We start from the raw sequence: 72,089 nt of genomic DNA on the forward strand, positions 1-72,089 counted from the left end.
AGCGTTTTGCGTTACCAGATAGTGTTATGTCAATTATATATCGATAGGTAGCTAGTCTATACAACAAGTATTACTAAGTGTTCGACACCGAAGCTGACTCGTTTATTAAGTGCCTTGTCACCAGGTCCTCCAGACCATGGTACGTGTTAGCCAAAATTACACCCGCTCGACCTCCAGTCGAGTTTAGCGTTGGGTGGGGTTTGTCAAACCCAGTAGTACTACTCAACAGTGACTCGCTATTCAAAATATTAACCGGTTCGATGTGTAGGACTTCAAATGTTTCGTTTGCCACTTAGCCTTTACAAGTGATATATAATTTATAACAAAATCTTAAATGCGTTGTGGAGTATGTTATCTCCCCCAAGTGAAAAGCGTTTGAAAACAGTTTAAAGAGGGGAAAGTGAAACTCACTGTTTGCGAAGAATTTCCCAAATTAAATCACCAAGATGCGCGTCACCGAAAAACTCTCTCTAGCGTTCTAAAACAATAAAGAGATTTTTCTAAGTGTCGGAATATTATCGAGTCTCAGACCCGGCACATAATACCTATGCACATAACATGTTTCGTGTTTCGTTTGTGAATCGTGTGTGACTTAAACAAGTGTTTTTGTGACACATTACATGTGTAAGCAATCATATACGTGTCATGTATTCATAAAGTACATCACTATCAATTATTCCCCGTAAGGGCATTTTGGTCAACAAATAACAATTAACTAGCCGTTATTCCCCATGAGGGCAATTTGGTCAAATCATGGCAATCAATTAGCAATTATTCCCCGCAAGGGTATTTTGGTCAAAACAAAACAATTATATAGCAAGTATCATGTTTCATGCATTTTTACACAACTCAACAGCTAGTTTCACCGAGACAGAAATCCTACTAGAAAGATTGTACTATTTCACCGATCATTGCATCTCAATTAATTTACCAAAAATCATCACAGAAGCACATATGTCTTAGGTTTCCAGAACATATTTAATTATATTTTTATTCCACATAGTTTTCTCACAATCATCAAATCATTACAGCAAACTCATAACAGTCAAATTCATGGGCAACAGAATGTTATTTGCAATTCCCGTTAAACGAAAAATCCAATAAATGAAAGACCACTTGGGTTAAGTTCCTAACTCAATAAGTCAACTTCCAGAAGTGGAACCAACCCAATTGGTCTCGTAGTTCATGAGATATAACATTTACAACACAACCTAACAGCAGATCTAACAGCTCAGCTTTGCACAATGTTTTTGTAAAATCATAAAAGTTAACCTTTACTTGTCCGAAAATTACAAATTTATACTCTATAGAAACTAGACTCAACCTAGTTTACTGTAGTACCAATAACCTCAACAAATTTTCATCTTTACACTTTGTTACAGTCACTTAAACATCAATAACACATTCTGTCCAGAAACTGTTTGTATCCAAACTCAACATATTAACAATCTATGAACTATCATGCATTCATATAACCCTCTAGACTCCATAAACACCATCCATGCACATCAATTACACATTACATACAAGATTAGGGTTTTTGTTTGAACTCAAATCAAAGACACAACAATCAACATGTTACAATATCAATTCATTATCCAATCAACAACAAATCATATTAACTATGCATACATGAAATCGGTCAAGCTAGGGTTTTCAATTAACCCATTAAACATCAAAATCAAGTAACAAGGATGTAAAGGATGATCAATTATACCTTCCTAGCACCTAGTTCTTCAATCAAAAGCTTGAATTGAGGGTTGTATGTGTGTGTATAGTGGACGGCAGCCAAGGGAGCAAGGAGGAAGAGGCCGATCGGAGCTTGTGGGGTTATGATAATAAGTTAGGGTTAAGTTATTAAGGCTATATTTATAAGCATACAAGTTACACTCAAGTCCCTCTACTTTCAATTGTTGTTTTTCTAACTTAACTAACTAGTTTACATCTTGAGTTAATGTTCATAACCATGTTATCACGTAACACATAAGTCTAACACATAATTATCACATAATTACTGTTTTGACGTTTTTCGTTTATTCATCAATCGTTTGCGTCAACTCGTTTGCGTTTCGGTGCAACTCCCGAAAGACTACACATGTAGTAAGTGTTAAGCGTCATTTAAACCCTAGTTTAAATGTAATGAAGTGTGCGTTATAGATTTAGTGATCTTAAGTTTGAATTGACGGAGTTGAGTTAACGGAGTTAACCTGAAATTGACGATTGTCACACTAACATCACAGATATTATAAGGGCCTGGTCCCTAACATCACAGATATTATTAGGGTCTGGTCCCTAACATCACAGATATTATTAGGGTCTGGTCCCTAACATCACAGATATTATTAGGGTCTGGTCTAACATCACAGATATTATTAGGGTCTGGTCCCTAACATCACAGATATTATTAGGGTCTGGTCCCTCTTCGTTACCATACAAACATGCCTTTTCTTCGTTTATTAACTTTATCGCATTAATACATATAAGCAAATACATTATACTTACCTTATACGTAACACTACAACCTGACAGTACGTGCAATATCCGAAGATCTTTCACGTACTAACAAGCAATCACTCATACATTTCACATCATTCGTATAAGGCATACACTTATCACTTAGGATAAGCATATTAACAAACATATCGAGTATGCACACAGCCCCGAAAACATAACACAGAAGTGGGGCTAGAAACTCACCTCAATGCGGTTGCGTTCACCGTTTACGGTTATTCCCTTCTTGAGATGTGCACGACTAACTGTATAATAATTACAGTATTAAGTACCGCTCTAGTCATCTCATTGCTACTTAATTAGTCTTACACGTCTAAGCTGCTTTACTTCATTAAATCATTACCTGGTTAGTTAATCGTTACTCATTTACCTTTAAAGGTATCTTTCATAAATTGCCATACTCCAAGGACTGTTATGTAATTATATAATTCTTTTTTAAGTCCAGGGACCATTCTGTCTTTATATTAAACACCTAGTTCGTTACTTTGCCCTTAACGAATTGGGTAAAGAATCACCCTCTGATTCGCTAAGCTCCCTAACGAACTAGCTAACGAATCACCCTCTGATTCGCTAAGCTCTCATAACAAACCAGCTAACGAATCACCCTCTGATTCGCTAAGCTTCCATAACGAACTAGCTAACGAATCACCCTCTGATTCGCTAAGCTCCCATAACGAACTAGCTAACGAATCACCCTTTGATTCGCTAAGCTCCCATAACGAACTAGCTAATGAATCACCCTCTGATTCGCTAAGCTCCCATAACGAACTAGCTAATGAATCACCCTTTGATTCGCTAAGCTCCCATAACGAATTAGCTAACGAATCACCCTCTGATTCGCTAAGCTCCCATAACGAATTAGCTAACGAATCACCCTCTGATTCGCTAAGCTCCCATAAGGAACTAGCTAAAGAATCACCCATAACGAATCACCAATAGTTCTTATCCAGACTTTGACTCAAGGGTCAAAGTCAAAATCGTCAAGAACAGCAAATAGTCAACAGATCTTAGATCTGCAATTAAACCTTCGTTTCTTAACCAAATATCACGATTTTGGTATCAACGGAATCATCTGACCAGCGCCTACAAACCCCAACCATCAAATCGGCCTAACATCGATGTTTAAGGGGTGCGATTTAGGCATATGGGTTACGGGTTTACTTAGGTTTACAATTAACCCGTCAAATGTTAACCAATTTCCATAAGATTTGTTGTTTTGGATTCGTTTATAACAAACTAACACAGATCTATGATTTCCTTAATCAAACCGAAACTATATGAACGATTTCTAAATATAAACGTACCTTAGACGAGTCGGTATTCAAACACGAGCTGGTCTTTGATGTTGTTTTGGTTCGTCACAACGATCTAGCACCAACAATCTTGGGTTTCGACTTCGGATCTTGGTTCGGGTTATAGGATGGTGTGTGTGTTTTCCAAGGTGTAGGCTATGGTGTAGAGAATGGATAAAAATGGAAAGGTTTAGGGTTTAAGGGGTATTTATACTCCCTTAAGCCCATGGACCTAAGGCCCATTCCATTCCTTATTTTCCATCTTCTAAAGTCCAAGCCCACCTTCTATTAGTTTATTTATTTAAACTGACACACGACACTTTATAAAATGAACAAAATTTATTTTATTAATTCTTATCAAAAGCAGGATGTTACACCAATGATGGAAGGAGTTTGAGAACTTCCAACAACAATCGGGTGATATGTTTCATGAAGCACTTGAACGGTTTAATTTGATAATCAAGAATTGTCCTCACCATGGTATTGCTCTTTAGGAATTGTTGAATGCTTTTCATGAGGGGTTGAATATGGAAGATGAGCGGGATTTAATGTCGCTTACAAATGGTACATTTGGTACTAATTATGAACAAGATGATTGGTCATTTTCAGAGCACATGTCGGTCACATCAAATAGAAAGGCTCAAACCGCAAGAATAGCAAGGCCGACAGTTGGAAGACCACAAGTACATGTCGTAGAAGATGGAAGAGTACAAACAAAGAATCAAGTAATTGATGTTTGTACTAATTGTATGAATTGGCTCATGCAGTGGATGTGTGTATGGTGGGACAAGAACAAGTGGAGGAAGTGAATACGATTCAAGGTCAATGGGGAGGTGGCAGAAATTACAACATGAACTCATACACTTACCACCCCAGGTTGAGAAATCATCCAAATTTTTGTTATGGGAATCCGATTACTCAGACTAATCTGAATTTCCAAGGAAATCAAGGAAATTATGTTCCACGCCAACAATACAATAATCAAGGCTTTCAAAGTCAATTTCAAAAAACTGGAAGTGGTCAAAGTGGGTCTTCGGGTCAAAGTTCTTTAAGTGGGTATGAAGTCGTGGATATGCATAAGATGATGCAACAAGACATGCAAAAGAGGAATCAACTTGATGAAGTGCGCATGCAAAAAGATGAAGTCTGTGGCAAAGCCATTCAATCGTTGACCACTCAAATGGGTCAACTTGCAACCGATGTAGCGAATTTGAAGTAAAACAAATGTCAATTACCAACTGACACCACAACAAACCTACAACACTACAGCTAGAGCTTAAAGAAGGGGAACAACGTGCATATCAATGCGGTAAATTTTTACCTAATTTTGGAATTTCAAGTGTTCAAGTTGATCTAGCACCATAGGTTGTTGAGGGGGTGTTGGAGAATATTAGTAATGAGATTGAAAATGTGGGTAATTATGAAACAATTTTTCAAAATAACTCTAAACTAAAACCGAATGAAACATTTTATTGTGAAAATTGTTCTTGTGATAAATGTTTAAATGACAAATTAACCAAAATAAGGGATGAGAGGGTTGATAATAATACTATCCCAAGTAAACTTCAAGACCCAGGAGTGCCCCTTTTGTCAATCCTAATTGGTGAATTTAAAACTGATCGAGCATTGCTAGATCTTGGAGCTTGTGTTAGTATCATGCCCGGTAGTTTATATGATCAGTATGAGTACGGTCCACTACAAAAAGTAAACACCACCGTGGTTTTAGCGGATCAAACCCATACACTTCTTCGAGGCATGATATATAATATGATGGTATATGTGGAGGATTTCTGTTTCCCGGTTGATTTTCTAGTACTTGATTATGCTAAAAATGTAACTGACACGCAACCCACAGTCATATTGGGTAGACCCTTCCTTGTGACTTCACTTGCAGTGATTGATTGTGCTAAGGGGACACTAGGAATTAAATTTAGGAATCGTGATAAACGGTTATTATTATTTGAAAACACTACTGACCCTATTGTTAACAAGGAAAGCCTGGAGGCAGATTTTGTTAACAAGTGTGTATCCTTGAGCAAGGATCAGACGAAAATGGAGTGTTTTGTAATTAACAGGTCAGTTGAGAAGAAAGAAGTTGAGCATCAACAGAGTGAGAAGGTGGCAGAAAAAGGTGGCCGACCAAGGAAGACGAAAGTGAGACATCCACCTAACCAAAATGATCCAGGGTCAAGAAAGAGGATGTTCGGGCCCGACCCTGGTTTGCCGGAAGACTGGCAACAGTTGCTTGAAAAAGAAGCGTGCTTATAAAGAGAAGGCTGCATGGGAGTGGGCCAGTCACCCACCTTGAATGTCATAAAAGTTTCAAAAATGTGGTAATTGTACATTTTGTATATTTTTATTTTTATTTTGGTTTATAATTTCTAGTTTATTTGTTATTAATTGTATTTTAAGAATACCATCTTAGCAAAAACCAAGTGTGGGGAAATTCTTATGGATTTCTTTTCGACACTGTGTTGGGGACAACACGGGTTTTTCATGGAAGGAAGTGAAGTTTTAATTAGTAGTGTATTTGTTTTAATTCTCGTAAAACCATACATTGGGGACAATGTATCCCAAGTGTGGGGATGAAGGAATTTTCTTTTCAAAATTTTTCTAAAAAAAATAAAAATAAAAATAAAACTTAAAGAAAACTAGAAAGTGTAAGATGGTGGGATAAGGTTTTGGTCCCTCTTCATGGTCAGAATTCCCTAATGGACAAGTTTGCCTAGTTGTTTTAGAAATGAGGATGTTTAGTATTCTAGTCAAGGTTAGCATGCTTTCGGTAAAATAACCTACATAACATATCCATTTACACTTGTGTATTGAGAGAGTGAAGAATGGTGAGAGATGTGATATTCTCCATTAGAACTTGTGCGATCAATGCATTTCGGGACCTTAGATTGGCATGAGTGCAAAAGTGATATAGTTGTTTATTTCATTGTTTACTTAGTTTGCATGTAATAAGCCGGATCGGATCGCCTGAGCAACTTTCAATATTCCCATTTCTTACCCTTACACCTAGCCCCGTTATAACCCATTTAAAGTCCTCTTGATTTGCATTTGTGTCAAAGCATTTATTTAGGTGGAGATTTAATGGTAGTACGATCGTATGCGAGGAGAATTGGTTATGATTGAATATATGAGAATGATCACCAAGAAGAGTGTTAAGATGTGAAGGTGTATTATGTGTTGGTAAAAACCGAAATCATGTTAGGTTTGATTAGAATTCTATGATTTAAATATAATACCAAGTATACTAGTGCAAGCCTATAGTAAAAAGGGAATACGGTATGACTTGGGACCTTGACAAACCGGAAATAATTGGTTTGTGTGGTTTGTTATCAAGTGAAAGTATATTTGTAAGTGTTTCCTGGGAACAAGCAACGGTTAAGTATGGGAACGTGACGGGTGCATCGGAGTATGACCTGCATTTGAGCTTAAACGAGTTAAATATCTATATTTTGAATGTTAAATTGTTAGAAATGGATAACTATGGCCACACGACTTATTTGCAGGTTAAAAGGAGCTTTTGGAGCTAATACGGAAGTTTAGAAGCCACTGGACGAGTCAGGAAAGCTCAAGGGACCGAAGCTGCCCAAATAAAATATGCTGAAAATGAAGACCACCATGGCCCACGGTGTTGACCGTGGGCCACGGTCAACCTGGCACCGAAACCACATAATTCACAGCACTGTAGCCTTGAGGGGCACTGTAGTTGGACCGTGGACCACGGTCCGAGTCGTAACTGCCGAAATATTTCTTCTTTTTAGATGGTTTTGGGGTGTCTTTTCACATATATTTCACTTGGAGTGAGTCTAGGGAGATTTTGGGTGTACCAAACAATATTTGGGTGATTACAACCATGGGTTTGTGTCTTTGATTCCTATGAACAATACAATTGAAGTGATGATGATTCACCATAACATGAGTGGCTAATTCAATTGGTGATCATCTTGGATGTAAGGTTTAATTGATACACTATGTTATGCTTGAATTAATAATAACTTTGCAATGTTTGTTTAGTTGTTATGGTTTTTTAATAATTGTTTGTAAATTGTTGCATGTGTTTGATCATAATCTAAACCATACGTTCTTGGTGCCATTGGAAATCGAGATTTCATGGGAGGAATTAGGGTTAAATATTAGTTAATTGATTATCGGGTAACAACCTTGCATTATATTAATCCAAGTACTTAGTTCCCTTTTAACACTGACAAGTAATCAAAATGAACTATGTCTATGTGGTTCTTTCTAGTATGCATGAACATTAGTGTTGATTTAAACTTGAAATCTAGGATGATCGCTTTCTCTTAATCGGTTTATTAATATTAATCCTTGTTTGCAAGTTATTTTATTTCTTTTTAGTTAATCAAATCCAATCAATCAAAATCTAAATTTACTTTTTATACAATTTAGTTTAATTTAATTGTCTGTTAAAGCTATTAGTAAACACGCATTCCACAAACTCTCTGTGTTCGACACCCACTTACTGGTATCTATTTAGTTGTATTTGGTTTATTTTTTTAGTGAGTTCGACCTCACATCAAACTTTGGCGTCGTTCCGGGGAGTAGTGTGCAACGTGTGTTAACTTGTGTAGTTTTTGTTTGTTATTTTCAGGTTTACGTTGGTTGTGCTAGTGTGCAGGTACTTACAGGTGTATGCATACTAGAGGCTCTAAAATGTCATCACCACTAGTTTTTGATCCCGAGATTGAACGAACGCTTAGAAGAAACCAAGTTTTACTTCGGGAAACAAAACTTCTTGGTTCTTCGACTGCATCTAACAGCACAATGGAATCACCGGCTCCCACTACGAGTCAAACATCACCAACCACACCTCCACAGAATCCACCTCCACCAATTTCTACTACCATAACTACTTCATCAAGTGAACTGAAACCAACCTACATAACTGTACCCACAAATACTCAATTCACTTACCAAACATCACCAACATTGCCATCCATTTCCCAATTATTTTCTAATTTCGGTCCATCATCGTCCCAACAATACCAACCACCTCCATACCAACAAGAACCACCTATAGTGCATACCACCTCGATTTTTCAACAACCACAATCAAGTTTCCAATATGAACCATCGCCTTTTATGCAATCTTCAAGAACACAAGGTGATAGTTATGGTGATGGGTTTTAAAGGGAGTTCGAGGGTTATGAAGTGGAAGGTTATTAAATGGGAGGTGATGGAAATCAAAGGGTGAATCAAAGAATTTTGCTTATGCTCAAAGGCAACAAATGGAACCGGTTCAATAATTTAAAAGACAACCACCACCGGTCGTTCAACAACAACAAGTTCCACAACAAGTTCATCCACAAGGGCAATAACAAGAGCAACAATTTCAACAACAAATTCCCCAACCACAATTTCAACAATATGCACCTCCAAGGGCCCATATATAGGAAAATGGGCCAACCAAGAGTACCATTGGGGGTACCAAGAAGACATAATAGAGAAATGGTAAGGGGAATTGAAGCTCACTTTCGACCGGTCATCACTAATAATCCTGTATCCGGTGGTTATTCATCAAAATCAACAAGGAAGAACATTTGAGGTTTGAACCAATGCACTCCAAAGTCTTCCAAAGTATAAGGGTTTAGCAACGAAAAAAACCTTATTTTCATTTGGAGGCGTATGACTCTATTTGCAACAAGATTGAGGGTCAAGGTTTGTCATCGGATGAGGTTAATTTGGTCCTTTTTCAATTTTCTTTGGAAGATAAGGCGAAAAGATGATTTTACACGTTGCCTTCAGCATCAATTTATACTTGGGCCGAGATGCAACAAAGGTTTTTGGAAGAGTTTTACACGGCTCAAAAGACCAATGATGCAATAAGGAGTTTGAGAACTTTCCAACAACAATCGGGTGAGATGTTTCATGAAGAATTTGAACGGTTTAATTTGATGATCAAGAATTATCCTCACCATGGTATTTCTCTTTGGGAATTGTTGAATGCTTTTAATGAGGGGTTGAATACAGAAGATCAGCGGGATTTGAGGTCGATTACAAATGGTACATTTGGTACTAATTATGAACAAAATGATTGGGCATTTTTGGAGAAAATGTCGGTCACATCAAAAACAAAGGCTCAAACCGCAAGAAGAGCAAGGCCGGCAATTGGAAAACCACAAGTACATGCCGTGGAAGATGGAGGAGTACAAACAACGAATCAAGTCATTAATATTTGTACTAATTGTAATAAATTGGGTCATGAAGCGGATGGGTGTATGGTGGGACAATAAAAAGTGGAGGAAGTGAACTCATACACTTACCACCCCGGGTTGAGAAATCATCCAAATTTTCGCTATGGGAATCCGGCTACTCAATCAAATCCGAATTTCCAAGGAAATCAAGGAAATTATGTTCCACGCCAACAATACAACAATCAAGGCCTTCAAATTCAATTTCAACAAAGTGGAAGTGGTCATAGTGGGTATTCGGGTAAAAGTTCTTTAAGTGGGAATGAAGTCGTGTATATGCTTAAGATGATGCAGCAAGACATGCAAAAGAGGAATCAACTTGATGAAGTGCGCATGAAAAAAGTTGAAGTCCGTGACAAAGCCATTCAATCGTTGACCACTCAAATGGGTCAACTTGCAACCGATGTGGCGAATTTGAAGTAAAACAAAGGTAAATTACCAACTGACACCACAACGAATCCGCAACACTACAGCTCGAACTTAAAGAAGGGGAACAACGTGCATATAAATGCGGTAAGTCTTTTACCTTATTTTGGAATTTCTAATGTTCAAGTTGATTCAACACCACAGTTTGTTGAGGTGGTGTTGGAGAATATTAGTGATGAGATTGAAAATGTGGGTAATTATGAAACAATTTTTCAAAATAACTCTGAACTAAACCGAATGAAAATTGTTCTTGTGATAAATGTTTAAATGACAAACTAACCAAAATAAGGGATGAGAGGGTTGATAATAATACTATCCTGAGTAAAATTCTAGACCCAAGAGTGCCCCTTTTATCAATCCAAATTGGTGAATTTAAAACTGATCGGGCATTGTTATATCTTAGAGCTTGTGTTAGTATCATGCCTGGTAGTTTATATGATCAGTATGAGTTCGGTCCGCTACAGAAGGTAGGCACCACCATGGTTTTAGCGGATCAAACCCATACACTTCCTCGGGGCACCATAGTTGGACCGTGGCCCACGGTCTGGACCGTGGACCACGGTCCGAGTCATAACTGCCAAAATATTTCTTCTTTTTAGACGGTTTTGGGGTGTCTTTTCACATATATTTCACTTGGAGTGAGTCTAGGGAGATTTTGGGTGTACCAAACAATATTTGGGTGATTACAACCATGGGTTTGTGCCTTTGATTCCTATGAACAATACAATTGAAGTGAGATGATTCACCATACCATGAGTGGCTAATTCCATTGGTGATCATCTTGGATGTAAGGTTTAATTGATACACTATGTTATGTTTGAATTTCTAGAATAATAGCTTTGCAATTTTTGTTTAGTTGTTATGGTATTTGAATAATTGTTTGTAAATTGTTGTCTGTGTTTGATCATAATCTAAACCATATATTTTTGGTGCCATTGGCAATCGAGACATCATGGGAGGAATTAGGGTTAAATAATAGTTAATTGATTTTCGGGTAACAACCTTGCATTATATTAATCCAAGTACTTAGTTATCTTTTATCACAAACAAGTAATCAAACATAAACTATGTCTATGTGGTTCTTTCTAGTAAGCATGAACATTAGTGTTGATTTAAACCTGAAATCTAGGATGATCGCTTTCTCTTATTCGGTTTATTAATATTAATCCTTGTTTGCAAGTTATTTTATTTCTTTTTAGTTAATCAAATCCAATCAATCAAAATCTGAATTTACTTTTTATACAATTTGGTTTAATTTAGTTGTCTGTTAAAGCTATTAGTAAACACGCATTTCACAAATTCTATGTGTTCGACACCCATTTATTGTTATATGTTTAGTTGAATTTGGTTTATTTTTGAGTGAGACTTCGACCTCAGGTCAGTATGAGATTATGCTATCAGGAAAGAAAATGGAAGTGGGAGTAAGTTCCATTGAATTTCATGGCATGAAAATTACCGAAGGAAAGTATCGGTCTCAACCACACATTCCCAAAGGACTCCACCAGTTTCCAGATAAACTGACATCACAAAAAGAAACCCAACAGTTTCTTGGGTTAGGCAATTATAAGGCAGATTTCCTGCAAAAGTTGTCTGCTCGTACAGCTCACATGTTCCCCATACTAAAAAGAATCCTCCCGCTTGGACTCAAAGCCAATCACAAGCGGTCAGACGAATAAAAGAGCTTGTTGACAAAATGCGCCCTTTAAAGATTTCTACACAAACAGACAAACGAATCTTAAAGACAAACGCTAGTAATGAGTACTGGGCAGCAGTCTTGCTTGTAGAAGATAATAAGGGTGTCAGAACAATACGCGGTTAAAAAAGTGGCACTTTAAAAGAATTAGAAAAGAATTATCACTCCATGTACAAAGAAATCTTAGTAGTTAAGAAGGAATCGAAAAATTTCAGTTCCACTTGATTGGACACAACTTCCTTATAGAAATGGACATGTCACCTTTCCAGAGATGCTACAGTTTAAGAAACAAAATTTTCACTCAGTGGATGTTCACTGTTAAACACATCAAAGGGAAAGATAATATTCTTGCATACTTTTTGCCAAGGCCAAAAGAGTACAAGCCAAAGGTCTATAAATACAAAGAGTCTCAAATGATCCAGCACCAACACACCAGACACTCTCACATCCTACCAGCTTTATTCATGATGAATAACCCTAGACCATCCAGCTCCCCAAACCCTCTTGCCGAAGAACTTAAGACCAAAAACATTCCTAAAGAAATCATAGAAGTAATTGCTTATCACACTTTAAAAAACGGTATTTACTAAGCTACAAAAATTTCCTCACAATCACCATGAAAAAATATGGCCCGTTCATGAAAGGAATCATTTTCCACCTAGATTATCCAATCATGAACATCTTCCACATCAAAGACCTCTACAGCCTGCCAAAAGAAGCATTATGTCTTTTTTGGTATCTCTTTGAGTCATGCACAATTGCTATGACCTTCAATTCCAGCAAACTTCTCACTTACATAATCGATTGTCAATGTGAAAAAAATGTTGAATAAAGCTACAAATTCTTTCACCATGCTGCAGTGGTTTCTCACTCCCCACCAATGGATGGAAGAAATAACATCCAAGAAGAAAAAATATTGTGTAGTATATTTCAGAAGGCCAAGATGTTGCATCCCTCCATCAACATGCAGAGATGGGCAGTCATTAGTTCTACATGCCCCATATTGTTTTGTCCACTCGTAGATAAACATTAAGCCCACACACCCTTTTAACAAATACTGGGCTTCAAAAGAATACGCAGACACGCAGACATGCCTCGCTCATGCAAACAGAGTTTCACCAGAATCAATACCAGTTGATGTGCTTAATGGATTGAAACTTTGGGAAAATGACACTCCATACTTAAAATATGGAAAGAAACCCATACAGGATACACAGAGACCCATCTCGTTGATGACTATGATTACTTCGATCCCTACGAAGATGATTCGTCTTATACAGACTCTCACTTGAAATGAAATAGTTGAGTTCTAAAAAGAAGAAGCACTGTCGCACCCCGACCAAGGGCGGAGGAAGATGTCGGGGCACGACGGATTGCTCAAGAACACAATGACACTATTAAAGTGACAATATTTACTCAACTCATTTATTTCATCCAATAACTCATATACAACTTGTTTAAAGATTAAATACAAACAATTACAACAGTACATAAGTCATTAAAATATCCTAAAGGTATATTCTAAGTGATGAATCTTCAATCTTCATAAGCAACCTAAAAGTAAACCTATAGCATGCATCAAAATAGATTTGATCAGCACGAATGTTGGTGAGCAATGCACTAGTTTTGTTGTGTGTGTGTGTGTGTGTGTGTGTATAATAGAATAAGGCAAAATCACAATTCATATGTGTAAATAAAAAATATTGCAACAACCATTGTAAATGTAAAGTAAATAACTGTGACTCATTTCTATTTGGTAACAGCCAAAATACTAGGAGGCATAATGAGGCCCTATTCTATTAGCACAAAGCTAAAATAGTTAAGGGAGTGTATGATCATACTTAATGAGGCTCAACAACAACATCAAAATAAACACTCGTGCACATAATCAGTTTGAGGCATAAACAAATGATAGAGCAAATATTCATATAAACAAATAATGTAGAATTGTGGGTTTAGTAATGAGGTCTTAAAACATGTAAGTTTGAATATGGTACGCATCCACCCCCAAAAGTATAAAAGCGTAAAAAGGGGGAGTCTGATTACTCACTTGGAATTTTAGTGAGTGATGAAATAGGCGAGCCGTTCCTTAAGAGGGCAAACCGAAAGGTTCGGTTTTTAACAAGTGAGTCCGAGAAATAAGTGAGTTTAGGATTGGGGATGTGTCCAGAAGTAAATATTAAATAAAAGTAAAATAAACTAAACTTGAATTCAAATTGGAATTTTATTTTTAAAATCTTGAGTTTAAGCAAAAGTTCAGTTTTGGTTCGGTGCATGACCCAGTATGAGACCGAGGTTGGTTGCCACATATCCAAAACATGAGAACTAACAACAACTAAAATTAAATAGAACCTTGAAAGAAAATACATGAATCGGTCGCTCGAAACCCAACTTGTGGTTTTAAACGAGTGATTTGGATTAAGGCGGGTTGCTTGGTTTATTTTAATCTGGGGCTTGGTTTAAGACCAAGTCCAGTACCAATCTCCCTTTAACATGAAAAACAACCACAAAACATTAGTTAAGAATGATCAAGCAAAAAATATATCACATCTAAGGTGTGAAAACAAGCAAAAGGATTTTAATCAGTTTTGGACAGAATCTATCCTTGATTTGAATAATACTTAAAACTATAAATAAATTTCTAAAAATTATAAAATCTCCAATCTACTTAATTAGCGTGTTATGAACATCTATTATTTAGAAACTTTCCCAAAATTATGACTCGAGATAGGTTGAAACGGACAATTTTCTCATTTGGTACAAATATGTGTACTAAAACTAAAACAGTAATTTTGAAGCCACACAAACGAATTTAAAACAAAGTTAAATAACAATTGAAACCAAAACTTAATGAAGTTCATTATAGTCTTAGGTCTTTCACCATTTCAGTTCTTTGTGACAAAGTTATGGTCCAAACTTTGATGACCAAATTCTGTCCAGAATTGAAACACCATTAGAACTTATGTTCTTGATGTTTTGAAATGGTTTTTGATGAAAAATAATTATGCCACTCATTTGGTGAAGTTAGTACACATTTACCATCTTATTACACAAATCCCCATGGTCAAAAAACCAACAAACAAATTCAAATACAAATCAGAAACTTTAAACGAGTAAAAATCCCAAATCGGGTCAAACTAGCCTTTAATAAGTAAAGACGTGCCTTAGGATGAAATAAACACCTTAATCAACCAAGGTTGAAGAAGGGAAACAGTGAAACATATATAAAAGACTAATACAAACTAAAAGCATCCCAAAACATTACTCAATTCGGATTGAAAAGCAAGCAATTGTTCTGTTTGACTTTTAAAGTCAACTTAGGCAAGAACACTTTAACTTGTTTCCACAAATCCAAAAATTATTGAGAAAGGAAGAGATGAGCAGCTGAAAATGAGTGGGAATAGGTTAGTATTTATAGAGAAATGGTTAGGGTGTTGCCACCAATCTCCACCAATAGAATTACATGCATTAAAGTTGGTTGGTTGGCTTTTAAATTAAAGTAAAACCTTTTATTTAAATAAATTAATTAAAATAATTATAACAATTAAACGAAATTTGGACAAAAAGTATATTTTATAGTTTCTAAAATTCTATGGGATTTATCTTGGTTGGTTTTGACAACTTTGGTCCTGGTAGTTCATTTTAGGTCGTTTTGAGCATAGATAATTGTTTTAAACACCGTTAAGGGCCTTAAAAGAAAGGCAAGAATGAAACATGTAACTTAAAATACACTATTTCACTAATATCAAAGGATCCGAAAAACAAAACGGGTCGGGTTAACCATACAAATACAAATTTCAATCAAACCGAAAATGACGGATGTCACAAGTACAGGGTTCAAAAGATTTCCAAACCGAGCTTAACTTTGTGTCTTGAGGTTCTTACTTGTAACATCCCGAAATTTCAAGAATAATATTTAATATATATTTTAAGTCAGAAGGATTAATCGAGTAAGTAGAATAATAATAATATAATAATAATAATGATATAAGATGGTAGGCCTTAAAGAGGGAATTGAATATGGACTAAAAAGGAAAGATGGGCCTAAGGTCGATGGGCTTCAGGGAGTATAAATACCCCTTAAACCCTAATCCTTTCCATTTTCATCCATCTCTATACCATAGCCTCCATACACACTCTAAAGCACACACACCGCCCTCATCAAGGTCGTGACCAAGGAAAGAGGGATCTAAGACCCGAAACCAAGATTGATATTGATAGATCTTGAGTATACAAACAAGATACAAGATTATTGTTGAATATCAAAGCTAACTGTAGCCTAAAAACACATAAAGGTATGTTCTTTATCCTTAAAGGTTATGTTTCTATGAACGGTTTGCCTGAAAACTTAACCCTAGAGTAGATCGGGTATAGAGGTATCATAAAAATGCAAAATTGATGTTTAAAATGGACTTAATGAACTCATTGATATATATGGTTCACTTAGAAACCCTAGTTCTAGCCAAGACGGGTTTTAAACCCATAAAGGTTCAAGTTTTATGACACCCAAGCTAGATCTTAGACGAAAGAAGAAATAGAAATGTTCAAGAGGATGTAATAATGCTATAATAGAGGTTGGACGATTAAAAAATACCGAGAATGATAAAATGGGCTTGAACAGTAGCGTGGCAGCGCATTCGAATACATGTTCCTTTGAACACATGGTATAAACCATGCCTGTTAGAATAAGGATATATATGCTAGCATGAGCTTCGTTCAAATACAATGGATAAGACTCGCATACAATATGTGGATTCGAATACACTGATGAGACTCGCATACAATACGTGGATTCGAATACACTGATGAGACTCGCATACAACACGTGGATTTGAATACACTAATGAGACTCGCATACAATACATGGATTCGAATACACTGATAAGACTCGCATACAATACGTGGATTCGAATACACTGATGAGACTCGCATACAACACGTGGATTAGCATACAACATAGATGTTCGAATACATACATGCCATTCGAATACATGGGATTCACATACAAATCCCTTGTGCACAAAAGTGTTTACATTATGAGTTCGCATGCAATGTGTATACTCGATTACAAAATGGACTCGCATACATACATACATTCGAATACAATATATGTATTCAAATACAATTAGGGTATTCGAATAAAATTTATGTATTCGAATACAATAAATGTATTCGAACACATAATGTATTCGAATACACTGTATTTTATACCAAGTTATATTCTAAACCTCCATTTCCGATACAGAAAAGAAAGAAAGAAAGATTAAGCGAGTGTTGAGTATTTGGTTACAAAAGGAAAGAAAGAAAGGAACACATTGCATTTGAATACAAAGTATTTGAATACATTAGTGTTGAGGGTAAATTTATATTCAAAGTAAATTGTATTCTAATACAAGACCATGCTTATAAATACAATACCATATAAATCCATTAGAATATACCAAACTTAGCCATATTTGATGAGACCCAAATGATGTGATTAGGGCAAGTATTGATACATGTAATTTATGTACAGTTAGCCGAGCACTGTTAAACAGAGGAATAACAATTAACGGAGAACGTAACAGAATCCAGGTGAGTTTCTAGCCCCACTTTCTTGTTATGTTTTCGTGGCTGTGTGCATACTCAATGTGAATGTTAATACACTTACCTTAAATGGTAAGTGTATGCTATGATGAATTATGTGATAGTATGTATGAATGTTATGAATGAATACTTGTCGATGAGTGAACGATCTTCGGATTTTGCACGTATAGTCAGGGAGTATGCTTGTTAGATGAATTATGTGAAGAACGCCTAGAGTGTTCATATGCTACGATATAATTATCGTATATGTGAGGTATGTGTAAGCTGGTACATGAATGGTATGTGAGATATACGTCCGGCATATTAAGTTAGGATGGAAAATCCCTCTAAACTACTATGGGACCTAGACTCGATATGTGATAGCATAAATAAGGATTGTGATCCTTATTACCATTCCTTATACGGATATTATATAATTGAGCATGTGTTCCTTCTATGGAGTACCTTCTATGAACAATGTGTATGGCTCCTTCTATGGATCAGGTATAGAGTTCCTTCTATGGATAAAGTATAGTGGTCCTTTTATGGAAAGTATATAGGCTCCCTTCTATGGGTAACGTTAAGGATCCTTTGATGGATAATATCTAGGGATCCGTTTATGGATAGTTTATATAGACCCTTCTATAGGTGATTCAAGTTGTTACTTTTATGAGTGATAGTAATTGTTCTTCTAATAGATATTATAAAATGGTCCTCTTACAGATAATTATAAAGTGTCATGAATGAGGTTCGGTTAAGTATGAATATGTATCTTCGGATACGTATACGTGAATGTTTGATTTCCTGATTAACTAGAACTCACTCAGCGTAGCTGAATTTTAGTATGCACGCAGGTAAATATGTTTATTGAGCTGGCATAAGGATGGCACATGGCATGGATTGAACGGCTTGCATCTGAAGATGGAAGAAATGATGTTTTAAATATGATGTTGTATGTTATGTTTTAAAGAAAAGATCGAATGTCTTGTATCGAATGATTGAAGTTAATGTTTCCGCGAATGTTTTAATTAACTCTGATTTGTAGAACTGTGTTTATGAGTAAATCCAACGTCTAATGTAGGGAACCGGTGACGGGGCCTTACAAGTTGGTATCAGAGCATAAGTTCGAGAGAATTAAGCATCTTACATATTTAGACTCGAACAGAGAATGGGATTTTTAAGTAAGAAAAAGAAAGAAGATGCCAGTTCAAGATAAGCCATGTGTCACTCAAGCAAGCTCAGTAAAAGTAAAGTGTACGGTTAAATAATGTGTAATGATGTTAGCTTAATTGCTAAAGAAAGGATATGTTTATGTTTGGGATATGATAAAGTGATTGTTGGATTAGAACTTAGCACAAATAGACTCATAAGGGGAAGTGTATAGGACACTGAAAGTAACATGATCACCTAATCACAGCTGGCCACTGTTATTACCTGTTATCCTTACTATCCTTGTACTAAATAGTTCCTTGAGTGATGATGTTTGTGTTTCCTTATAGAATACGAATGGCCCTAGGAAAGTTGTTGGACAAGGAGGTGGTACTGGACGCTGTGGTAGGCCACGTATTGTCCGAGAACCTTTCGAAGAACCAATTGTTAACTCTGCTGAAGGACCAAATGAGACTCTGTGAGGACCAAGCCAGAATGAAGGGTATCAACATGACACTGTTGTTCAAGCTGCCATTGCCCAAGCTGTAGATGCGGCAGTGAAAAACTTGCAACCTGAAAAGTCTGCAGAAAGCCACGCAAGGATCGCTGAGAGGGCAGGGAATAATGGTAAGAAAGTTGATGATGAGGAAGGTGACTAGAGTGAAGTTCGATCTGTGAAGGTTGATGCAAGGAAAAGAGGAAGAGGTGGGTGTAACTACAAATCGTTCAAGGGATGTGACCCACCGAAGTTAACTGGCTTGGAAGACGCGACAGCTACTCTTCATTGGATAACCGCAATGGACAAGGTTATCCGAATTATCGAGTGCCGTTCTGATCAAGTTGTGGGTTATGCTACCCAATCATTTGGTGATGAGGCTATGTTCTGGTGGGAGACAGTGGAACAGAGGAAGACCCGAGAATAGAATAAAGCCATGAAGTGGGATGACCTGAAGGAGTTGTTGATGAAGCGATTTTGTGCTGATGCTGAGGTTGAGAGGGCTGAGCTGAAGTTTTTGAATCTGAAGGCAGGAACAATGGCACACCGTGAATACACCACTGAGTTCAATCACATGTCTAGGTTGGTTCCCGACATGGTCAATACTAAAGCAAAAAAATCAAGTGCTACATCAGAGGACTACCACAAAGTGTCTAAACTCTAGTTAGGGCTAATAAACCCGCAACATTTGATTCAGCCGTGGAATTGGCCGAGATGGTTTATAGTGACCTTGCCACCAGTAAAGGGGAGAAGGTTTAAACGAAGAAAAAGAACCCAGCCACATAACCAGATGAAGCTAATGAGGAGAATTCCCTTAAGAAGAAGGCAAGGAAGGATGAGTTCCCGGATTGTGGAAAATGTGGGAAGAAACACTCGGAAGAGTGCAGAATGGGATTAGGTGTGTGCTTCAGGTGTGGAATATCAGGACATTCCTCCTGGGAGTGTAAGGATTACCATAGGTGTCACAACTGTGGAGGACGTGGACACCTAGCAAGGGACTTCAGGAATCCGAAAGAAGGACGTGAAGCAGAGAATAATGCTTGAGGTTTAATAGTTTCCTCCGTATGCTTAGAAAGACCACTCAAGAAGGCTAGTTGCTATTTATAAGTTTTAAACCTATGTATAACTTATTAATGACTCGAAGCGTGTTGTTTTATATTAAAGTTTAGACTGGTGTTTATTAATTATGATATATATTGTCTTGAAACTTGTTGGTTATGATGAATAGATGTGATGCGATAAAGCGTCGTCTTAGGCGTTAGCATTAATATAATGTGAAACAAAGCCCCTTGGAAGGACAAGATGAGACTTGGTACATCGAGGGCCTCATGGACAAGCTACCTCGAATAGCGAAAACCCATGAACATCACTCGGTGACTACAAGGTCAGGAGTAAGAAGGATAACCCAAAAGGCTAAATGGTCCAAAAAGGTGTGCAAATATAGGAAGCGTTCCTTTTTCAAGGAATAAGTAGGTTTCGGGGACGAAACCTCTTTTAAAGAGGGTAGACTTGTAACATCCCGAAATTTCAAGAATAATATTTAATATATTATTTACGTCGGAAGGATTAATCGAGTTAGTAGAATAATAATAATAATAATAATAATAATAATAATAATAATAATAATAATAATAATAATAATGATGATGATGATAAAAGATGGTAGGTCTTAAAGAGGGAATTGAATATGGACTAAAAAGGAAAGATAGGCATAAGGTCGATGGGCTTCAAGGAGTATAAATACCCCTTAAACCCTAATCATTTCCATTTTTATCCATCTCTAAACCATAGCCTCCCTACACACTCTAAAACACACACACCGCCCTCATCAAGGCCGTGACCAAGGAAAGAGGGATCCAAGACCCGAAACCAAGATAGATATTGATAGATCTTGAGTATACAAACAAGATACAAGATTATTGTTGAATATCAAAGCTAACCGTAGACTAAAAACACATAAAGGTATGTTCTTTATCCTTAAAGGTTATGTTTTAATGAACGGTGTGCCTTAAAACTTAACTCTAGAGTAGATCGGGTATAGAGGTATCATAAAAATACAAACTTGATGTTTAAAATGGACATAATCAACTCAATGATATATATGGTTCACTTAGAAACCCTAGATCTAGCCAAGATGGGTTTTAAACCCATAAAGTTTCAAGCTTTATGACACCCAAGCTAGATCTTAGACAAAAGAGGAGATAGAAACGTTCAAGAGGATGTAATGATGCTATAATAGAGGCTGGACGATTAAAAAATATTGAGAATGATAAAATGGGCTTGAACAGTAGCGTGGCAGGGCATTCGAATGCATGTTCCTTTGAACACATGGTATAAACCATGCCTGTTCGAATAAGCATATATATGCTAGCATGAGCTTCATTCAAATACAATGGATGAGACTCGCATACAATACGTGGAACAACTTTTACTGATAGCACGGTGGGTGCTAATGGTGTTAAGATCGAAGGGGATAAAGGGACAAACACAAGGGCAAATGGAGATGTCAGTAAAGAAAGTACTCTGGTGGGTGTGGACGGTGGTTCAGTGACTCATGTTGGGAGTTCAAATCTTTCTATTAACTCTAGAAGTTTTGTTTGTGATATGGGATCACTGCCAAAAATGACAATGACAAGTGACTAAGGAAGCTAGGTGAAGTTTCTATTAGGGTTGCAAAATGAGTTTGAAGAGGAAATTAATCTTTTTGTGCCTGAATATTCTAGTGGAGTAGAGGTACAAGTTAATAGATCAATTTTATGTGTACCACAAAATATTGGAGTGGTGACTTATGTGAAGACATCATGTGTATTGCAATCTTAAGTTAAAATCTATCCAATGAGTTGAAAAAACGTGAAAATCGTTGAATGAAACAACGGAAAGTGATTGTTAGACTTAATTGTTGTGTTCGTGTGTTAAATGGGTTAGATGCAAGTCTTAGAGTGCAAGCAGATGTGGCCGAATAAGTGGTTAAGGGCAGTTTAGTCATTGCTTTTTTTAGTTATTTGATTTGTATTAGTTATTTAATTATTTAGTTTTTTTTATCCTGATTGAGTCAAGATAAGTGTGGTTATTTATTTGGCTTAAATAATGATAGGCAATTGAGTCTTAGTTGGATTGTAATTTGGTGTATTATTTAAAAGATTCGTGGTCATAGTTTTAATTAGTTTATGTGTATTCTATTTGTTCTAACTAAATATTCGATCTTCCTAATCTGATGTTTCTATGATTTCCTGTTTTTTTCCTCTTATCTTACTTGTTTGATAATCCTTGTTGGGGCTGAATTCGATCATTAAAAGTCATTAGTATTTATCCTTGTATTATAAATAGACAGACTTCCTAGGTAAATTCGGTAGGAAACCCGGTTTGTGGGGGTCCTATAATGCACATGGATTTTACTATCGTCGCTTATGTAATTTACTGACCGTTTCAATGTAATTAATTCGTGATCAATCTCACAACGATTATCATACACTAATTTGTCGCTAAAATTTTTGCAGAGTGTTAAATTAAGTGTTTTTCTGTTATTCCTATGTACAACTATATCTAAAACGACATATGTATATAAAATCTTATAGCAAACCAAAAATCACTACAAAGTGTCATGTGCAAGTTGTCTCAATCGGACAAAATGTCACAAATATTTAACAAAAGTTCCATAAACATGTACTCAACAACTTTGTCCACATCCGTATGGCCAATTACATACTACTATACAAGTAGCAACACATGGGCCTTAACTAGACACATTATTCATCGCATGCCAATGCTGGCCCAACTTTCCAAAGAATAAACTAGACGAGGGCCGGCAAAGTCAATGGAATGATTTGGCCTGCAACACCAATATGCAGGGTGCTGATATTTTCTTAAACGATCAACAAATAAATTTTAATAATAACAAAAAAACATTATTGCAAGCTCAAAAGTTAGACAGCCTAGTTGCACGTTAAAACCGCGCCAGTCTTCTTCCCATGACCACAAAGATCCGTCCACGGCCCAATCTATTCTTAACCCAAAGATTGCTAAAGTTTTAATTGTGAGACCTTGGTTTATCAATATATATTTTATAAAAATCAAAAGTTTTCATTGCAAGGTGTTTTTTTGTATCAACATTAATATTTTTAAAGGTTTCGTTTATTGCTGTAGTGACATGTCGACATGATTTTTTAATGGTTTCGGTAGTTTTATATAACGTTTATTATCAACAATCCTACCAATTAGGGGTGTTTAGTATTCAAATTGGACTTGAATAACTCGAAAATCGATTCGACTTGCATTCAAATTTGAAGGTTCGAATTCGATTTTCAATTATTCGAATTTGATTCGGTTCGAATTCGATTTTAGAAATCGAATGTATGATTTTAAATTCGTTTCGATTCGAAATTCGAATTCAACTTGTACATTTTATTTTTGTTATATATGTACATACTAATGAAAAGATAAACCACATAAATCTTTTAAGTTATAGAGATTAAAAATTGAAAGTACGTCTCATTCGTCAAAATGTAACTGGACATTACCATTTTGAATAATTAGAATGTGATAACTTTAAATGATTTATTTATTTTATGTGCTTGTACTTCTTGTTAAAAAACTCAAATTGGTAGTGGTTTTGAAACTAAAATAGATTTTTTTAATTGAATTCGCATCGATTCGAATTCGAACTTTATTCTCGAATCATATCGAATTTCGAATTAGCTTTTCTGAATTCGAATCGAACCGAATTTGTCGAATCTATTTCGAATTTGAATCCAGCTTCGAAATTTCAAATTCGAGTAATTCGATTAGAAAATATTCGAATATTCGAAATTCGATTCGTTGAACGCCCTTGCTGCCAATGCAAGGGTTTGTGGTGGTCCTGATTGTTATATAAAGTTTACCATCGCCCCCTTCAAAGCTTGGGTTTGTGGCAATTTTCTACATTAGTTTTTTTCACGGTTTTATGCCTTCTTCAACGTGTAGGTTCACAACAAAGTATCGTTGTTAGTTTTTTTTTTCACGGTTTTACGCACCCGCCAAACATGGGTCTTAATCATAGTTTTCATTAATATAATCTATGTGTGTTTATGCAAACTTTAAGAAATAGGATATTATTTTAAATTCCATGTTGGTTTTAGTGTATATGTTTTTATTTACCAAAGGTTATAAAAATAATAATAAAATTTTATTTGATTTTGATCATAATTAGCGGTGGATTTAAAGTGTGAAGCAAGTTTACTTTGTCGCTAATTTTGTCTGAGACAGGTGAAATACAAAATCTAAAAACAAAGTTCTGTCACTATACTTGATTAATGACCCATAAAAATTGGTGTGCTTTAGTCATTTAGCAACATATTCATTTTTTCTTTTCATTAATTAACATGACCCATTTCATTGTATGTAATTACCAGTTAATTACATACTCAACTCCAAATCTATGAAACACACAAAATATTAACTAATGCATGTGGAATGTATTGGGCTGTTTTGCTTGTGCAAGCATTTGCACCACCTCTCTCATCGTGGGTCTCTCAACATTGTGTTCTTGTACACACAACATCGCCACGAAGAATACTTGCTTCACTTCATCGATTGAAACTTTTTTAAGCCGCTCGTCCAAGATCTTTGTTACTCCTTCTTTTGACCCGTTTGTTTGCATTTTAGACCACCGAACAATGTCTAATCCATCTTCTCCAAAGTCCCCAACTGGCTTCCTCCCAGTTATCAGCTCCAATAGTACTACCCCGTAACTATAGACGTCACTTTTCTCGTCAATCTTTAATGTGTACGCATATTCTGTCACCACCAAACCCATTTTTAATATATAATGCTACAACCGATAAAAAATACAAGTTAAAAAGAAAATGAGTTTCATTTTTGGTGTGTAAAGCGGATTATAAAATCCGAACTTTTTTATTAAAAGAATAATGATTTTTCTTAAAATTCTAACTCATGGAATAATATTAATTGCACACAATTTTCGTATACGATTAAACACACAATCACATATTAACTTAAAGTTTTACTGGAAAAATGAAACGCGAAAATAATACATATATATATATATATATAAAATATATGTATATTGAAGTTAAACCCTAAAACTTGAGAACCATGGTTTCAAAAAACAATTTCTGCAAGTCTCAATTATTAATGAAACTTCATCTTTATAGAGAGAAGAGAAAGTGAAGCTTTGGATCCCAATCTTGATACTTTCACATGCATGTTACTTTGGGAGCTAGTAAAAAAAAGTATTTACACGTCTATAATAAATTACCTTTAACTTGCACCTTTTATTCTAATATGACTGTTAACTTAGACTAAGTAGTAAAAACAAGTACGTACGTACCTGGAGCAATGTAGCCATATGATCCTGCAATAGCAGACATGCACTCCGATTTACCACCATCTTGCAAGAACTTTGCCAGCCCGAAATCCGCTACGTGCGCTTCGAAATCCGAACTGAGTAAGATGTTGTTCGACTTAACATCGCGATGAATAATAAGAGGTGAGCAATCATGATGCAAGTAACAAAGACCCTTTGCAGCCTCTATAGCTATTTTAAGCCTTATGTCCCATTTAAGAACACAACCACCTTTCTTCCCATGAAGCAACTCACCTAAACTGCCATTCGGCATGTACTCGTAAACCAGCAAATTCGTCTCCTTATTCGAACAAAGTGCGACTAATCGCACTATATACCGATGCCTGATCCTTCCTAATGTTTGCATCTCTGCGGACAAACCACTATCGTGTGAACCACCATTATTATTTCCTTTACTTGTTCCGAGTTTCTTGATTGCTACTTGCTCTCCATTCGGCATTGTTCCGCCATAAACAATCCCTGCGCCACCTTGCCCGATTATGTTATTATCTTTCAAGCATTCCAAGATATCATGGCTATTAAATTCTAGCTTTTGAAACGCGGTAAGCTTCCATTTTGATTTATTATGTGTTGATCGCATCTTTCGAGTCTTGATTACTGCTAATACCACAAATGCAAACGAACACACCAAAAGTCCTAACGCGAAAACGAATTTATATTGAGCAGGAACCTTTGTGGTTTTGGTATCAAGTTGCTGGTTTGTTTGTGGAGGCAATGTGGAAGATGATCCGTTGCATGGGCGGTTAGTAAACGAGCCGCAAAGATTAGGGTTTCCCTGGAATGAACTGGACTTGAATAACGAATACTGACCGGTTTCTGGTATGGAACCAGATAAGCTATTATAAGAGAAATCCGCAGATGTAAGGCTCTTCATGGAAGCGAATTCTGTCGGTAGAGTATGACTCAAGTGGTTCCATGACACATTGAGGTAATTCAGTATGTGAAGTTGTGATATTTGTGAAGGGATTGCGCCACTGAATTCGTTGCGGCTGAGATCCAAGTAGGTTAGTGAAGAGCAATGAGAGATCTCGGGCGGGATTCCACCCGAAAAGTTGTTTCTACTCAAATCCAACTTTAGCACACTCTTTAAACCTCCTATCTCCGGTGGAACTACTCCGGAGAGCCTGTTACCATCGAGTAAAAGAATCTTGAGTCCGGAAAAGTTCCCAATGGACGCTGGAAGAGAAGCCGAAAACCGATTGTTGGAAAGATTCATCTGAGCTAGAAACTTGGAAGGACTAGAGTTTGATTCTTGCAGCTGTCCAGCCAAGTAGTTATTTTGCAACTCAACGAGTGACAACGATGGCAAGTACAAGAACCCGTTTGGTAGTGATCCAGTTAGATAATTCTGTCCCATTCGAACCCGACTGAGTGACTTGCACTTGCCAAGATCATCTGGTACCGGCCCGAAAAGAAAATTGTCGAATAATATCAAAGTTTCTAGCTTCTGACCGAAGCAAAGAGACTTGGGGATGACTCCAGTGAGCTTATTAGTGGAAAGATCAAGTTGTTTGAGCTTACCATTCATTCCCAATAACGGCGGTATGGTTCCGGTGAAGTTATTATCCCAAAGACTAAGATTTTCTAGCTCGGGTAGCTCGGCAACGAACATGGACACATCTCCATGCAATCTGTTCATAAAAAGATTCAATATCTTGAGCTGTTTTAGCGAAGATAACTCCGGAGGGACCTCGCCAACGAGCTGATTATTCGAAAGGTCCAGCGTCTGTAAGCTAACCAGATTACTGAGCTCGGAAGGAATCGAACCAACCAAACGATTAGTCTGCAAGAAGAGAGTGTCTAACTTTGTCATGTTCCATATGCTATTCGGGATTTCGCCTGGTAATCCACAGTTTGATAGATCAAGATGAACCAAGTTCACTAGTTTACCAAACTCCATGGGTATTCCACCATCAAACTGATTGAAATAGCCCAAAAGAAGCTGGTTTAAGCTAGTGAGGTTTCCAAGTTGGCTAGGTATGACACCCTTTAAGTCATTACCACCCAAATGCAAGAAACTTAGCAGCTTAAGTTCACCGTAAGATGCTGGGATTTCTCCCGAGAAGTAGTTCCCGCCAAGGTTCAAGTGAGTCAAAGTGGTTAATCCAGAAACACCGGAAGGAAGAGAACCCGAAAAGTTATTGTTGTAAGCATCAAGAACTTGAATCTTTGTCATCTTAGTGAAATCAAACTCAAGGCCTCCACTAAACATATTATTGGATATGTTAAGGAACCGAAGCCTTTTTAGCTCATGGGTTCTTCTAGGAAATGCACCGGAGAAATCGTTTCCAGCGACCGAAACGTATTCAAGTGACCGTAGTTGAGTTATTACAGGCGAAAGAGTACCCGAGAGGTTTAAGTTGGATATGTCAAGAGAGGTTATTACAGAATTGGTGTGATCACAAGTGATTCCGGTCCAATTCGAACAAAGGGAGGCGTATTCGGAGAGGTTCCAAGTGATCAAATTACTAGATGTGTGTTGATGATCATGAGCATTCAAGAGTCCAAATGATTGTTTCAAAGAAACTAGAATTGAAGCTTGTTTTGTGAGTGAGTAATGAGAATGACAAGAAATGAACAAGAGAAAGAAGACAAAAATGAGGAATGGTAGCTTCATGTTGGAAGCAGTGAGCAAAGTGATCAAGTCTTAGAGGAACTATATGTGGTTTGCTGAAGCATCCAAGACAGATTACGGATGTTGTCGAGTAATGATAGCAACATTTGCTTTCATGCTGACAAAGGTCTGATGTTCGGTCAGTAATGCATACAGGTATTATTCATGTAGCAAAGAACATTTTAGATTTGTGTGATGTCCGTATATTCATTTATTTTTTTTATTGGATTTAGTATCATCATCTTTAACTAAAGTAAAAGCAAAAGAAGAAGATGCACTTCCACTGCCAATTAATATACCTTTTCATCCACCAATTTTTCCTCCCATGGCTTTATTATCCTCACTCTCCATGGAACCCACACCTACAATTTAATTAATTGTTCATATAACGTTACAAAATAACTATTTTCATTATTTTATGATGACATATATTTGAAAAAGTATTTCATCAACTTATGGTAATGTGCCTTGGATGATCCACATTTCAAGGGTCAAATGTCCATATAGTAAAATTTGTTTACCAAAGTTAAAAGTGATGAGCCCTAGGGAGGTGACAAAAGTATAGGAAACAAATGGAATGTTTATCAAGGTGGGGATTTGTTGGATGATGTTCATAGCCCACCATTATATAAAGTTCATGTCACTGGATTTTGCATGGATCTAGAGATTCATATGGTATAATCCACGTAAAGAAGCTCGTATTTGTAATTAACAAACGCTTAATGTAGTTTGAGTTGTTAGGTTTGGATTTCATGTTATAAATCTATATAAAAAGTTTTTTTGTTTGTCAAATTGGTTATGAAATTATGAGTGTTCATTTCAAACTTTCATCACAATTAATTGTCATCCATAATTATTTTAAATCTCATAATAAATAGATTTAAACAATTCTTTGAAGAGGCTCTTGTGGCTTTAGTGCACTCCAATAAAAAGAAAAAGGAAAAGATAAAGTAAAAGCAAAAGCAATGTTTTTATTCTACTACGCTAAAGTTTGTTGTGATTCATTCTTGGCATGGCCCTATGTCTGTGTGGGTTTGGGAAACTAGTATTATGATGTGGTCAATGTTTTTTTGAAGACAGAAGCACCAAGTCTCAGAAGTTTGCAGAGCATATATTCATGTTCATATCAATTTAATACCGGTCCCTAGCTTGGGGGGTCCTCTCTTGTTTTTACCGTGTACAAATCCACCCACAAAATATTTTATATTTATCTATGACCATTTCATAACAATTTTACGCATATAGTTATAAGATATGTAAATATTAAAATTTTGATAAAATAAGTAAAAGTAGATGCTAAACTTTAAGTTGCGTATCTCATGACTAATTGATCTATTAGTAATAAAGTCTTAATTTGTGTGCTTATGACGTAACTGTATATACATGTATAACGCATGAAAATTTTTTTAACTATTTTCTTGTTTTTTTTTTCTTTAATTTCTACAATTATAAGTTCATACCCCTTCATTTTCTTGGTTTACATGCTGCAAAATGACAAAATATGTGATCATGAGTATGAGGGGAAAAAAAGACATCTCCAAGTGAAAAAGAAGATAAGAAAAATCATAACAGGTGTGGTACCAAAAAATGCATGCATTAAACAAAATCAGTAGTATTTTTTCAGTGGCAACAAAATCTTTTGATCACCATGACTGCACATTATATATGATCAATAATGATGATGATGAAACATAACCTATCATCACATTAGGAAACTTCTATCATCATATATTCTTGCATGTGCAAATACATCATCATCAAATTCATCATTTTTAGTTTCACACCACCAATATGCTTGTTCTGTTTGACGTTTTATGAATCAGCGTTCGTTAATACTTTGGGCAATTGTTAATACGATACTTCTTTTACTAACTCATATCAAGTCAGAAATAACCCATTTTAAGTCATTTAGATATATTAATTAGACTTGTAACGTTCATCTTGCTAGATTATAAGTGTGTTTTGAGTTAGGGATGACGTCTTTTACACAAATATAAATATGTGGATCGTGTTCAGGTTCATCAATACAACCAGCTAGAGGTGCACAAATCGGGTTCAAATGGAAAACCCGAACCGGTTCCAAACCGGTTTTTTCACACCGGGTTGTAAAATGGCACCGGTTCCAATCAAGAACCGGTTCGGTTCCCGACCCGAACCGATGCCCAGATATGCGAACTTTTAAGAACCGGGTAGGGTATGAACCGGAACCGGTTTTTACGTAAAAACCGGTTCCACCGGTTTTTTTTGAAATTTAAATATTAGAGCCGTTAGGAACCGGTTCCAACGGCTATATAGCCGTTTTTGACCGTTGGAACCGGTTTTTTAACTATAAATAGGTTATTTTCTTACTATAAATAGCAAGGTTTGTTTGTTTACTTGTTAAACCACTTCCAAAACTATAAAACACACTCCAAACCACAATTAACCTTAAACCGACAACAAATGGCAACCAATGATGACGTTGTTATGGTGATCGAAACAACAAGATGCCCCGATGTTTGGGTTCATTACGATTTGTGTCTCATGACCGACTCACATGAGTTGGCACGTTGCAAATATTGCTCGAAGTTTCTTAAAGCAGGGTCCAACTCGACATTACGAAAACATAAGAATAAGTATTGTCGAGAGAAAAGAAGATTGGAAGCTAAAAAAACGGAAGTGGGAGAGTCGTCCGGCTCTACAACCCAAAAATAAGTATTCCCGGATTAAAACGACGGACTTTGTTTTTTATGTTTTAGTTGTTATGTTTAGTATCGTTTATGTTTTAATAATGTTTGTAATAGTTAGTTTTTAAATAAATAAAATGTTCATCGTTATTAAAAAAGTAACAAAAATTAATCATGAGTAACAAAAGTAATTATAATAAAACAAATCAAAACTAAATATTAGTTGAACAAGTTACAAATAATTTTACCAAAACAAATAATTACAACTCTTCTTCGTCTTCATTCTCGTCTTCACCCTCGTCTTCGTTATCGGAAGAAACCCCGTCCTCCGCCTCCTCATCATGAATATGACGCTCTATTGGTATTTCGTCTTCAAAGTTCGCCTTGTGTTGTATCAATTGCCATGTCACCGGATCAACCCAATGAGCGGTGACACATATGTATGATTCGGGCAACCCGTGTGGTGCCGACCAAACATCAGTAGTTAAACTAACCATGGCTTCTAAAGAATGAAAAGACTCGATTAACTCTTTTTTAGCACACTCCTACAACCTGATACAATGACGTCTTAAAGTAGTACGACTTACATGTGTGTATCTCGGTTGTAGAGTTTCGCGAATCAACGACGTCAACTCCGGGTCATCAAAGTGGTTAAACGGCAAACCTCGTTGAATAACGAACTTTGCCATTCTATCTTGAACTTGAGTCGTGTTGTAACGAAATAGTGTACCATCTTTACCCAAGTCAATTTGATTGGTCGCGCCAATCCCTTTCAACGCCTTGCAATATGGCTTCTCGATGTGCTTTCTCAAAGTAGAGTTGGAATCGTGCTTTAATATTGAACCACATAGTTTGCAACGAGCCTTTTGATAACCTTCGTCATCCACAATCAAATCCCAATTCTTCCATATGTCTTGGTTGCGGTTATGGTTGACTACCGTAACAACCCTTGGGTCCTCCGTAACAGGAACGGGGGCAACAAAAACACTCTTCTTAGCCTTGTTGTTAGTTTTTTTGATGGGTGCCATAATAATATTTAGTTGGATGGTCGGGTAAAGGAACGGGTTTGCTAAAGGAGTAGTATTTTAGTTTGTTTTTGAGTTTGGTGGTGAAACAAGTAATGGAAACAAGTTATATATAGGTTTGGGCATCAAAAACCGGTTCCAACGGCTATATTACCGTTGGAACCGGTTCCAACGGATCTATTGTCTCAAAAACCGGTTCCAACGGCTATATTACCGTTGGAACCGGTTCCAACGGCTAACTGGTGTCTAAAAAACCGGTTCCAACGGCTATATTACCGTTGGAACCGGTTCCAACGGCTAGTTTGACTTTTGTTTGACCCTTCAAAAAAAACCCGTCGGAACCGGTTTTTCCGGGTACGAACCGAACCGGTTCCAATTAAGAACCGGGTAGGAACCGGGTTGGAACTGGTACCGACATACAAATAGGAGAACCGGGTACGATTTTCGGGTACAAAAATACCCAAACCGGGTATTGTTCCAACCGGGTTGGAACTGGAACCGGTTCCGGTTCGGTTCCACCAGTTAGGTTCCGGAACCGGTTTTTTTGTGCACGTCTACAACCAGCCAACTCGACAAGTGCCACCCCTATGTTTAGTTTTTTGCATATTGTTAATTGTTGAACTATAAGAAATAATACAAGAAAATAAAGGAAAGAAGAGCAAGAGCATTACAAGGGCATGATTAAAAGGAATGATGCATCACTTTCAACCTCTAGTGAAGAATATACTCCAATGAAAAAAGAAAGAAAAAAAGTATGTTCATCAGGCACAAGTGCCTGCAGGAATAATTCTTGAATTAACACTACATATTCAAAGTGCAGCACAAAAGACAGGCAAAAGTTAGTGTTTCCCGCTAATGTGAATTTCCTCGTGAGGCGTCAATGCTCTGCAGTAAAAATTAGCCGAGAGTTATACAAGCATAAAAGGAAATTGTCATTGAAAAAATAGGATGAGTCATGACATACCAGTCTTTTGAAAGATCTACTTTGGGCTGCTATATTTGCATTGTCATCGGGCTTGGCCCGATCCAAAGCCTGAAAAACAGTGCATACATATTTTTAGCACACAAACTTGCAGATATATCACGTGTGATTACGATTACCTTCAAATACAAGTTATATAACTGGGAAACATAAAATAGAAAGATGAATCACCTCAGTCTTTAGAGGTATAACACGCAGGCATGAGTCGCATGATATCTAGGGGGTGTTAGGATTTGTGTTTTAAAACTACTTTTTCTGATTATTGCAATTTAAGATTGTAGTAAATGGTTTTAAATTTCCGTTAAATCTGATTATTTAGCAAAAAGACAGTTTCATACCCCGTTGTAAGAAATTGATTCTTTTATCGTTAACTAAAATTACTTATTTACCCTTCCAACTGAAAGTGAAATTTACCTGGATTAATGATTCCACTCGGCGTCTCATCCGAGTATGCATGAAACCTTCGGAACACTGTTACCAAACGCACAAAAAAGACATGAAATGTCTATTCATACAAAACGAAATAAGAAAATAAACATATTTACTGAAAAATGCATAACCACTATTGTAGCCACATTATCCAAAACCAAACCACAAATTTATTCCATTCAGAAATATAATAACTATTAGCAAAAAAAGGCGAAGACTTGAAGAGAAAAAAAAGGCAGAAATCTCACCTTCACATGATAATTCACGTATGCATGAAATGTTGATAAGCTCCAAACGGTTTTGTCCAGTTTCTTTCCTTCCACATGGCGTGGAGAAATAACTGCATGTGTTAAATAAATAAGCGATTAAAAATGTTCATAAGCAAATAAACCAGCTATTAAAATAGTTTCCAGCATTACCAAATGAAACAAAGCCGGCATTTGCAGATAAGGCTTGTTCAGGAGCATCCTTTAATTCATATGGAGGTGAAGCAGACCACAGACAAACAGGAGCATTATTAAGTCCAGCAGTACGTCTTGCTTCCACAAACTCCTATAAAAACGATAGTATATGTTTCAATAAAGAGTAACAGTTTCTGAAAACATGTTGAGTATAGAATAAACAAAGTATAACCTGTAAGAATGATGCCGCAAGAACAGTGTCGATTGAATCACTGAATCTCATAGGAAACACCACAGTTGCCTTGTCTACCTGCCATAATAATTAATAAGTGATTGGTGGAATACCAGATAACTGATCATGAGATTATGAACATTTCTATATGAAGAAAACTTCAAATACACAACTGGAGGTAGCAGTAAAAAAGATATAGAAAAAAGACGTGAGCATAAAATATCATGGATTAAGAAGCAAACTTATTGTGTCCAATTACTTCCCACTAGTTACCATCAACAATCTTTGGGAACTCATATGGTAAATATCAAAACACCAAAAGTTCTAATATTTCTTGAAGAACTCGTTTGCATCAGCTTTTAGAACCCCATAGCCCATTTAGATGCTGAAATTACCATATTTCTCATCTTCACATTGGCCGTAAATATACTGAAATTACTGTCAAAACGCCATTGTGAAGAATATTATCACATATAATATAATATTCCATTTTAAGTTATGGATAACTAAAATAATAAAAAAACGGCCATTCTATCTGTGGCCCTGTATTTCTCTATTCTTGATATTTCCTTTTTATCAATTTCCTTCCTCCACTACTCATGTTACATTTCCTCTCCACAAATAGAAAACTAAAATGGACTGTTGTAAAAATCGTTTCTAGGCGGTAAACGCCACCTCACCTATGTGATTTCAGCTAATCAGACCTGCTAATCGGTCAAACTCAGGTCAAATAGGACCTTTTTTTAAAAGGCAGTCGGACCTAGGTTTATTGTTTTGTTGTGTTTCCGACTTTACATTTAATTGTTTTTGTTTGAACTATACTATGTGAATTTTGAGGTATTTATGTGACCGTATATATCTAATTTTTCAAAATGATATACATACAACTTTGAAACATTACATATAAAAATTCCAATCTGATTAATCCTGATTAATTCGCTAGTCGGTATCCCCACCGACCGATTAGCGCCTAGCGAGTTCTACAACACTGCAAGCATGAAAATGTGTAAAACAAAGATAAATCAGAGACTACCCGCATATACAAATCCAGAAATATTGATACCAGCCAGATAATATTTTCACAATGTTCCAAAATATTCGCAAATATCTTATCTTCAGATATTTATGTAACTAGTGTAATTAGTTCGCGAGGGTTAACTTTTCTTTCTCGCTAGTTGTTTCACAGTCTACACTCGAGTTCTCTATTAGACTAATGGTGTTTGTTTGATCTTCATGATTCGGTTTTGTTTGGGCTAAATGACTGGATTTTTTAAGTTCTGTTTCTTGTTACTAACATCCATACCCGACCTACTGAACTTGTAGTGTATAAACTTAACTTTTAATTCACGTCTGTGTCTTGAGGCTCAATAAGAAGTATGAAACTTTAAGAGGTGTATCTTTCCATTAGGACATACCAAAAGATACTAAATAAGTAACACAAGTTAACTAGTTATTCTGGTTTGGATGATTATGAATGATCACCTAGATAACTGGGCTACATATTGCTTCTGAAAACACTACTAATTTTAAAAGTGTGACTTTAAACAGGTTAACAGATTCTCTTGTGTGTGTCAATCTCCATCAACACCCCCTCCAAAACCCACCCACATTTTCTTCATGTGTAAGCCACAACCATGGAGAACAACAAATAGCAAAATCGGAGTGCTGAAGACATTAATTTTATCTTAAAAGGATAGAAAGATGGAGGCACGAATAATATGTTAAAAATATTAAAGTTGGTTGATTGGGAAAGAGAGGGGGGGGGGGGGATAGTTATTTGTATTTCCCATAAGCCACTGGCTACTTCCAAGTTCCAACCTAATTTGGAACTTTCACTCAATTCAAGGTACTCCGCTACTCGCCTCTTTTGAAGTCTAGGTCAAGATCCTCTAAAAAAAAGTTAATAATTGATTTTTCCGGCCCTAGTTCTCTATGACCTTTCTTTACAAATTAAAAACCTACTAATTGGTAATTAGATCCTTCATAAGAAAGTTAAGTAAATTTGGCGGGAATATATTCATGAGCTTAGACAATAAAATTATTTTAAGACCCAATTGCGTGTGTGCATCACCCCTAAATTGGTACTTATAGTGTGCCACTGAAATTATGAAACTAGATTTGGGTCTCAACTGGCGAACTATACTGTACATTTCAAGAACATGGAAACAGAAAAAAAAAATGTGAAGGCTAGCCCAACAGACCTTAACATCCCAATAAACTTTCTAAGAAGTGGAAATTTGGTTGCAAGCCCCAAAAGTATATAAGGTGTATAAATACCAGAAAATGTGCTCATATAAATGAAGTAGTTAATGGTGGCTTGGGCATCATACTTCAACGTTTTAGGCCAGTTTCATTACCCAAACCAAGTACAGTGGCAATTTCATCAAGCATCAAAAGAAATGATACATAATAATGATATTTAATCCGATGTACGCAACTGCAACCGAAGTTTCCCTTTACTGTCATGATTAGAAAATGCATCTGAACTAGAATGAAAAATATATACCAACTTAATTGATCCTCTTCATCAGATAATAAATCTAAAGTATTTAGCTTTTTCGTTACCATAATATATGAAGCAAGAAAGAAACTACTGTACCTGTGGAACAAGGAAGAATGATTCATTTGGTCGGTGCACAAGGGAAATAAGCATTCCTGCATTGGAAGGCACAGTCCTTGAACCAAGGCGCTTCAAGATTACTCTTAGTGGGGCCCCCATCACTACCTCCCTTACAGATGCAATCTTTACCAAAAGACTTTGTTTATTCTCTGCACAATCAAGAAAATATAAATCATGAACAGATGCATGTTACTTTCTTAAAGTGGCTTGGCTTGTTTTATAACTATTATACCTTCATTTGGAGGAAGTTTGGACAGGTTAAGCTTAACGGTGAGATTAAAGCCGTCTCTTGGAGGATCAAGGATTTGAACAACAGTGCCATATGCTGCTTTTATAGCCTCGATAGCTCCAAGTGGTAGCCCACTTGAGAAAGCAGTCTCTGGAGGTGGTGTCGGGAGTGATACTGACAGATGTAGAAGATGTGGATTCTTTATTGATGCCTGCAACAATTTAAAAAAAAACTATCAAGCTATATATTATTTCCCATATTATTCATTTTTCTATCAAGAAAGCATGATAAAATATATATAAGTGATTAGAGCAGGTAACCTGGATATGGTAACGAACATCATCAAATTCAACCCAGTGGCAATCCAACTCGACTCCTTTATCAATACTATAAAACCAACATAATGAGTGCTACTACAAATATATAATAATAGAGTAATAGGTCATATCTAAAGCATTAAAATCATATATGATATTAAAGTATAACTTAAGCAACAATGAAATGGCATGCTACATTATAAGCAAAGACCTCTAAGAGGTTGCGAGGTCATGTTAAATTCTCGTGTTCATCAATGTTAAGTTTAAACTGCATTTGAATATATTTATAATATTTAATAATAAGAAAGGAAAAGGAGGGTAGTTACTTTTGAACGCGATTAGTCAAGATCTGTAGGAGGTATCTTGAATGAGACTGAAGTAATATCATGGTCTATCTATCTGTATGCATGGGTTCGATCACGCATCATCTCTCCGCATCTTTGATTTATGCTTTCGTTTTCACTTCACATCCTTCATATTCAATAAAATAGAATACAATATTATATTAAAGTTATTATGAATTAGGGATGGCAATGGGTCGGGTTTAGGTATTCCCAAACCGGTACCAATTGTGTCATATTCATGGGATGGGGTTGGGGTTTCATTGCCATATCCCTAAATTCAATTCAATTCAATGATCCCAATTGTTATAGATAGAATTAGTAATAAAAAGAATAACAGACCTAGAATGAATGAATGAATCCAATTGGCATTCAAATCTCTGGATCAATTAGGCAGCCGTTCCGTTAAACTGAACCCAGATAGATAGATAGATAGATAGATAGATAGATACATACGACGCTTACCTTTGAAATGGAAGTGAATCGAGAGTGTTATGTTATGTTAAGTTGGATTCCAAATGTTTGCAAGCGGGTTTCGTGGAGGACAAGTGACGCTCAAGAGAATACAATCGGAACAAGAAGACGAACACGACCGTATCAAATAATAATAATGATCCCAAATCAGGTTTAGTTTTTTCCCCTCTTTTCGAAAGGTTGCATATGTAATATTATTCATTGAAATTTCATAAATAATAATATTTGTGTTACACACAGATAAAAATATATAAAGGTTCTTTTATGTGTATGTGTTATATATTTTGATGAATTGTAAACGTCAGATAATCTAACATTATTAATATAAGGTATCACATTATTGTTTTAATTGAAAGAATCCAACATACAAATACAAACAGAAAAATGGCAGTTTAAAACATATTTTTAACTTATACCATGAAAACAAAAAAAGACATATTAATTAAAACTTCAACATCTACCGACGTCATATGTTGTAAACTATAAAGCGTAAATGTTGTAACATAAGGTGTGTGTTATAAAAACTATTTTTATTGAAATTATAAAACACATAAGTACAAAACATAAAGAATGTTACAAATATAAATTTAACAATGAGATCTAACAATTATAATTTTTATAAAAAGGTTTCATAAAACAACAATAAAATCCAAACCTCATGACTTAAACCGTCATTTCAATCCAAACATCCAAAAATCCGGTCCAAAGGTTCATAAATAATTTCCCAAAATCCAAAAAATGCAAAATAACAAAGTCTCAAAATTTAAAAATAATAATAACAATATAGGCAATTAATTGCCTTTATTACTCATTCTCCAACTTAGAAGTTATTTAAAATGAAATTGTTTATTACGTGAATAATTTATTTAAAGAAGTTTTATATTTGGCATCCTATGTGGATAACCTAATTAAAAGACATACAGGTTTTACTTTTAATAGTATAGATAGATTTAGGAATAAGAATGATGATAAAATCTAATGTATTGTATGGGGTTGAATGTATGATAAATATGAAAAAAAAATTGTTTATAAATCAAAGTTGTATAAATACTTATTTGAATACAATATTCATGGTTATACATATTGTTATACATTTAGGGAATGAATAGATTGCACAATGTGAAAAAAAAAATTGTAAATCGTTAAATACTTCTATGTATACAAAAGGACGTTTTATCCTTGTAATTATTTGTTACGAATAATGAAACGATTTAAAAAGTAACATTGTCACGATATTGTTTTGATATACTTTACTTTTGTACATTACATTTTTTTATAATATAATTTTCAGATGTTACTCAAGATGTTGCAATGCCCTAAACTCAAGGTGTATTAGCAGTTGAATTTAAACTTGCAGCATAGTTCGTCAACTTAGAAATTCATAAACTTACAGTGGAAGCATACAAATCCTTTATAGCCGAAAGTACATAATCCATACACAAGAAAAAAAAAATATTATCTAAAACATAACACAAATCAAAACTTAAAGGGTCATTTTCAGCCACATAACTCTGTTGTCACCGCATTAGTACTAACCATGCCTTTTTACGACCAGCACCTTCTAACATGATGTGCATACTAAATTTAAACTCGTTGAATGAGTTATAGCTTTCATAACATTCATCGGTTATTAAATAGATTAATAACACATGCGTACTACATAGAGTACAAAATATGCATATCCTATCATACCTTATGTTATAAGTTTATAGAGTTTAATTTCCTATAGATCTACACATATTTCATATGAGGTCGTGATACCCCCCCCCCCCAATTTTTACAAATGATCTTAATCAGTTGCCAAATTATACAATTGGGGGGCAGTGTCGCAAGGGCAAACACACACCTCGAAGTGCAACATATGATCACATGGTCCAAAGTAGATCTAAACTATGTATTGACTTATAACAACGTACTTTAAACACATGCATACTCTTAAGAAAACATACAACCCATTAACCTTCCCATGCCCGGATGTCCTAATCACAAAAAAGATCCATTCCTAAAAAAAAGCTTAAGTATGCGCTTTCCAAGTTCATGTTTCACAAATTCTCGTACACTAAGGTATTTGCTCATCAAGTTCATGCATGCTTTAGTACTCACACCCACATTACCTGCATAATATAGCTCTCGCACAACCTTAGTAATCTCATGATCAAGATTGCTTAGCTCTATGAGAGATCTACGTTAAGCTAGAAGAATATCCCGTGTGACTACTAGTATATGCAACAACTACCTACGTGATTACCAATGATGTGAATACTATTCATGCGATAACTATCTAAGCGATTACTAATCTTAATGCGTAAACTTTTTATATATGAACTAATCTAGTAAGTACTATACGTGTGATAACTAACCATGCGAAAACTTTTAGAAACCCTAAATCGAGCTGTATTGGTGACTGGAATTGTGTAATCCTGTAAACATATCATGATGATATTCCCCTACATCTTGACTACCTCTCATTTTTTATAGAACTGATAGATGTGGGTAAATGGGAGCCGAATAGAAAACTGAAAGCTAAGAAATATCATTAATCTTGAACTGGTTAACATAACTTTCATCCACCTCGGGTGAGCTCCTCCATTGTGGTGGCTCACATAAAAAACCAACAATTAAAATGGCAACCTAATGTCCTATTTATGCCCCCCCCCCCCCACCCACCCACCCAAGAGCTTTCTTCTCCAAGCTAAGATCACCCTTGAGACATAACCTTGAAGTGTCTCCATGTGTTAGGCTGACACTAGGAAGTGTCGGCCAAAAGCACGTAGGTGACATAGCTAGTATTTTCGGAAATGTTGCCATGTGCTAGGCCAACACTATAAGTTCTCTAGGAAGGGTCGCCAAAAGTGTGAAATGACCAGGAAATTATCAGTTGTGTTTAACTAATAATATCATTCTTAAACTAGACCCAACACAAGATATTGACTTTATGATACAGTAGGCTTCGTATCACATCATAGTGAAGATCCCATGCAAAACCAATAACGATAACACGATCCTTAACCCGAAAACATACCTTAAACTGAATCGAGCCTCTAAATATTAAACTAAAGATGTTAAGAGATCATGTTAGATAATTTTCACCGACAAATATTCACCAAATATGCTCTTCTACAACTTGGTACTGAAAGCAGGACCAGAAACGAGAATCCAGCCTTCTTTCCTAGCTTCTCTCTTTAACTTGTAAAGCAAGTTTGATGAATTGAAGAAAGACAGGATTAACTGATGGCTGATTATTAAGGTTTTTTATTTAATTTTTAGCGTTAATATAAAATGCCCCTCAAAACTATTAAAATTTTGTACCATTTATGTTACAAATGTGGAAATTTGAAGTCAAAGATATGACATAGGTATTATAAATACTTTGATCTCGTGTTAATTTGCTGTAAATAAGGAATGAAATAAAAAGTTATAACTCTAGTATTAATATTTAATTCATTTTTACTAAATTGAAATTTGAAAATATAGTTTATAATAATTGTATTTATTTTGTAAACTAGAATACACATGCATTGGTCGCACCAATGAGGATTTCAATTGAATTTAGAAAACAATAACTTAGGACACATATTTCATTGATAAAAGCGTGAAAGTCTTAGAACTAATCATCAAAAGGACAATAGATCTGGATTATGGGCAGGGCCGTCTCCGAGAATTTATGTACCTTACCGAGCCGAAATAAAAAGGCTCGTATACCCTAACGAGTAACGAATATATAAATTAGTTTTTTTAGACGACAATAACATTATAACAATAAATATAGCAAAAATATAAAAATAAGATCAAATACATTAATAGCTAACGACTAATCGATTATTTGTAGAGTTCTCCTAACATTCCTTATCAAATAGATTTTGGTTTGGACCAAGTAAAATTAACAATTTATATTAACATTGTATTGTTTAAAAAATAAAAAGAACTTTTTGTTATTTAAAATGAAAAAAAAAAAGATAAGTTGAAAAAGATATTCAAGTCTGCAAAGTTATTATACAAAAATAATAATAAAATAATACAATTGTCTTCTTAAAAACATGCATCCCGCTTCAACTTCAAACCCATCGGAAAATTTCCTGGCGAGTTTTTTCTTTGTTATATCTTTTTTCTTTCTTCTTTTCTCATTATTTCACAAGCCATTGACCAATTTCAGTTCTTAATGTTAGAAAAAACAAGCATATGTTTAAAACTTTTGTGCCATCTACCGAAACTGTGTCTCGGACGAGGGTGCGGCTCGCACACCTCAAGAGCCGGCCCTGATTATGGGAGACAAAGTCTTTAGAAAAAGGGTAGGAGGGAAAGTTTGTTATCGAATTAAGAAAATAATCAGTTGGAATGTGATTGTCTTTGAGAATGTCATAGACTCCCACAAGGAACAGGGAGGCATGGATTTTGGGAGATGTGGTCTCGGGAAAATGGAATGTGAGAAAAATGTTGTTAAAATTAAAAAAAAATTACAAATTTTGTCCTTTTGAATTAGCTAAATTATGGAATGGGTCCTTTTTGAAAATGAGTTTCACTTTTTATCCTTTATTTGCATGTTTGGCTCGGTTTTAGTCTTTTACGCTAACGGATGTTAAGCTTTTCAGTTAAGTGTAAGCTTGTGCACTCCACATGAGGGTATTTGGTCATTTTATCATTAAAGGACTATTTGTTTTAAAAAGCAAAAATAAAAATAAAAAAAATTTAACTTTTAATGTTTTTTAAAACCAGATAATAATATGTGATGGTGGGACCCACCTAACATTAAGAAAGACTTTATTACATCAATCTCTCACCACACACTTCATCTCTCAAGCTGTTCTTCCTGGAAGTCACCGACAACTCAACTTCGTCCCACCAAGGTTTGAAACCACCAACACCATCATGTTCTCTTGAAACCGACACCACCACTTCGCCCTAAAACCACCGGCACCAATCCTTATTTCTCCGGCAGACAACCCCCGTACCTCAGTGCCGCCCTCTGTAGAGGCTTGCCGGAAAGCCGTTTTTGGGACTTAGACATTAACAATCGCCACAAAATCCTTCTCCATCGCCCGATCTGAGCCTGAAATCATCACCGCCGCCGTTGTCGTTACACTTTGGCGGAACCCTAGCTTCTCTTTCCTTTCCCAACCGCCACCACCGCCATTGCCGCCGCCATAATCCTACTACAACTTCACACTATGTACAACCAAACACCATCATACAATCATACAAAACAGAACCACCTCCTCCTTCTAATTGTTCAGATCTGCAACGGCTCGTATCAAAACATGCCTGAATCAGACCAAATTGAAACTATCGGCAACTCTCCGGCCATTCTCCTATCTCCGGCGGCATTCAAGGCATGTGCCGACACCGAGGAGGTTTCGGATAAACTTGCCAAGGTTTTTGGCAGAGTATGGTGGTGCGTCTGCTGAGACGAGTGGTAGTGGAGAAGGGAACGACGGTTCACGAGATGGTAATCAAGGGAGTGGTGGTGGTGGTTAGGCTAGACAAGAGTTTTGATTAGTTAAAGGTTTGTGTGAACCTAATTCTTGGTGGGACGAAGTGGTCTCAGGATGGGAGGCATGGATTTTGGGAGATATGGTCTCAGGAAAATGGAATGTGAGAAAAATGTTGTTAAAATTAAAAAAAAAAATTACAAATTTTGTCCTTTTGAATTAGCTAAATTATGGAATGGGTCCTTTTTGAAAATGAGTTTCACTTTTTAACCTTTATTTGCATGTTTGGCTCGGTTTTAGTCCTTTACGCTAACGGATGTTAAGCTTTTCAGTTGAGTGTAAGCTTGTGCACTGCACATGAGGGTATTTTGGTCATTTTATCATTAAAGGACTATTTGTTTTAAAAAGCAAAAAAAAATAAAAAAAAAATAACTTTTAATGTTTTTTAAAACCAGATAATAATATGAAATGGTGGGACCCACCTAACATTAAGAAAGACTTGATTACATCATTCTCTCACCACACACTTCATCTCTCAAGCTCTTCTTCCTGGAAGTCGCCGGCAACTCAACTTCGTCCAACCAAGGTTTGAAACCACCAACACCATCATGTTCTCTTGAAACCGACACCACCACTGAGGCCTAAAACCACCAGCACCAATCCTTATTTCTCTGGCAGACAACCCCCGTACCTCAGTGCCGCCCTCTGTAGAGGCTTGCCGGAAAGCCGTTTTTGGGATTTAGACATTACCAATCGCCACAAAATCCTTCTCCATCGCCCGATCTGATCCTAAAATCATCACCGCCGCTGTTGTCGTTACACTTCGGCGGAACCCTAGCTTCTCTTTCCTTTCCCAACCGCCACCACCGCCATTGCCGCCGCCATAATCCTACTACAACTTCACACTATGTACAACCAAACACCATCATACAAAACAGAACCACCTCCTTCTTCTAATCGTTCAGATCTGCAACGGCTCATATCAAAACATGCCTGAATCAGACCAAATTGAAACTATCGGCAACTCTCCGGCCATTCTCCTATCTCCGGCGGCATTCAAGGCATGTGCCGACACCGAGGAGGTTTCGGATAAACTTTCCAGGGTTTTTGGCAGAGTATGGTGGTGCATCTGCTGAGACGAGTGGTAGTGGAGAAGGGAACGACGGTTCAGGAGATGGTAATCAGGGGAGTGGTGGTGGTGGTTAGGCTAGACAAGAAGATTTTGATTAGTTAAAGGTTTGTGTGAACCTAATTCTTGTAATGTTGTCATCTATAGGGCTTTTACTTTAAATTTTTTAGTTTCAATTATGTTACATAAATTGTCCTTAAGGGGTAAAAGGACGAAAATGCCCTCATGTGCAATGCACATGGGGTGACTTAACTGAAAAACTTAACATTCGTTAGTGTAAAGGAATAAAACCGAGCCAAACATGCAAATAAAGGACAGACAGTGAAACTCATTTTCAAAAAGGACCCATTCCATAAATTTGATAATTTAAAAGGACAAAAATTGTAATTTTTTCTTAAAATTAAGAAAATAGTTAGTTGGGATACAAGTGTCTTTAAGAAAGTCATCAAAGTCTCACAACGAATCATGGAGACGATGGGAGTATGAATTAATTATGATAAAGGAAATCTCTAAAAAGAATATGAGGAAATGCTCTTGTCCAAATTAAAAAATAAATCAGATGGGTTACGATTGCCTTTAATGACTAGTTCAATAAAGACTTTCCCAAAGACAATCGCATCCCAATCGATTATTTTCTTAATTCCAACAATGTTTCCTCCTACCTTTCTCCAGAGATTCCCTCTCCCATAATCCATGCCTCCCCATGTTCTGGTTATTCCTTCTAGAACTTTGATGACTACCTTAGCATGTGTTTTAGGCGTGTAAGAGCATTCTCAACCTATCCATCATTCTCATCTCTATACTTACACTAAAAACACAACATTTCTCTCTTCTGTTCAATTAAATAATATTTTTTTATACTTTTATCCTTACATTTCTCTTTCTCCTGTGCTCACAACCAATTTAACAAATATTAAAAAATAAATATGGGCAAATTTATTTCCCCAAAATTACAAAAAAAAAACACTACATTTTCTTTCTCCACCCTATATTTTACACTCAAAACCTCACCCTATAATTTGTAAACTTCTCTCACATAATTTTGGGGGATACGATGAGAATGCTCTAACGGTGTTGTAGCCCCCCTATATATGTGTGTGTGTGTGTGTGTATTACACACACATACTAATATAATAATATTTTCCAAAATAACATAACTAGCGACAAATCCTTGCCCCCCCCCCCCCAACACCACTTATCAACGCGGGGGGTGGGGGGTGTTCCTCACCCTTGTCGCCCCCAATTTGTCATCCCACCACCTAGTCTAAGGTAGTCATCAAAGTTCTAGAAAGAACAACCAGAACATGGGGAAGCATGGATTATGGGAGAGGGAATCTCTGGAAAAAGGTAGAAAGAAATGTTATTGGAATCTATCTATTCTAATAAAAGATTACTTATTTTTGCCACTTGTCATCCTCATAGCCCTCCTCACATTTTTTTCACTTATTTTAATATATGATCCTTATCTTTTAAGTCATGTGAAGTTTGTTTCCATTATATGTAAGAGCATTCACATCTCATTCCATATATTTTCTCTATAATTTAGCTAAAAGCAAAATTCCATAAATTTATCTATCATTTTTTTAAAATTCTTTCACATTCTATTCCCTATTCATATCCATAAATTAATTCTTTATTATTTTTTTCTCTTTTGTCTTATTATATAGTAAATGGTGATTGGTAGATATGTGATATATTATATGGTATGGATAAAAAATGAGTCCCTATATTTAGGGATTTACTTTAGTTGCCATATAACTCATCCATATAATAGGGAATTGATTGGAGAGGTGATTTTGATGGTTTTTTTAAAATTTACCCTAAATAATATGGGTTTGACAACTTTAGAGAATAGATTGAGAATGCTCTAAATCTTAATAGATTCATTAACATTAATGGTGAAATAAGAAAATATTAAAATTGACGTTACAAGTTTGGTAGAATATAATTCTAAAGTCACAGGTAATCACAAATTAAAGCTTATAAAGGTGCATTATTGTCGAAGAATTTGGATTTGTATGGTAAAACACAAATTGTTTTTTAAACTGGGATTCGAGCAATAGTGCATAATTTTTTATATAAGATTGGTTTCAAATTTGGATTTAAAATCTTCTCATATGCATTTAAACTCGGGAAAATGTGTATTTTCTTAATTTTCTCAAAATGTTTTGTACAAATATTGCAAACATAGAGAATACCTATTATATATCTTGGTGTTTAGCATTAAATTATTGAAGTTGAATTTAAATTTATAATCTATATGTATACCGATTTACTATATGAAGTATATGTCATTTATTTATATGATTTTTTTTGTTTAGTATAAAGAGTTTTAGCAATAAGAAATCAATATTTAGTTTTCAATATTTTCTTTTATAACTCAGACCAAAATGCTTCAGAACATATATTTTCACATTAATTTATAAAAAATAGTTAATCCGGTTAAAAGTCATTTATCATGCTTTCAACAAATCCGAAATCTTTGCTTTTTTTTTCCTATAAGTTTTTAATATATATATATATCGATTAATTAAATATTCCAACAACTCCTATAATATTAACAAATGACAGGGGATTAGTATTCAAAATTTAAACATTTCTTATCCAATACTTCCAACTATTATAAATAAGAATCACTACCTTCATGCAACTTTAAATCTTCTATTATTCTACTAACTCAGAATAATCATTTTTATTTGATCATGACTTTAAGGTTAGTATGTCTTTGTCATTTTTCATTAATATGAAATGAAAAAAATCATTTTGTTACATTTTAATTTCCGATTTTATATGTTGCTTGATTATACAATTGTTAATTGTAAAATATAAAATCAAGTAAATATTTGTCATACACAGAATATTAATGACACTCAATTTATCATGATTAATCACTTTCAAATTCTAAAAATTATAAGGATGACTATATCATCAAAATTCAGGTAATATGGTTTTTTGGATAATCATGTTTTGGGATAAACAAGAGTACATGATCTCAAATGACATTATATATATTAATTGATTAACAGGTATGATATTTTATTTGTAAGAATATTTTTTTGTTAGTTTCATGGATATATTATCATTTATCTAGGGTTTGTATGTATTTAAAGAATCTTATTTATCACAAGGACAATTATATGTGACTATATCAAGAGTTATAAACATACTTGTATGTTATCTTATCAAGAGTTGTAAGCATGCATGGACTAAAGATTTGATTTGTGATAAACAATGTATACCAACCAATACGATCATAAATGTAGTGTACAAAGACTGTTTTACTTATTTGTATCATATTTGTGTAATCTTAGTTATGTAATTTCTGTAATTTTAATGTAAATTGTAACTGTATATAATATATGATCATTTTGTTAATTATATTTCACTTAATGAATAAAATACAAAATTTTTATCAATTACCCGTGTAATATATGGGCCTCAAACTAGTTAAGATAATAACTGATTGGGATTCGATTGTCTTTGAGAAAGTCATTAAAGTCACACAAGAAATTATCATAACGACAAGGGACACCAATTGTAGGTTGGGTAATCTCTAGAACTGGGTGTCAAAAGCACTTAAGTCATTAATACGAATGTTTTAAGTAAATTTGCATGTAAGACCATTCCCCCTTTTTAAGTTTCGTAACTTTTCTATGGTAAAAAATGATAAAATATTAAATTTAAAGAGCAAGATTTTACGTGTTTAATAATTTAAAAGGGTTTATCTATCTATCTATCTATAATAATAATAATAAATATATATAAACGAAGACATGAAAATCCTACGTGTCGCGATGTGGTCACTCCCCCTTTTATTGGAGTCACCAGATTTGCTTGATTTTTAAATGGAGGCTTCTCATGCATTTGACCCGAATTCATAGGTATTGGTCTTACCAAACCCAGATATTCCTTAAACGGGTTATAACATCTCATTAAATTAAAAATTATCCTCACCAAATTTTGATGTAAAAATCCTATAAAATAGGATATAATAAAATTAATATCTTATTTATTTTAAAAAGGATATATATAATTTGATAGTAAAAAAAATAAACGGGTATTGGGTCTCATCAAACCATAAGTATATTATTAACTTTCATAAATATTATTTATAATTAAAAAACCAATTTTATATTAAAAAAAATAAACGGGTCTTGGGTGTCATTAAAACCATATAACTTTTTAAACCGGGTTCTAACATCTCATTTATTTGTGAAACAATTTATCATCGAACCATAAGTATATTATTAACTTTCATACAATAAAAAAATATAAATTCAAAAAATAAATAAATATTAGAACAAACAATATAAAACAACTCTCATAATATGAAGGATAAAAACTAGTACAACATAAAACACAATTGAGTGTAAGACCTACAAAGGCTACAATAATGACTTCAAACTTTGAAAGTCGTGTAGATAATCACAAGGCGTACGATGGTGACAATGGTTATTTAGGGGTGGATTTGTAACACAAAAGCCATTTTTTATATTGTGAAAAGAAAAGTGTCACTAAAAGTTAATTTGTAGTATTAGGTTTAGAAAATGTCATTTATAAAATACTTTAATGGTAGCATTTCTACTAGTATAAAAAAAATTAAATACTAATTAAGTTTGGAAATTATAAAACGATATTTTAAGATGAGATATGATTGAAAGTGTGTCGTTGAAATGAAAATCAATTTTTTTACCCAGTTTGAGACAAACCAAACTCAATTATCTGTTTGCGAGTTGTAAATTTATATATTACAAGGGGTGAAAAGTGATATAAGAGAAGCGCTAAAAGGTAAGTATTGGACTGGACTTAGAATTTTGACACGTGACAATGAATATTTACTTATTTATTAGATATAGATCAATTAACATTTACTCTATTCAAATTACATCATCAAACACAGAGAACAACACATAATCCATATTCTTTTTCTTAAACGATTAAAAACTACATAAAATATTACTAATAGATTCTTTATCACAAAAATCCACAAAGACATCATAAATTATATTTGATAATTATGTGTTTAATTTAGATAGAACTTGAGTTTCTTGACCAAATCCACACGGGTACACGAACATAGTTGTTTAAAAGTTAACAATACAATTAATATATTTCATATGACATGGTCTTCAAATGGTGGTGGGACGGCTAAGTTATATATTCCCTTGTTGTATGCTACTATAAAAGGCAATCAAGAAGCATACGAGTATACCAACAAATTTCTTCTTTTCCTTGGCTTTCATATTGCAAAGTGCAAACCATATAAAAGTATTGATGGCTTCTCATTTTCTTTTTCTTGGTCTTATCATGCTCATAACTTGTTCTTTTTCCTTGGCATCCGACAATAGCCCGCTTCAAGATTTTTGTGTTGCCGACCCGAATGGCCCAGGTTTGTAACACTTCCTTTGTTAGAACAATTTGCATTTAATCGTATACTAACTGATTTATCGTTATGGTTTCACCAGTGCTAGTGAACGGTTTTGCTTGCAAAGATGCAAAGTTTGTGCAGGCTAATGATTTCTTCTTTAGTGGACTACATTTGGTAGGAAACACCTCAAATGTGGTTGGTTCTCGGGTGACTCCTGTGACAGTTTCTCAACTACCCGGTCTCAACACCCTTGGCATCTCAATGGCCCGTATAGACTTTGCTCCTTGGGGTATTAATCCACCTCACACGCATCCTCGTGCTACTGATCTTGACAGTCATTCAAGGAAGCCTTCAAGTCGGGTTTGTCACATCCAACCCAGGAAATCGTCTAATCAAGAAAGTACTTCAGAAGGGTGATGTTTTCGTTTTTCCAGAAGGTCTCGTTCACTTTCAGAGGAATGTTGGATATGGCAATGCCGTTGCCATTGTCGGTCTAAGCAGCCAAAATCCGGGTGTTATTACAGTTGCAAATGCCGTGTTTGGAGCAAAACCAGATATCCCAATTGATCTTTTGGCCAAGGCTTTTCAGGTGGATGTGAAGGTGGTCGATGAAATTCGGTCAAAATTCTAGACTCCAAAATTCGGTCAAAATTATTCATGAAATTCATTTGATTTTCGAATTGTTTTGTTTTATTTATTTTTTCAATCAAACTTTATGAAAGGGAAAAAGGATTATTATTATTTTTCATGATCATTTCTAATTACCACTTGCCACATATAGTACTCATACACGATATGGTAACTAAAAAAGAAGAAGAAAGTCTAAAGAAAACACTTTTATACTTGGCTATCCAATTGAACTAAGAGAGGTTGTTTAAAATCTTAGTTCTTGTATAAAATCAGTAACATATAAACATGAAATCAATACAACATTCTAACGTAACACATATGAGTTATAGTACAAAATCAACAATATATAAATAGTACTTACGCCCGGAACTTGCTGGCATTTGAACTGAACATCATAAATAAGGAATGAAATAAAGAACTCATTATTGGGTTTATAATTTATAAAGGCTTTGGGACTGGCTCAAGATTAAGGGCCGGCTTAGGCCCATATTTTGTTTGTTGTTCATTATATTTATACTATATATAAATAATATATATGAGCGAGAGACCTTTTAAATTTTAAGAAATTTTACAAGTAACAATGAATTGAATTTTAAGATTATAGTGGTAAAATATTCTTTGCTTATTCAAAAATAATATACAATGATGGTCATTCAACTTCAATCAAGTTTTGTTAATATATTATATAGTTGCATATTTCCCCCCTAATTATTAACCAACTACCTCACGACATTTTAACAGCCATAACTTTTTCACACAATAATATTATTTCTAAAAAATTACACCATAAAAACGATAATTTTATTATCTTTAATTTGAGTATGGTATTGCTATAGTTTATTAATGTTTAAAAAACTAGCATGTTACATGATTACCAATTATTGCTGGCAATGAATTACGCATGTTCGACTAATGGTGTTGGAACGGGTTAGGGTTGGAACAAGTTAATACAAAAAAGGGTTAATTTAGTTCATCACTGTTCATGTTGGGATGGGTTTAGATCGAAAGGGTTCATGTCAAAACAGCCTTCGGGTTAAAGGGTTTTCGGGTCAGAACAGGTTCGTAAAAAAGGATTGGGTTAAAAGTAGTTTATTTGAAATTATTGTGCATTTCATCGTTGCTTCTTGTTTGTCGCCACCTGTTATGCGCGTTCAAGCATTAGTTACGTGAATGACATTGTTTATACATACCGTGTTGCTCACGTATAGGCATTATGCGGCGTGCTTACTTGCACCGGTTACACGCCCGATGCCACGTTAAATGCATACCACTGTCGGGTTACGCATGCACCGTTGTGAGGTTACAAAGGTACTAACACCGGTTGCATTTGTGCATACACCGCTGCATCGCGCGGGCAACTGGCTACTATATATTAATTTGTAAGTTTCAGTTTACTCATAAATGGTTAGGCTATGTGTAGTGGATGGGCTACAAAATGGGGCGTTTTACGCCATGTGACGACCAGTCAGCAAAGAGTAGGTTTTTGTTTTTGTGGTGTAATGGTGTTGTAGGCCTATATATACACACACACACACACACACATATATATATATATATATATATATATATATATATATATATATATCTCTCTCTCTCACAAACACAGTATAATAATAATAAAAACAAAAGGAAATGAGGCGATAAAAACTCGTCGCCCCCCCCCCCCCCTCACTTATCTCCCTTTCCTCGCCCGCTACGGATAGTCTTACTGTCATAAGCCAATCCTATGAGTTTCTGACACGTGTGCGTAGCTCTAATTTCAAAATAACGGTTACATAAATATGTCCTTCTATCTACCTTTTCCTTTTATCTTTACGTCTATGGTAAATATGAATCATCACTGCTCCTTCATTTTCGACGCAGGGTCGGCTCAACGAATGTGGGGGCCTAACTCGAAACAAGATTTTGAGGCCTTTTTATAACAATTGTTAAGGAAAAAAAATTGATATTACAAGTTTTGAACTTATCACCTATACTTTAGTAACAACCAAGCCAACCACCACACCAATATATTAATTAAGTTTACAATACTCGTTATAATATATCTACATATAATGTTTTTTTGGATTTGGAGGCCTTAACCGAGTGTGGGCCTAAAGCCTTAACTTGTTTTCGTTGTCCCATGAGCCACCCCTACTTTGACGCGGTGAGTTCTCAACGGAATCTGCACCGCCGAATTCTTAGCCGTTGAACAAAATCTCGGTTTGCTCTCTGATTTATCCTCCGAGACTCTACACTGGCAAAATTCGTTCGTTGATTTGGTTCTCTTCATCATCAGGTATCGTCTTCTGTTTATGGTTTGTGGAATATGGTGTTTGTTTTCGAATTTGGAATTCATTTGATATGGTAATAGTCGAATGATTAACAAAGAACTCGTTAACCCTAGCTTTCTACCATCCACTTAATCAGACACTCCCACCTCTAATTTATTTCCCTACGTTTGAAAGTAATGCCTTTTATTGCTTACTTGATATAGGCGGTTTTACTGATAAGGAGACCGCCCCCAAGAAACCTCAATAAACCTTGGTGAGTGCTCTTTATGGTAAACACGTACATGATTTGGAGGAGCGATTTGATATGACCCGAGACAAAAGGCAGTTTTAGCTTGTCTCAAGGGGGCTCATGCCCAGGATTTTTTGACTGCTGTGCCCATTGAAGGTCTTGGGCAACGGATGTCGGCAGTTGAATACAGAGCCATCCTTAAATACCGGCTTATGGTTCCCCTTTTCCCTCCAGATGAATTATGCCCCATTTGTAAAAAAGCTTGTTTGGATAGATTCGGTGAGCATGCCCTCCACTGTAAGGAATTTCCGGGATTCAAGTATCGTCATGACTGGGTTAGAGATGTGTTATGGGATGTGCTTAGACGTGCCGGGATCTCAGCCAAGAAAGAGGCACCTGTTAACTTTTTGACTGATCCGCGTGAGGGAAGATCTACCCTGCGTCCTGCGGATGTTCTTGTGTTTGGCTGGGCAGAGGGTAAGCATGCGTGTGTTGACCTCACTGGGGTGTCCCCGTTGGTGGGGCTGAGAGACAGTGGCTTCGTACCGGGACAGACGGTTTTGAGAGCGGAGTCTAGGAAGGTTGCTAAGCATGAGACATCGTGTTTGGAGAATCGACACATGTTCATTCCATTTGCCTTCGACACTTTTGGATCCCTAGCTCCCGAGGCGGTTCGCTTCTTGGAGCGGGTGGAGAAGGTGGTCCACAGTGACTCGCAGAGCCCGAGGAACCAAGGATTTATATTTAGTAGAATAGGCTTTGCGATTCAAAAGGGGATAACGACGCAGCTTGTTGCTCGCTTACCCATTATCCAGATGTAGTTCGGTTTGTGTTATATATAAAAGGATCAATATTTTCTAAAAAAAAAAATTCTAAAATAATTTTGCTTTCTTCCAATTGAAGGAAACCTTCCTTAATTTAAGTACAACAATAACTCATTTGTAGAGTCATCTCCGTCCTTTTTTTTTGGCATTTTGGTTTTCAAATTAGGTTTATATGGGTTGTTGATTGATTAGTGATTACAATTGGAGGGTTGTTGCTTCTATAGTTAGGGCTTCTTGGATGAACATATGGATGAAATTGGACAGGGGAAGAACATATGGATACTCAGGACAATGAAGGTGAAAGTAACTTTATGCATTTATTCTACATTCGGTTATTATTCATGCGCATGATATTTGAATTGGAATTCGATTATTAATTTATGGTAGGGTTGCTTGACGGAACTCGAGTTTACTCATGTTGTGATCGAGGCGCCATTTAGGTATGTGTTAAACTATTTGTACTTACTATTGGTTGGATGAAAACCATATGAATTTCAAGAATCGAGATTTTATCAAGAGGCGATTTCAAAATATTTTAAAAAATCAATCTCACTAATCAATTTCAGGAGATTGCCTCTTCAATCTATGATCACGAATGGGCATAGTTTTCTCCGCATCTCAAACCATAGCTATGGTATTGAATTTGCAACTGGACATAATTGCATTTTGTAGTAATTCTGTTTCGCTTATTTCTTTTGTCTATTATCGTAAAACTTTTAAAACATGTATAGTAGGTTTATTACAGTATGAGTCTAGGCACAATTTATTTTAACATTATATTAAGGATTTTGGATGTCAACTTTGATAACAAAGTGATGGATGGTATCAGCAGCATTATAATGTTTGTGAACCGGAATGTTACCATTAGTTATATCGTTTAGTATGTGTAGAGTGATGGATGGGTTTTATGTTACTTCTAACACATTGACACGAGGGTACATGTTCGAGCCAAAACCATTTATGATAGTACTGATCACCAAGCAATTTTAGAATTGATAAGGAACTGCAATTGTCGATTCAGTGAATTGATGATATTGCTGCTGCTCAAATGAGTGGTTCTGTTAATGATGCAGATGAAATGTTGAGTTACTAAAGTTATGAATTAAGGAACACTCTAAAAGCCATTGAACTCTCTCTTGGTTCTATTGACTGTGGACTATCCAGTTAGAGAGCATTGCTCTTTTAAGATTAAATGTTTTTATCTCATCTCATCTCATCTCATCTAACTTCACTATATTACTATTTGGTTACATGTATGATTCTGTTTACATATATATGTATATTTATGGTGTAAATTTGTTGCATACTTACCATATGCAATTAAGGTCTGTAGTCATGTCATCTAAGTATATGATTTTATTTGCCTTATATATAATATGCATGTCCATTATCACAAATGTAGGCTTAGTGTGATAGCGAGAAGATTTTTAAGTTTTATGTTTCTTTTGTATTATTAGTTATTTTTACCGTTACTATGTTTCTATTTAAACCATGTTAAAACCGGTTTGCCCCCGCCGCAAAGCACGGGTGTAAAATCCTAGTTAACTTACTAAACACAATTAGTCTCTATATATACCTAGAGGTGAAAAAAAAAAACCCGAACCCGGAACCGGACCGATAAAAAAATTCGGAACTGGTTATTTTTATACCCGGGTTTTTAATATCCAAACCCGTACCCGACCCTATCCGTAAGGTACGAATAGGGTATGCATTTTAGTACCAAAACCCGTACATGGAACCGGACCCGAGTTGTACCCGGTAATACCCGAAAAACCCGAACCGGTTACATACCCGAACCAGGTTTTACAAATACATGGAACCGGGTTTTTCAAATACCCGATATTACCCGAAAAATACTCGGAAAAATAATCCTAAAAGGTGCAACCCCTTAAAAAATCCAATTTATATTCGAAAAATATTCGACAAAAAGCCAGAAAAAAACCGAAAATAGAGTTTTTTCAATACCCAGAAATAGGGTATTCAGATACCCGGTTATTGCCAATACCCGATTTTACAATACCCGAGCATACCCGAACCTGATTCCAACTCAAACCCGTGTATTTGAAAAACCCGATTTATACACCATTATATATACCCGTTATTTATTGTAATTTTGTACTTGAGCTAATAAAGTGAAACTCTAGTTGCAGACTTGCAGTTGCATACGTGGATGTAGCCATGTAGGTCACCTTGACCGAACCACATTATTTCTTCTATATATGCCATTTATTTTCAATTTTCAGCGTTATATTCATTTGTACGTGTGTTGATTATTTAATGCATCTCACTATGTTCCTAATAAGCGGTATCAAGTATTTGGCTCGTTACACACAGTCAAATTGAAGAAATAATTCACAGAGGTTGGTTGATTACCCGTTCCAAGTTTGAAGTCGGTTTGGTGTTACCTGGGAGTCAATATAGCCGTAAGTTTTATAAGTAAGAAATCAATAACGAATTGATATAACTCACCAAAACGAAAAACACACATATTAATAAAAAAAGCTCTCATATTATGTATAACTCTCACTTATATTTATAAAAAATTATAAGTTTGAAGATTGATTGCAATCTCTCAAATCATAACTCGCATTCTCTTTTGATAAACCTTAACTCGGTTGCTTCTATTTATAATGTTAACTCTAACTTAGCTAACAAGAAACATAATAAACCTAACTTGGCTATAACCCTTAACTTGGCTATAAGTAACCCATTTTAACTCTTGGATTGTATACTTATCCGGGCCAAACAACAGTTCACACTTCTACTGATCATTACACGACTTTTCATTGGCTTGAATCTCTTCCTTAACCATCCTTTTTAGTTTCTTGAACATTATTTTTTGGATTTTTTATTTTGGAATTTGGTTCTTCAATAGGAATCTGATTCATACTTGGCTTGTCTTCTTTCAGCCCAATTATATGAAGATCCCAACCTGCAAAATTCTTTATTCAATGTTAGTTTGTATATCGGGACTTGCTATCTTCAGGAGAATCTAGTACAATCGACTCTTGGTCTTTATCAACTTCATCAAGAGCTTACATGTATAATCATGAATGGTTAGCAAATCGTGATTCATGTGAATGTCACATCCACCATACATTGCTTGACCAATACTTATGATATTGCTTTGTAGGTTTGGGATGTATTGAATATTGGTTGATAGACGCCACTCCCCCGTTTTTCCTTCAGTTAAGATCATCATTTTTCCTTGAATGTCAATACAATATTCGTTTCCAAACTTCACATGATTCGTGACTCATTCACTTAGTTAGTGAAAGTACATTTTATTACCCGTCAGATGATTCAATGCTCCATTGTCTATCTACAAAGTATCTTTCTCCACAGGCTCGATTTCTATACACTTTGGAATCATGGTAAGGTCTGATCTATCCAAATGAAGCTAAACAAATCTATCCAGTATCTTTCTCCAACGCCATTCAAAAGGGGGCGATGACGTAGCTTGTTGCTCGCTTACCTACATACAATATGTATTGTAATTGGATCCTTTTATTTAATATATGAAGATTATTGTTAAAAAAAATTAACAATCATATCTGTAAATGAATCCCAATTTGTTTTATTATAAGAACGAATATAAATGAAGAGTATAATAAACTAAACACTAATCCATCACTAAGCTAAATGATTTGAGTGATAACAAGACCAAAAGTACAAAATGATAAGTTCTTACCACCAATTACAGACTTTCGGAGACCAAAACTAAAGCATAACAACACCACCCATATATCTCCAAGTACAAATTAAGAGTGCCCTGCTATTCATAGGCAAACTCTACAACCGTTTCGCCTATTGAGTTACATCAAACAAAAAAAAATATAAGAGAAACTTCCAACTTTCGTCATTTAGTATCATAAGTTTCGCCATGCGAGACTATAACTTTCGCCTTTAATCTTTTACTTTCGTCATTTAACCAAAAAAAGCTTTCTTTATTTATTATATGAGCAATAACGGGTTTAATACTTTCGAAGTACACAATTAATTCAGCTATGTCACTTAACCCAACTCTGTCAACTTTTATCCAAGGTCATGATGTCTCAATCAATCGGTTAACCTAGTACATACGACCCCCTTACAATAGCCTAAATATGTGAAACGATGTTTAGTTAGGGTGCTGCTAAACGTACCCCCTTCTCATTCATATTTACTAAGCATACCCCTCCATCAAATTTTATATTAATACAATTTAGACCTTTTTATCGTTTCTTTTGTCATTTTGTTATCTTTTATTATCATTATTATTATTTTTTTTTAAAAAATGTTATTTTTCTATACTTATTTTAATATTTTTGGAGAGCGTTTTTTTTAATTAATAGATAGTTTACATTCTTTTATAAAAAATCATACTTTTTATAAATAAAAAGGTTAAATAACATACAATTTCTTAAACAAATTTGGCTCTTTTCTCAGCATTAATCTCATGTATCAAACCTAACAAAAAAAACAAATTGTTTTGAATACATTCTATAAAAAAAGTAGAAAAATTAGCTAGAGAAAACATACAAAACTTTTGATACATGTAAAAAAATAAACAAACCTTTAATAAGATCTTAAAGAAATAAAATAATAAAATTAATAACAAAAATATAAAAAAAAACCGTAAAACAAAAATAAAAACTTAATAATTTTTTATTTGATATTTTAAGGGGATTATAAAATAAAATAAGAGAGACTAATATGTCAATTACAAATGTTAAGGAAAAATAAAGGTTCAATAGGGGGAGGTGTATGATTAGCAAGTGACGGGGGCACGTTTAGTCTGACACTTTAGTTATCATCAATCCTACTTTGGGGCCATAAACCCTTTTGCTAAAAAAATTTATTTATAAGCCTTCGTGATAAATCAATTCATTACCCACAATTTTCTCTCCGTTACCATGGCTCTTGATCCGATCCGTTTGACCAACAGTTGGCTAATTAATCATACACTACAAACAAAAAGCCATTTAGTGGCACACATCTTTAATGGCATTTAGGTTTTGTGCCATTAATTTAGGTTTTTAATGGCACTTTGTGTATGCCACCTTGATTATAACACATCTTTAGTGGCACTTAATTTTAATGCCACTAATTAATGATTTAGTGACACTTTTGTATGCCACTATAAATCTAGTACCACACATTTTTAATAGCATTTAGTTTTTGTGCCACTAATTTACGTTTTAATGACACTTTGCGTATGTCATCTTTGTTCATAACACATTTTTAGCGGCATTTAGTTTTAATGCCACTAATTTACGATTTTAGTGACACTTTGTGTATGCCACTAAATCTAGTTTCACACGATGTTAATAACATTTAGCTTTTGTGCCACTAATTTAGTTTTTTAATGGCACTTTATGTATGTCATATTTTCTTATACCACATTTTTAGTGGCACTTAGTATAAATGCTACTAATTTAAGAATTTAGTGGCATTTTGTGTTTGCCACTAATTTAAGATTTAATGGCATTTTTAATATGAGAAAAATAAAACATATAAAAAACAAAAATAAAATCGTTATTTTATTTTATATAAAAATTGTTATTTTATTTTCCCCCAATATCTCAAACCCTCGCTTGCGCCTCCGCCTCGAACCAGATGACCACCATCGCAACCGCAACCGTCTCCGACTCTGCTCCGCCTCGAACCAGATGAGCACCACCGCAACCGCCTCCGCCTCTTCTCTTCTCCGTCGGTCAATATCCCTAGATATATATGTCAGCTCCGGAGATTATGCCGGTATGTGCACTACCAATAGTTGCAATTCGATCGGAAAACAATCGTCATAATACGTGCTATCCGACTACTTATATCTCAATTTGATAGATTCAAAGGTCCGCCATTGTTTTTATTGTTTTAATCTCACTTTAGCTTGTTTAGATTGGTTTAATGGTGCTTGTAATTTGTAAATATATTGAAACGTAACCTAATTTCATGACAGTTAGGGTTCAGGTTAGTTTATTTTCTGTATATTATAATTAGCGTTGTTAATAACAAAATACTTGATTTATGGCAGAAATTTCTAAGAAACTGTTCAGATAATGTTGAATTTGGCTTAAATTCTAGTCAGATATTGTGTTCACACTTCATAATTTACATATTCTGTCATAGACTTTTAACAACGGTGTCAACTGAAGCTATTAGCTCAGATCTAATAATAATAGTAATACTAATAAATTCATTGATTCACTATATCTATGTATTCATATAATAATATGTTATTTTATGATTTTAGACTTTATTGTACACTTAATTCTTGTAGCAAACTTAAAGATTGAGATCAAGTTCTAGTAGTTCTCAACTTCTCATGCAGTCATACTGATAATCCAGAAAGATCCTAAATTATGCTTATGTAGAACTCAAAATGTTTTGACTTATTACTAACATATTTGTTCGTGTTGCCTTTATTAATCAGTGAATGCATTTACTAAAATATGTTATTTTGAAGGCACAACCTATTTCATATAGTAATATTTATTCATGATATATAATTGTCACTCACAGTGTAATTGGAGAAAAGGGTGGGGGGGATTTATGTTTGTTAGTTTATTTTGTTTAAGTTTGTTAATATGTCCATTTCAGTCTAGTTTTAATAACTTTTTAGGAGCAACACATTTTTGTTCACATTTAATTATAATTGGTTTTAGCTTAGTTATATTACTTTATCTATGTTCAGAATATCTGTGAGTCACGCTTATATCAGTAAAAACAATGATAAACAAAAACGAACTCGTTCATTTCTTGTAAAGATCATACATGACTAATAAACTACTATTGCTAATTCACAAAAAAGATAAAATGTTTCTGATATTTTGCTCATAATAAAATTATATATTAAACAACAGATTGAGAAGCCTTTGCAAATACATGGTGGTAGGCTGCAAGGCTTGAACATAATGAGACATATTGTGATTCTTGTTTTGGTGCAGAATCAACATGTCTAATTTTCTGTTATTTAATTTGTATGTGTGAATTCTTTTAAACTATCTCAAATTTTTATGGTCATATGGGGAATGCTGCAATTCGTGCGAGGACGTTGTCAAGAAGCCTGAAGAATGTGGGAGACCAAAAAAACTGTCATATGTTACTCGCTTTGTTGAGACTGGAGTTTCTTTTGATTAGGTTGGTCTTTAAAAAACTGTCTTTTATTATTGCTATAGGCTTCCATTTCACTAACTTTAATTGTTAATACTAGTTTTCATTTGTTTTAACAGACAAGACCTGCGTTTCTGGATATTCAACAACTTAATCATTCAAACGATGAATAAGTTTTGGCTGATGCTTGTTGGGCACTTTCGTATATTTCAGATGGTACATATGATAAAATCCAAGCTGTAATTGAAGAGAATATGTCACCAAGATTTTTGAGTTCCTAAAGTGAGTATTTTAATCTTTTTTGGCTGAATTGTAATATCTTTTAGCTTGTTTTGTTTATAATGTCATGCAATTTGGATTTTTTGGTTGTTTAAGTCATTCATCACCTTTAGGACTGTCAATCATTTAAAATTCTTAAGGTAAGAATGTTAAACTAATCGTTTCTTTAGGATTTCATAAGATATCATGTGAATCAGTTTAAACTAGTCTAAAAGTATACTGCTAAATGCATCATTTTGTTGGAATGTTTCAGGGTATCTTCACGATAGCTTCATGACCTTGAAAAATTCGCGGTTAAAAACCTGGAGATGATCTTTTTACGGATAAGGAAAATGCGTTGGTTGTTTGATTACCGACATCTGAATGTGGTCCAATTTTTAACGGAGTATTGGCCAAAGGTTATAAACCGTGACCATTAATTTCTAGATTTATTTTTGAAGTTGGCATTATCTTTATTCATATAAGTTTTTGTATATTTTAGGCTGATCTTCGTTTTAAATTTTAAAGCAGAAAGGAGCACTAAAGCCAATATGAGCTTTGAAATTTGCCATGGATATAACAAGGTACTTATAAATTCCATGTTTGCTAATATAAATACTAATGTTCAATACTTAGTATCTAGACATAATTAGAATTGAAGTCATGATTCTTGACTCTTAACTGTTGTTATTTTGGTAGGGGAATGAACTATTTCCCCTGAATATTCACCGGGATCTTGTAAGTTCTACAAAATTCAAATGTATGAACTTTGTTTAATGTTTATTCATCATAATTACTAACTACTTTCTTTTCTTATGTGAGTTAGAAAATATGACTATTTTGCGGGCTGCTTCTGGAAAAATTAAACAAGAAAAAGCTCATATCCTGTCATGACGTTACATGTAAGTGTTAAAATATTTAAACTACGCAGCTCGTGTGCTTCTATTGTTGATATGGTTTATTTTAATAGGCTATGAACGGTTTTAGGTTTTAAATTAATCCGGTCACACAAGTTAGTGTTCATATTGTTTACATATTGAAAACTCTTTGTTTTTTTTATTAGGTACCTTGCATGAAAATTGAAGATAGTGAAAGAGGTTAATGAGCGCGATGAAGTTTATAGTTTTTATTCAACTTTCCTTTTTATATTTGTATTGATTTTAGAGTTACTAGATATTCGGTATGTGTGAAATGTGATCGAGCTATTAATTGTGATGAAGATATTATGATTTCTATATTCAAAAACACAGTGCCACTAAAAGTCTAAACATTTGTAGTGGCAACACAAAAAAAGTGCCACCAAAAGTCAAAAGTTTGTAGTGTTAGATGAAAAAAGTGTCACTAAAAGTCCAAAGGTTTGTAGCTGAAAAAGCGCCACTAAAAGTTCAAAATTTTTTTAATGGCATACAAAAAAGGTGCCACAAAAGGCCCAAGAGTTTGTAGTGGCAGTCGAAAAATGTGCCACTAAAAGGCTTTAGTGGTAGCGCTTCTAGTGACACTTTTTTTGTGTGTCACTCATTCCAACAAGGTTCTTTAGTAGCACATATTTGATTTTTTGTGACACTTTTTGTGTGACATTAAATGATTTTTTATTTGTAGTGATATTAGTTGAGCCTATTCACATAGCCGCCTAATCCTTTCATCAATTTAACTGTAGCACGTATAATTGTTCTTATAACACCATTATCATACCCCCATGCACCTTAAATGTGAACACATTAGTTAAAGGACGGATTCTGTAATTTGATTCAAACATAAATAACGAAAAGTGCATTTCACCCTTGTTCCCATAACACCATTATCACACCCCCACATGCACGTTTAATCTTTTAAATACCCGCCTAGTAATGCCTTTCCCTTACAAATCTTGGCTAACATTTGAACTCAGAATCTTTATGTTGTTTATACTTTGGTTTGTGAAAATGATAAGCACAAAGTGGTGGTGCATTATTAGGTACATGAACTGCAATTATGTACCCCCAAAGTACAAATTTTTTTAATCTAATTCGATTTCAAGCATATCTTTGTCAAATAGATAAATATTTTATAGGATTCGTATCCAAAATAACTGGTCTGCCAATTATGTGACATAGTTTATAGAGGATCCATCAAATGCACCTCCATCACTAAACAATATTCCAAGTTTTATAGCCATATATATATATATATATATATATATATATATATATATATATATATATATATATATAGTTTTCGAGGAAAAATTATCAAAAAATAAAAATAAAATTTATTTTGCAGCTGTTTCTCGTGTGGTTCTAACAATTTAATAATCAAAGCAATATATAATAATAGCTGTATAGATATCTAAACAGGAGTTCATTAACAACTTTGGGCCTTATGCACGTACATGTGGCACAATTCCTGGGATGAAAAACTGACATACCATTACTTGATTTCGTATGTACAGAATGCATTGATAATTGCATTTTCCAGATACATTAAATTTGAAAGGTACACTTGTGTCCATAATTGAGCTCCTGAGATTAGCCAGCTAATATCTTTTTCTTAATTAAATTACATTATTGGTCCATAATTCTTTCCTTAATGTCAAATTATTCTCTTAAATTTTGATTTTTCTAAGAGACATGGTGTTTTATATGACTTAGGTTTGATTCCTGCCTCATTATCTAGTTTCAGCGGTACCGGATGATAATGAGAGACTATGCTGGTAGGCGGCGATCACTTTTTTGATCCTTGAACTGAACAAGTTATATCTCACCCACTATTTTGCGTTCGGGTGAGTGTTCACAAGCGTTGCCATTGGGTGAGAGTTTTCCCCTATTTAGAATACGTGTATTCTGATGTGTTGAATTTCGCTAGTAGCCTATTTAAAGGATTCACCGGCCGTTAAAAAAACTTTTGATTTTGCTCTTTGACTCATCACCAAACTTGTTGAACTTGATCATAAATCAATTAAGGGAATTAGCTTTTTTACTATAGAATTTAATTGCTTTCGATTTCTTTCAATTAAGGTTATATGCGTAGAATAGTTTTTATATAAAGATGATGGATGATATGTGCAACAGTTCATAAATATTAGGGCCAATTGTGTAGATACATGGATTTAATGATACTTTCTACCATAACCATTCATGCCAATAATATGAGCATTTATGGCTTTAAAAAAGGCCACAATCTTGGAAGGCAATAATACGCTAAATACAAGCTAGCATAAATAGGGAGCATTAGAGTTACCTCCTACCATATCATCAACACTCCACCTCACAATTCGGTTGCTCATCTTGGCTATGGCCTGTTCTTACAAATCAAACAAAACCTCGTATGAAGTTCGATCCATTAGTCTCCCTACGACATCACATGATCCATCCGCCGATAGTATCAAGAAAGAGCTTAATGGCATAGAAACATGGGTTATGTCATCAACATGTAAGCCATCTATAGAAACCATTTATGATGGTTTAATGAAGTTATCGACATTGTATGAACGCTTGCATGAGTTTATAAACTTGTTATGTTCGACCCGAAATGAGAAATGGGTTGAAGAGCTAATGGATAGATTGGTGGGGTTCTTGGATGTTTGTGACATCATTAGAGATATCATGTCGCGTTACAAAGAGCATGTAAGAGATCTCCAATGCGCTTCACGAAGGCGAAAGGGGGATTCGAGCATCCCACGATACAATTGTTTTAGAAAAATGATTAAAAAAGATGTGAAAAGATTGATAGCAAGATTAAAGCAATCCAAGGTAGCAAAGTCACCGGACCACCACCACCACCATGAGGTGCAAGTGGTGATCAAAAGGGTCATGGAGGTGACCGTTTCTGTCTTCGAGTCGCTATTGATGCCTTTTGTTACTAGGAGTTCACAAACACCCAAGGCAAGCAAATGGCCTATGGTGGTATCAAAGTTGATTCAAAGGACAAAAGTGTCATGTGAAGAGCATCATTATCAAAATGCAAATGATGTCGAAGGTTTGAACGCTGTGTTACGCAGTCAATGCATCAAGGACGATCGATTTTCGTCTTTGTGGAATGATGCATGTATATGGGAGGCAATGGAAGCTCAGATAGAAAGAATTGAGGATGGTTTAGAGTGTATATTTAGGAGTTTGATTAGAACAAGGGCATCTCTATTAAATGTAGTTTCTAACTACTGAATGTGCACCATAAGAAAATTGACAGTAAATATGTAAAAATATACAAATATTAGTTTACTTAATGATAGTGATTTGTCATCTTCATCCTACAACTTTCCCCAACCACACCAACAACACAACCCCACCCACCCACCACCCCCCCACCCCCCCACACACGTTAGCACCCAGGGCCAGTCTTTAGAGTGATTCAAATGATGCAATGACTTTGGACATTTATCCTTCTAAAGCACCAATCTTTTTTTTTAAAGAAAAAAAAATTATATACAACATATTTGAGGGCAATGTAGGTCTTGGAAATTGGGAATTCAGGAACCTAAATTATTGAGGCATAGTCGACCTTAAAAAATAAAACGTCTAGAAATGTGTTCTTTATTTTGATTGTGTTTTAATTACTATTTCGGCAAATCATTATCCATTGGTTGTTCTCAAACACAGTTTGGGATTAGGAAACTTAATTCTAGTGGGATTAAAGAATATACATTTTACCATTTTTATTAGGTTCTATCATTTCTTTACAATTTAACATTTTTTATGTAATTATCTTCATTTTTCTATTTGATTTTAACTTGATTTATGTTGAATATTTCTGTTTAGTAATTTGTTTGGTAAATTTGCTATCATGAAATTTAGAAACAGGTTCTCAAATTCTTACTTTGCTTTAGGCCTCCACAACAATTGAGCCGACTCTATTAGTAGAGGTGCACAAAAAACCCGAACCCGGAACCGGTTTTTTTTATACCTGTTTTTTAATACCCGGTCCCGTACCCGACCCTACCCGTAGGGTGCGGCTAGGGTATGCATTTCGGTACCAAAACTCGTACCCGGAACCTGACCCGATTTTTTTATACTCGGTAATACCTAAAAACCGGAACCGGTTTCATACCCAGAACCAGATTTTTCCAATACCCGAACGGGCCCTTAAATACTCGATCTATACCCGAAATTGCCTACAAAATACCCGAAAATACCCCTAAAATGTGCAATCCCTTAAAAAATCCAATCTATACCCGGAAAACTTAAAAATAGGGTTTTTCAATACCCGAAAATAGGGTATTAAAATACCCGGCCCAAACCCGATGCATATGATATGGTTTTTAGAGATAATACCCGAACCCGACCTCGACCCGGGTATTGCTAATACCCGATTTTCTAATATCCGTTCATACCCGAACCCGGTTCCATACTTGGAACCAGGTATTTGAAAAACTCGATTTGTGCACCTTTTATCTGTTAGCACCTCTCATCATAGCTCATCTCATTACGAGAATGAAAATACGAAAGTACATTCACCAATTCATCCCACTCATCTCAAAACCAATTTTTAATTAGTTAATTTATATAATACTAAAATAATAATAAAATAAAAATTATTTTATTTTGTTCAATTGATTAGTTACTAAAAACTATTGATCTGATTAGAATGTTTCTTTTTATGTTTTTGACAATCAGCAAAAGGTTATGATAGTGCATTGTGAACACCAGATCTCTTATCTTATTTTCTTATTTTTTTATTGAATGTCTTTACTTTTCTTAAAAGGAACTAATTAAACAATAATCGCTTTGTTATTCGTGAAACTTACAACAATAATAAAATATGAATCAAATCCAAAATCGAGTTGGGACTGTCGGGTTTTACCAGGAATGCCCAAGCCAAACTCGGATGTCAGTGTAGATCTGGTTAAGACAACATAGTCTGGCCTGAGTGGGGTGATGGGGTAATTACAAGCTAAAGTATTTTCTTGTGGTTAAAATTTATATAAATAATTTATAAAATGTTATCTAATATCTAGCTAGGACAAGAGCAACGTCTTGTGCATGTTTTTGTTCATATAAATAATTTATGCCTAGAACTCGGCATGTTGCACTTGGAGGTCCACGACATGTTTTTGTTCAGCCACTAGCGACACACCTGTTGCTTCTACTATACTACCCTCAGCTATTCTTTTTAAGGCAATACTAACAAACGTCAAAACTTATACACACAATCAACACTTGTTGGCGATCAAATCTAAGTTAATTACTCACCTAAGAAACTTACACCCGCAAAACTACAAGGGTAAGGGTTCCTAATGACGTCGCAATCACTGGTCATGGCATAATAGAGATCCAATGTGATCCCAAAAGAAAAGAGACGGTCCTTCTTCTAGCCAAATGATATGTGAATAATTATAGATGTTAATCATACATATCGTTACTTTTTTATCGTGAATTTGACAAATTGAGATATAATTATATTTTATTTGAATTTGCAGTTATTATTATTGTTCCGTGATAATGAAAGAAAATGTGAGAAAATCATTAAAGTGTTAGAAGAATGGAGCCTTGCAACGCATGCAGTGCGATAAATAGGATCTCGACATGGTCGTGCCAAATTATGGTATGGCCGTGTGCAAGGGCAGAGGTGCATGATTGTGCCGTGTGAAGTGACACGGTTGTGTAAGTCATTATGCTTGTCTTTTAACATAACCTTTGGCACATTTAGACATCGCTTTTAGGAGCAAAAGCCAACTAAATGTTCATGTTCCCAGCCGGTTTTTACGAGAAAATAATGCAAAGATCTACCAAAAGCATCTAACACTACACAAAGTGTAAATTCTTCCCCATGGCATATAATAATAGTATCCTTAGTAAGTTTCGGTGTCCCAAAACAAATAAAGAGATATAGTATGAAGAAGACTCCATGTAACACCCCAACCCGGATAGGCTGACGTGTCACAATATACGGAGGTATACAGAGACAAAAGACATAATTCCATAACTTCATTAGAGTCAAAAGTACACATGACTGATAGTTCAAATACTAAGTTCGAAATACATATTATACAAATAACATAAGCTTAACACACATCTTCAAATTATTTCTAAGTTTTAAGCTTCTCTCTTGATCCCGCCCAAGGTATCCTGTGAACCTGAAGTGTAAAAAAGATTTACGGAATGAGCCGAATGCCCAGTACGGAATATTAAGGCTCAAAAGCAAGTAATAATCATCTGAATCACAATATATGGTAACATATAACTGATTTAAAATTTTATAACTGAAATATATAATAAGGATGTACCCATAAGCATGACTGAGTTTGATAATATGTGACGACATACATGGGGCCACTCCTATATGTCAATCACCCGAAATGGTATACCCACAACCATTTCCTGAAACTGAAACTGAAAAACTGAACTAGGATATATCCATACGCCTCCTAATAGCTATGTACCACATTTGTACTTAAGAGACGCCGTGAACTGATCTCTCCGTCACGGAAGGAGCACATAACATCGATGCCACAATGTTATGCCCGTGGGACACTCCACGAGAAGCGAGTGCCCAGGGTAACAGAGTACAAATAATCTGAGTTATATAATAACAATACTTATCTTAACAAATCACGGAACATGCGATAACGAGTACAATTTAATAATAAATATATCGCATGCTAACAAGTCGATTATCAAATCATAATCTGAACATGAATCGAATGGATGGTCAAATGAATCGAGGTGTCAAAGACGTTAGGAGTTCCAAAGGTATATAATATCAATGGGATTTATAACAATCGAATATGATAACAATAGGGAGGGGGTTAGGATCCGTACCTTGATTGCTGATTAGTTATCTTACAGAGATATGAAATATGAGTGACGCTCTTTTAATCAACCTACATCGTATACATGTAGTTCATAAGGTCGTGTACAGTTTATATCAAGTTAAAGTCGAATTTTATCTTATGTATATACAAAAACATAGAGTCGTTTGATTAAGAAAAATAAGTATTATTAATGAAGTCAATATCTCTTATTTATATTTTTTAACGAATATTATTTAGATGTTTAAAAAATGATTATGGATGAATACTATTTAAACAAGGCTTAAAAATAGTTTGTCATGGGTGAGGTTTGAACTTGTGACCAGTAGCTTAATTTTGAACATGCAACATAACCGGTTGGACCAATTCAATATTTGTTAATGTTTACAGAAACAGTTAAACAAATCAATTAAAGGGTTTTGAACCTGCAACCTTTCTATTACAACCCAAATGACTTAACCAACAGGTCTACAACCAATTTGTTTGTATAATTTTGTACATAGATACCTATTTTAGTTAAAGTAAGCTGTTATTTATTAAAAACAAAACAGGTGCAGCGACAGGTTTCGAACCCTTGACCTGTCGTTTGTAACTGAGGGGACTTAACCAGTTCAGCATATCAGTTTCATGTTAATTATTCAGATTGTTAATTGATTTATTAACTAATTTTTCTGATTCATCTTCTCCATATAAACTGATTATAGTCCTAAGCTTAAAGACCCACACTGTGAACTAATTGTTTGCTTTATAATTCACCATGAATATTAATTAGAACACTATTATAGGCTTTGGCTTGGGTTACCTTGGTCGGATTCGCAATACGGTGGCAAAGATACTTCCCGGAAAGACGCGAACGGCAGAGGCGGTGACATTTTTCACTCGTCTGAGGGTCGTTTAGGGGTGTTAGAAGACGGAGGAGATGGATGGTGGTGGCGGCAGTTGGCTTTGGTCGTCAGAATCGTCGAAGTGGTGGGGGATTTGGGTTTAGAGTATATGGAAACTGGTTGATTGGAGATGGCTAAAGGATTGTTTGAAGTGAGTCCTCAAGTTAATTCAATTTATATAGTAGTTGAGAGGGGTCTTCAAAATATCTTTAACAGTGCTACAGTGGACATAAATGATTCATAAGGTTGCTTATATGATTTCTTGAAGAGATTGTGAAAATACATGATTTGCTACGTAAGTTGGTGAAAAAGACAAAGAGTAGGTTTTCAAATGATCGTATATAGTTGTTATTATTGTTATTCCTTTATTCCTATATATATATATATATAATTATTTAACCGAAAGTCTCCATATTATGTCGTATATAGTTGTTATTATTGTTATTCATATATATACAATTATTTAACGGTTATTTCACTCCATATGCTTCATACTTGCAAAAGGATCTATCATGTATGCCATGTTATGTAGGAGACTTGATATGCTTTGAGCATGACGAACAAATATCAACAAAACTTTATGAGGAATCCATTGGATTGTTAAGAATATTCTTGAAACGTATCCAAATATAATTTCATAACAGACTAGACGACATTTCTTTATTTTTCGATCGGTCTGATAAAAGAATTGATCAACTTAATTATTTACAAACCTTTTCAAATGAAATTGACAAATATGGCCTTGGTTATATTATCATCATATCGCATAACGTTTTTAAATTTTAACTGATACCATTGGCATCGCGTGTATGTTTGATAATACTGAGACTTGATCTTGATTTAGCGCCAATTTAAAGCATCCAACATGAGAGTATACACACACATTATATTTGCATTAGCTAAGTGAGATTAACACCCAAGCAAAACATTCAAAATCATAAAATTTTGTTTCGAAAACTCAGCCCTTCGTAGTTTACAGTGGAAAGCCATATTTTACGGTGCTCCCACCATCAAAGCTCGCCCTAAACATAAGACTCCACAATAAAAGGATTTGGAGACCACCATATTTTACAGTGTGGCACCGTATTTTTGGTGCTTAATTACTACATAGTGCTAAACCCCATTTTTCAACATTTTGTTCACAGTCTCCATGCTTCTCGCACATGTATCATCAAAATCACATGTAAATGGGTTACTTCAAACTCATTACACTTAATGTATTTCATCAAGACCCACTATTAGTAATTAAAATTTCATCCGTGCATTAACCTAAATGTGTAAAAACATCATTTATCATCGATACAATTTGAAATTCACATTATGCATTATGGCTTAGAAATGACAATATCATAAATGGTGTAAGTGTCGAAACCTAAATGGGGAAACATAATTTATCATCTATACAATTTGAAATTCACATTATGCATCATGGCTTTGAAATGACAATATCATAATTATCGATTATTTAAATCACCTAGGACATCATACTGATTACAAATATTCGTATCATACGTCATCATTATGTAAGTATCATAATTAACCATTCAAATAGGTCAATTAATCCACACTCGTGACCCGATTACCATAACTACTAACGAGTTACATTATGCATCGTAGATGGGTAAACGCTTACAAGAACACCCCCTTCTTGCAACTCATTTAATGATGGTATATGAGCATGGTGAGGATGAGTTGGCATGAGGACAACACCCCACTACGAATGTTCTTACAAATCTTATAAGGCATTTGAACTCGAAATCTTTATATCGTTACTCTATTAAAAATACCTTTTGGTTTGTGAAAATAATAAGCAAAAAAGTGGCGGTGCATTATTTGGTGCATGAAACTGCAATTATGTACTTTAAAGTACGATTACTAAAATCTTATTCGATTTAAAGTAGATCTTTCTTAATAAACATATATATATTTTATGCGAATCATATCCGACTTTGTTTGATAAGCACGTCCATCACTAAATAAACAATATTCAATGTTTTATACCATAATTTTGTCCACTAACAGCATTGATGACGGGGTAGCCCAAAGAAATAATAAAATGGCTGAAACACATTAACGCTAAAAGGGTTAAAAGGTTAAAAGTTTCGTTTCCCGCCCAAACTTATGTAAACAAGTACCCACGTGTTACAGTACGATGTCAAATCACTGTTCACATCCTTGTCCCCTCTGACCAAAGGACATACTCAGAAAA

The 72,089-nt window shown here is 35.0% G+C and overlaps 2 protein-coding genes and 1 pseudogene across 3 annotated transcripts; 1 reads left to right on the plus strand and 2 right to left on the minus strand.

Annotated features, from left to right (window-relative positions):
* Window positions 1-24,648: 24,648 nt before the first annotated feature.
* LOC143623754 (uncharacterized) lies at window positions 24,649-28,924 on the minus strand. Its single transcript, XM_077094599.1, has 2 exons — window positions 25,676-28,924; window positions 24,649-25,122 (listed from the first exon to the last, which is right to left on the minus strand). Exons 1-2 carry the CDS (start codon window positions 28,326-28,328, stop codon window positions 24,785-24,787), a joined length of 2,991 nt encoding a protein of 996 aa, XP_076950714.1. The 5' UTR covers window positions 28,329-28,924; the 3' UTR covers window positions 24,649-24,784.
* Window positions 28,925-32,628: 3,704 nt separating this feature from the next.
* LOC143623755 (actin-related protein 2/3 complex subunit 2A-like) lies at window positions 32,629-37,994 on the minus strand. Its single transcript, XM_077094600.1, has 11 exons — window positions 37,906-37,994; window positions 37,553-37,697; window positions 37,230-37,296; window positions 36,913-37,120; window positions 36,660-36,829; window positions 34,061-34,138; window positions 33,847-33,979; window positions 33,676-33,767; window positions 33,413-33,469; window positions 32,981-33,049; window positions 32,629-32,901 (listed from the first exon to the last, which is right to left on the minus strand). The coding sequence occupies exons 2-11, from the start codon at window positions 37,612-37,614 to the stop codon at window positions 32,869-32,871; spliced, it is 969 nt and encodes a 322-aa protein (XP_076950715.1). The 5' UTR covers window positions 37,615-37,697; window positions 37,906-37,994; the 3' UTR covers window positions 32,629-32,868.
* Window positions 37,995-49,817: 11,823 nt separating this feature from the next.
* LOC143623714 (putative germin-like protein 2-1) lies at window positions 49,818-50,729 on the plus strand (annotated as a pseudogene). Its single transcript, XR_013151947.1, has 2 exons — window positions 49,818-49,985; window positions 50,062-50,729. The product of XR_013151947.1 is annotated as a putative germin-like protein 2-1 (transcript).
* The last annotated feature ends 21,360 nt before the right edge of the window (window positions 50,730-72,089 follow it).

This window comes from Bidens hawaiensis, unplaced genomic scaffold (assembly GCF_021521415.1).
Source record: "Bidens hawaiensis isolate Kalapana, Puna unplaced genomic scaffold, B.hawaiensis_p1.1 tig00003536_1, whole genome shotgun sequence".
Lineage (NCBI taxonomy): Eukaryota > Viridiplantae > Streptophyta > Magnoliopsida > Asterales > Asteraceae > Bidens > Bidens hawaiensis.

Excerpts from the sequence above, each read along its gene's own strand:
- LOC143623754 (XM_077094599.1), bottom strand. The coding sequence starts at position 28,328 with ATGAAGCTACCATTCCTCATTTTTGTCTTCTTTCTCTTGTTCATTTCT. Across the intron at positions 25,123-25,675 it reads ATATGGCTACATTGCTCCAG|AATATGCGTACACATTAAAG; the intron begins GTACGTACGTAC and ends TGGTGGTGACAG.
- LOC143623755 (XM_077094600.1), bottom strand. The coding sequence starts at position 37,614 with ATGATATTACTTCAGTCTCATTCAAGATACCTCCTACAGATCTTGACT. Across the intron at positions 33,980-34,060 it reads TTGCGGCATCATTCTTACAG|GAGTTTGTGGAAGCAAGACG; the intron begins GTTATACTTTGT and ends TCGTTTTTATAG. Across the intron at positions 32,902-32,980 it reads GTAGATCTTTCAAAAGACTG|AGCATTGACGCCTCACGAGG; the intron begins GTATGTCATGAC and ends TTTTTACTGCAG.